Raw genomic sequence first — 71,151 nt, 5'->3', positions numbered from 1 at the left:
TGAGCCACCAATGGAGGTGAATCCAGAAAGGCAGGACTTGGCATTGATCAGGACCCAGCGCAGCCTTTGTTCATTCCCAGAATCAGAACAAGGGTGATGTCTCTGAAAGGGTGAACAACAAGCCTGCTTCATCAGCTCAGCCGCTAGAAAGGAGGAGCAGAGCCAAAAATCCAGGAGAAAAATGTTATGCAAAATTGTTCATCTGTTACTGATTGGGAGGCTGAGAGCTCAATGCAAACCACCCAATAAAACTGGCTTGGATGAGAATTTCCTGAATCCCAGATTAAGTGAACAAAGATGTTTCAGGAGTTCAGGGCCGCGGTTGGGTGGTTTGCACACAATTTGCTGTTGGTTTCACCCTTTGTTGCTTAATGAAGAACAGAAGGAGGATCTCCCATCTCATTCAACCAAGGGAAAAATTATTTCTTCTAAATTTAAATTAATTTCCTGTTGCAGGCACAGCTCTGTTTATCTGTCCTACACAGAGGCTCCATCTTGGATTGTGGCTCATTCTGCTCCCTGCAAGACACTGCTCCCCTCAGGGATGGCGGCCTTTCAGGCTGGTGGCATTGATACGGCATGGCAGGATTATGCATGGCAAGGTTTTTTGTCATAAAGCTAATGGTAAGAAGTGTTTTGAGAACCAGGTCCAATTCTGAGGAGAAACCTGTGATATGACACACCCTGTGTGTGTCTCTGACTCATTCAGGTCCTTCCTCTCCATACTCTTCACTGCTGCCCGGATGGTCCCAGTTGTGTCCTTGGAGGAAGCCACAAGGAGCAGAGGGTGCTCCACTCACCTGCAAGGACTGAGCAGCACCAGGTGGGCAAGGAGCACATACCACACTGAGGTCACCAGGGACTGAGAGGATTCCCCACTCTTGCAGCATCTAATGTTGGAGAACTGCTCTACCGTTGGGCTTACACAACCCTAAAACCCACTAATTTTTATAAGCTTCTTATTCACAGTGAAGGGAAGGAGCCAGGCTGTGTGCACTGAAACCTTTTGAAAGTTTCATGGCTACATCTCCTGCTCCTAAAGGCATCAACCTATAGATTTACCTCTCTCCCTTTCCCCCCATCTTTTACCTTGCAAGGAAATGACAGAGTCTCTTTACAAACTGAATACCTTTAAGTCAGCTGGCACCTGGAGCATTCCTCCAAGTGGCATCATGTGCCTTGTTGGGGCTTCAAGCTGTAATTAAATGTAGAAACAGGATGGAGATCCCTGGAGAAATCAAAGAATAAATTTTAAAGAAAGAAAATTAGATCAGATTAAAAGATGAAGAATTATCATGAGAAACTTCACTCAATGGTCCATCTCTCTAAGCATTATTTTCTGAAAAAAAATCTTCAGATAATTTCCCTTTGCAGAATATCTGGGAAATCTAGTTTCTTAGGAGAGGTCCAAAGGCTCCAAGGACAAAGAAAGTTATTTGCAACCTTGAGTCTGGAGTCATTACCACCAAACAGTAAAATGCAGCTTTTCTAGATGGCAACCCATGGAAAACCTGACTGTAACTGTCAGCAGGAGGGTGATGGGCATGAACACCAAGGAGAGATGTGCTTTCAGAGGGATGATCAGCAAGAGTAATGGGATGAATGTGAGCAACAGCACATTTAGGCAGGATATCATGAAATATTTCCATCTCAGCTATTAGTTTTATTAGGAAAAGTCTCCCATGGGAAACTGGAAGCTGCATCACTTGACTCACTCCAAGCTCAGCACTAGATAACATGAAGCAGAGAACAGGCGTGTGTTGGCGGGGATAGATGGCCCAGATGACCTAATGGTCTTTTCCATCACTCCAATTGCAATCTAGCCTGGGTAGAGGCTCTTCACTTGTCTCCGTCTGACTCAGGGTAATGACAAGCTGGAGAGTAACATCTGAATTTGTTCCAGTGTTATTTTCCAGTGCCTTCATTTGAGGTCTCTTGGGTAGAAGATGGGGTGCAGAGTGACCTCAGCTGAAGTGACAATATTTCCCAGTCTTCTTGCCAGGTTCTCCTCCTTGCAGGGCTTGTGTGTGTTGGTGTGGGAGCTGCAGGGTGGCCTGGGCCCCAAAGGCCAGGTCCTGGGTCAGAAACTGGCACTTAGCAAAGGAGTGAAAGAAGTAGAGGTACAAAAGCCATCCAGCAAAGCTAGAAGAGCCTCTTACCAGCTTTTGCCATCTGAGACACAGCTGCTCCAGAGCTGGTTATTTCCTTTGCTTGGCAATTGCTGGGTTATTGTGGAAGGATGGTGGGAGCAGTGAGATGTGCAGGATGTTTTGGTACAGTCAAACAAGCAGCAGGAGCTGAATGCATCTTTCCGGTGCTTGGGAAAACCCAGCTCTGATGAGATGGTGCCAGGAAAGATCCAGGGATTCATCTTGTCCCCAAAAGGTACCCTCTGTGAGCCTGTTCCTCTGAAAATAAAGCCTTTCTCAGCTCCTGAGACCTCACCCCTTGGTCTGGCTGGTCAGAGGTGTGCAGACTGCCACCTCTTTAACTGATACCCATGTGGAACCCATGCTGGGGTCCTCCTCTCTGCCCTGAGATGAAGGTCCGGGTTGACTCTGGAGTGGGGGCCTCACAACTTGTGGTAGTTCCCCTTCCATTATCCTTAATGTCTGGGAACACTATTCCTTTTTCTCAGCTGACTTCACTCTCCCCTTCCTTCAAATACTCTTTTTAAACTATTTCATCAGAAATCCACCAGCCTCTGCGCAGGCTGTCCATCAGAGAACATGGGGCACAGGCTGCCCTGTGCTGATCGTGGATGAGACAATGCAATTTATGGTCCACCAAGCAGTTCACACAGCCTCCGTTCACACAGCTTCAGCCCACTCCTCTCCTGGTCATGTGCAGAGCCAAGTGGGATTTGCAGGGAGACAGTGAACGGCTCTGGGGTCAGACTGGTGGTTCTGGAACCCACCCAGCTTCTCGGCTGAAATCTTGCAGGTTGCCTCTGGCTTCACAGGGCTTGGCTTTGACACTGTCCCCTCAGCAATACAGCTCAAACAGGTACAATCCAGCTGACATTTCCATGCTCCTCCCTTGGCAAAGTACTTCATTGAAGTTCACTTCTTAATATCAAAGATATTTCTAAGTGCATTACTAAAAGGCACCAAAACCTCTTAAATACTTTGTTAACTAAGAGCCTTAACAGCGAGATGGGAAGGATCCCTGTGAGACGTGTAGTGAGGGGACCTGGAGGAAAGTGTGAGCACCTGGGGAGGGGGGGACGAGGGGCAACCACAGCCACAGTACCCAGGGTGGGGTGCATAGTGATGCTGCTGCCCTGGCTCCAACTGTTCTGGGGCTGCAGGAGGACCCTGAGTTCTCCTAAAAGGTACATGCAGAAATGGTGGACCAAGAATTTTGGGGGATTGGAAGGCTGCATTTCATTGACTCTACAACTTCCTGAGGAAACAATCTACATCTTCCTCACAAGTGTCAGTGGAGGGGCCGTTGCTGATCTCTGCTCTCTGGCTACAGTGACAGGATCTTCCCCCAGGGGGTGGTGGAGCACTGAACAGGCTCCCCAGGGAAGGGTCACAGCCCCAAGGCTGCCAGAGCTCCAGGAGCATTTGGACAATGTTGTCAGGCACAGGGTGGGATTGTTAGGGTGTCTATGTAGGTCCAGGGGTTGGACTCCATGATCCCTGCGGGTCCCTTCCAGCTCAGGATATTCTGTGATTCCTAATTCTGTTACTCTTGTTTGCTAATTGAAAAATTTGACTTTGTCATTTGGCTTTGCCTCACTTTGCTGTCTAGTCTAGGAGCTCTCTGGGATTCTCTGCAGCTGGAGAAGAAATGTGGATCCCTCCAAATGGAAGATTCTTTCAGTTCCTTTCAGTACTTTAGATGCTTTTTCAGAGTGGGCTGCACTCTCTCTGCCAAGCCCATGATGCCCTTCCCAGAATGCAAACATTGGACTGCCTGTGATGCTTCCGAAGACATTCTCATTTTAGAAATACCTAACTTAATGCCATAGAAATCACCTGGTCTGTACTGCAAAGGGATGTCATGGATTTTCTTTCTCTCTTGGAAGCAACTCATATGCTGCAAGAACAAGAACATCATGGGAAAAGCTCGTTTATGGGATTACTGACAGCACAGAATGGTTGTCTGGGATGGGATAAAACCTTATCTAAAGAAAAACACAGACAGATACTTGGTGGTACAGGAAGAAATCAAGCTGGAGGGATGAGGGATTCACAGGGACTGGAATATAGAAAATCAGGGACACTGCAGTCAACATTTAATGATGGCTTGGTATGAGACATGCAGGCCACTCTGCCATGATGGAACAGGGAGCATGGGGACTCCTATGAGGGTTCCGGCTTCAGATGAAACCCAAGAACAGACAGTCACACTGCCACTAGGCTAGACGGGACCTTGACATGCACAAATGGAATATCATGGAGGTGGCACAGCTCCTGCATGTGATTTTAGCAACATCATCAGCGAAATGGCACATTCAGGTCTAGTGCTTATGCTTGAGAGTGACACTGAAAACTTGGAAAAAACTCAGGAGAGAATGAGAAAATTATCCCAGGGCTAGAAATCATTCTCAGTGAGAGACAAAATGGAACATGATCTGTTTATTTTATCTAGTTTTTAAGAGGTGATTTAATTGTGGTCTGTGAGAACTGATGTGGGGGAATACTTTGAATGCAAAGACTCTTTAAGAGGACAGACAAAGACAGAAAAAGATCCAGGGACTGGAAAGCAAAGCTGGTGGTTGTTGGGCTTGAAATAAAGGAACTCTTTTTAACAGTGGGAATAACTGGCCATTGGAACAAGGAGCTGAGAGATGTGGTAAACTCTTCATTGCATACAGTCTTGGAATGCAGACTGGCCAGTTTTCCGTGGATGTGAACTGAATCATAAGCTGTTGGTCTTGGTGAAGTTAAAAATGTGAATTTTCAGCTAAGAAAACCTGAAATGACCCATGGTGGTATGAAAGAGATATTCCATCTCCATCAGGCTGAGATGGTAGCAGGGCCAGGCTTACCTCCCGCTGACATTGGCAAAGATAGACAAGCACAAAGCTGCTCTTCCTGTGCGCCAAAGTCCAGCCTGATACTGCAAGATGTCTGCTATTGAACCTTCTTTGTGAAACTTTTTTCTTTTCCATTAATGCAATGTTCCTGGATGCTTGTTCAAAACCTGGCAAATGTGAATGAATACCTTTCTGCAGCTGACTGGTATTTTGAAAATATATTTTGGAAATATATTTTCATTAGGAGAAAGCTCCTGGGAAGTTGTATAGAACAAAACTTGGTGAAACAGGAATGCTGTGGCTGGGACTTGTGGCAGTTCAGTTGCTCCTTCTTGCACTCAGCCCAGCTTACAGGACTGAATTGGTGTTACAAGTCTCAGCCCAGCTTACAGGAGTGAATTGGTGTTACATGTCTAAGCCCAGCCTGACAAGGTCAATAACAGGAAGGTATCAAGGGCAGGATTTAATGAATGTGCAGAGTGTCACCTTTGGAGAGGATCCTGGTTAACGACACTTGGAAGAGAGAGTCCTTCTTTCCCTCAGCATGCAATACAATTAATTTCCCCAGGCACTTCTGCAAGGCTGCCCCCAGGTTTCATTACTCCCAAACTCCCAAAATTACTCCATTATTCCCAAAATCAGGTTGCCTCATTTGAAAATGTCTGTAATTCTCCTAAAATGCAGATCTAGAACAACAGAACCATACCTCATTCTAGGAACACAATAAGTTGGGCTTCTCAGAACAAAACTGAAAATAAATTTTCTTAATGAAAATATTAAATGAATTCAGCCTGAACTTCTCTTGACATTGTCTGCTCAAGGGTCAGCAGAGGGGATGTTGGGTCCTGCAGATGCCCAGGACACACTTTGTTCAGGAATTCCCTCTTTCCAGTTTTATTAGGAGGGTTAATGATATTTTCATTTGGGGACTATGTCCTCCTACTCTAGAAAGGAAAAATATATCTTTCATGAGTGTGGTGATGAAAACTGCTGGGCTGCAACTGGCACAGCAGAAGCCTTTTATGAGCTGCTTTGGCCCTGGAGGAGTCTGTGAACTCATCACTACTCCACACACCTTCTGTGGCATCACAACAAATCAGAGTTTCTGAAATAGGGAGACTGGGAGATACTACAGGAGCTCTCAGGGCATTACTGGATGATATTACAACAATCACAGCATACAAATAATGTAGCTCTGCTCAGTGGGGATGGAGTCCCTTCTCTGTACCTTATGGTTCTAAGAAGGTCACAGCACTGCCACAAAAAGATATCTTCTGGTCAGTCAGATGAAGGTTTGTGTAGGTAGTCTTTGCATCTCAGACACCCTTTCCCTGATGTGGGAGGACTCAGACAAGCATCATGGCAGGAATGTGGCATCTGACATTAATGTGACTTCAATTGCAGGCTCCCCACATGGCAGCCAAGCTGGCCACCTTTCTGGTGCTCTGCCCAGCATGAAGGCTGATGCAAACAGTAACTGTGGATGCTGGCACTGGCTGGAGGACAGAACAAACACACATCTGTGCTGGCTGCACCCACCTTCCTTCTGTTTGTGAAGATTCAGGCCCACCCAATCCTTGATCAGAAGCCACCACATGTGGCCAAGCAGCCCAGTCAGGCAGTGTGGTGAATGAACAGCAAATAAGCAACAAATATTCTTGCAATAGTTTGAGGCTAAATATTGTTTGTCCAAGTTACTTGACCAAGACTCCTGACTGAGGGAGTCACTACCAGGAACTGAGATCACCTGGGAAGGATTCAGAAGAGAGAGAAATTCATCAGCAGCTTTGTCTCACTGAACAATGGCAGCTTTTATCCCTGACCAATCACATTTTGAAATGCATCTCATGCCTGAAACCAGAGTGGATGCTTTGGTCAAACTGAAATCCTGGGCTTGAACTGCACCCCTCAGCTCACTGCTGCAGACAAGCTTCGCCTAAACATCTTACTGAGGCTGTGAGGAGTCCTGAATCCTGATACAGATGTGAAGAAACAGAGCTGTATCCTTACACACAAGTTTCTGTGGCCTGGGAAGGACTTAAAATCTTCTAAATTACTCATCTGTGAAACTAGGAATATGCTGGAAACTGAGAGATGAAGACAGAATCTTCTTCCTAATCAAACCAAACCCATTTTACCCATCCCTAGTTGCTTCCTACATAACCTTATGAGCACTTTCTTGTCATGGAGCACTTGGAGTGAGAAGGGCGTTTGCTTGGCTGGGAAGATGGTTCATTATTATGATGTCCTAGGTCCGTCTGAACATCACACCATGCCTCCTGTTCAGGAGACTCACAGAATCACAGAATGGTGTATGCTGGATGGGACTTTAAAGACCCTCTTATTTCAACCCTCTGCCATGGGCAGGGACAACTTCTACAGACCAGGTTGCTCCAAGTCCCATCCGAAGTAGTCCAAATAATTCAGGAGAAATATATTGGAAAAGCAGATGAGTCATTTGCCTCTGCAAAGACCCTGAAGAGAAGAAACTAAAACTGCATAGCCTGCATGAGTCTGTATGGTACGTGGTACACAGCTCTGCTAATGAGTGTGCAGGATTTGTGCAACAATGGTATGTCCCCATTGGACCCATACTGGTACAGATCTTGTCTGGACCAGGACAACTTTAACGAGTGCCCGCATTTTCTTTTTCAGGACATGCTTGGCGCTCACCCTGAGCTTAAATCTCCAGAACAGAGGCACAGCAAGGCTCTGGTTCCAGCACAAGGCACAGGCAGTTCAGGGCTGTGCAGGCAAGGATCAAGCTGCCAAGGGCGTTACGTGTTTGTAGCTGAGTGTGGATGGTCTCACTGCCTGGACACAGGCACAGCACATGCTTCCCATCTGTTCCATCCCTATCAATAGGAGCTTGTCCTCACCATGATGAGGGTGGAGATTATCCCCATAGGCTGGGTCTTTTTGCTGAGATGCCACATTAGCTGAGTGCTAACTAATGGAAAAATCCTGCAAAGAAAATTGGAACAGGAAAGGGAATAGGAAGCTTGCTGGGTCAGAGCTACAGCTGGTGTTGTCTGCAACTAGCAAAGGCAATAGGAGATGTTGTTTTGGGGGAGCCTTCTGCTGGCCTAAGCACCTCCTACTTCAGCATTCATGGTCACTGGGCTTGGGACAGCAGAAGGCATATGTCTGACTGTTCCCTCTGATATTCCCTTATGGACCAGCTCTTCATTAGCTAGTCTAATCCCTTCTCACTCATGCTGACAGCCTCTCATGGCAGCAAATTCTTGAGATTTTACTCACTGCATGAAGAAATCTTTCCTTTTCTCTGTTTCAGAGTGATATTCTACCAGTGCCACTGACTGCCCCTAGCTCTTGGCCTTGGAATTGATTTCAATCTCACCCAATTCACTCCCTTTGGTCACTTCAGTCACATCCCTCCCAGTTTTCCTCTCTTCAGACTGATGAATCCCAACCTTTTCAGTACTTTTCCCAAGACAACCCCTCCAGCCTCTTGATCATTTTAATTATTAATTAGTCACCCTTAGCATATGAAACTTAGAGCCTTCAGGTTTGTTTCTATCCTCTGTTTAACTTCAGAGGAGATCTGGAGGATCTTCTCTTGGGCTCCAACTCTGGCGAGGTGTCTCAGTTTGGAAAGACAGAAGTCTGCTGAGGAAGGCAGGAGCCTCCCCTGAAATGGAGAATGTAAACCCTCCCCACCCCTCTGAATTGCTATAAATTTTAAACTAAGGTGCTCTCAGACAAAAAATATGGGAGCAGAAAATAACAGTTCTTTAATAGGGAAGAAAATAAAAAGAAAATAAACAATGCACTACACTGGAACAACACTGACAGAGTCAGAACTCAACCTGACACCCTGTGAGTCAGGGTGTTGGTAGCAGTCCCATTGGAATTGTGGCTGCAGTCCTCCTGGGGTGTCAGTTGTGGTTCTCTTGGAGCAGGGGTCCTGTAGAAAAGGGTGTAGTCTTCATCTGAAAATCCAGTGGAAGAAGAGGCAGCTGCAGTTCCTCTGGGAAATCCAGTGGAGAAGCCGTGCAGTTATTCCAGAACCTCTAGATTATACCTGGGTAGGAATGCTTGGCTCCTCCCTCTGGGCGGAGCATCTCCCAATGGGATGTTACAGTTCTTATCAGTCATGCAGTGACATTCAATAGCTGTTATCAGCAGATGTCCCCTCCCGAGGGAGGAGTGATTGTGATCACTCAGAAAGAGAGATAAGGAAAACTGCCCACTTGACAAAAGACAACTGCCATACAGATGGTAATAGAATACATCTTGCCTTGCAATCTGGAACATGAGTGAACATTCAGCTGCTTGAAAATATTCCTAAAAATATCAAATATTCGTAGGGTTGGCTATAGTAATTCTGAATTTATAGTTTCTTTATAGGGTATTGCTCTTGCTCCAGAAACCTGCATTAGTAGTTGCAGATGCAAGTGACCCACTGCTACAGCAAATGTCAGGAATTCTCTCAGCTCTGCAGAAAGAAAAGGCTTTTGTGGTTTAACCTCAAGGCGAGAAACAACAAAATTGTGACAGTAACCTTAGATCAAATATCTCACAGGCCAATGTCCCTGGTGGTTTACCATAAACATGCATTTATTTAATACTGGGCTGCATGTGGTCTTGAAGCATTTGCAGGAGAATGGTTATATGTCTCACCCTACTTCCAGAGTTGTCTGAAGATCCCAAGACTTCGTTCTGCAGAAGCACTGCTGCAGTTAGGATTCTCAAGGCTCACTACAAAGGTTAAGCTGTATCAAAGGAAGATGTTTGTTTAGGGTCAGGGTTAAAGGACAGAGCTCTGGTTCACCAGCACACTGTAAGTGTGGTTGTGATGGTCCATAAGAAGGGCTTTGGGACAGAAAGGGTGGGCATTTATTTGTAAAGTTTCTGTTCTCCTGAAATGCTCAATGCCAAGAGAATGAATAAAAACCAATTCTCTGCCACATTACATCTGCTTCAGCTTCTGCAAAAGCACAGATGATGGGGTAAGGTCATCTTGAGAATGACATCAAGCTAAGCATCTCACTGGCTTTATGTTCATCCCCCAGCCCCTGCTCTGTCCTGGTCTCATGCTAGTATGATCCCTCCCCTGTCAAAGCCAAGTAGAACTTGCACTTGGCTCCTGAGCCTGGTGTCCACAGTGGCAGCTCTCCAGTGCAAATTCTGTGGCTGGACACAGATGACCATCAGGCACCTGTTCATTGCACCCACCAGGATGCATGCAGGACACCATGGGGCAGGAAGGGGCAGATCAGCTGCCTGCTCTTTGCAAAAAAACAGGTGTGCAAGCAGCAGAGAGGAACCACTGCAGAGTGCAGGGACCATGGCACAGGGACTGCAGTGAAGGGACTCTTCCCATCAAGTGCTCTGTCCTGCACACTCAGCCATGGCAGGTAAGCACAGAGCTGGGGCTTTCCCCTTCCAGGGCAGAAGATATCTTGCTCACCAGGGTCATAACTCCTGCAAAGCCCTTTTGCCATGGCCACTGACCCCATGAAGCATGGCAGCTGAAGAGGTACCCACCTGGCCTGTTCCCCTCCTTGGAGATTTCTGTGTCCCCTGTGGATAGAACCAGGCCTGCCCTCGCTGTCCCCATGCAGACCCTGTGCAGCACAAGCAGTATGCTGACCTCTCCTTGCACAAGGCTGGGTGCAGCCTGTGCTCTGGGACCTGCTGACTCATGTATCTGACTCACTCCAAGGCTGAATTTCCATTGCCACAAGTTAGTCTGTTCTGCCAACTCAAAAGACCCCCACCCATGGGGATCCTCTCCCTGGGGCAAGGATGCTCAGCGCTGCACAGGTGATCAGCAGGTGCACCAAGGATCACAAAAGTGTCTGACAAATTACAAATGGGTTCATGGTTTGGCTGCTGTGTGCTCTGCACACAGGTATAGCCGCTACTGACTACCTGTTCCCTGGGCAGGGCAGGGGAGCTCAAGAGCCCCACTTCAGCCTCCAGCGATAGCTTCCAGGAGGAAGCTGCCTGGGACAGGTGCTGTCTGACTGTTCCCACTTGCAGCTGCACAGCCTCAGCCCAGGGCTCCAGTCTGAGGTGTGCTCTGCTCCAGGCTGGCCACACACATCACCAGTGGAGCACCTGGCTGGTTCTGCTTGGTGCTGCAGACTGGCCTTTCTGCTCTCCCCTCTGGAATGGGGCATGTGGGGACACACAGAACAACTTGCCTTCCTCCTCAGAGTCTTGCCCAGGTGGTGAAAGGAGCAGAGCTCAGGAATAAAGAGTGACCAGGATAGGTGTGTGCCAGCCTGGAACTTGCTCTGGCTGCCTGGTAAGTGTGGCTCACCTTGCCTTAGGATTTCCAATGCACCCTGTGCTCCAAAGTGCATCTCTCAAGAGATCTCTCACCGCTTAAGAGATGCACAGTTATCCAGGAAGGTGTCCTTCCAACAGGTCCCTGTGCTTGTTGTGAGAAACAGTTCTTCCCTTGGGATGAAAGAAAAGGATCCACTCCAAGTCAAGAGAATGCAGGATTGGCCTTTCATTTGTCCCTGCTAGTCTCAGGAATGGGGTCTCTTCAGCCTGTGTTCCCAGCATTGTTGGAGCAGCAAAGCCACTATGCTGAGGAGGGAGGACAGGCTGGCTCATATTGAGCTGATTTGAGTTCAGCAGTGGAATCTCTGGGATGCATGTAGTCCCCTGAGCCCCTTGTGCTGTCCTGGCACCAGCCAGCCCATAATGCCTGTCCTGGATTGCCAAGCAAATTGTATTCTATTTGCCGTCTGTATAGCAGTTGTCTTCTGTTCAGCGGGCAGTTTTCCTTATCTCTTCCACAACCACTCCTCTTAGGGGAGACATCTGCTGATAACAGGATATTGAATGTCACTGCATGACTGATAAGAACTACAGCATCCCATTGGGTGCTCCACGCAGAAGGAGGAGCCAAGCATTCCTACCCAGATATAATCTTGAGGTTCTGGAACACCAACAGGGCTTTCTCCACTGGATTTCCCAGAGGAACAGCTGCCTCTTCCACTGGATCTTCAGAGGAAGACTACACCTTTCTCCAGGATCCCTGCTCCAGCAGAACCACACTCCAGGAGGACTGCAGCCACAATTCCAATGGGACTGCTACCAACACCCTGACCAATAGGGTGTCAGGCTTCAGGCTGCATTCTGACTCTGTCAGTGTTGTTTTGGTTTACTGCATTGTTTATTTTATCTTTTTATTTTCTTTCCTAATAAAGAACTGTTATTCCTGCTCCCATATCTTTGCCTGAGAGCACCTTAATTTCAAATTTATAACAATTCAGAGGGAGGGGGTTTACATTTTTCCATTTCAGGGGAGGCTCCTGCCTTCCTTGGCAGACACTTGTCTTTTCAAACCAAGACACTGCCTGACACTTTACTGCTCATAATCCTCACCAGACTGCAGTAACATTGAGAAGCTTGGCACTGCTCCCGGGGCCTGGCTAGGCTGGAGGCTCTCCTGGGAGGATGATCAAATGCTCACCACCCATCTGGTCTGTTGTCCCTATGCCTGTCCTCTCCTACAGGTCAGTCCCAGGAAGAAATATCCTCAGCTGCTAGGTCAGGGCAAACAGCAAAACATCTCTGAACATCTGTAGAGAGGATGACCTCTGGTTCACAGCACCCTCCCAAGCTGGCAAGATAAATGAGCACAGGTTTGGTTTCTTCTTCTGACCCATTATGATTATCTCTCTGATCTCTACTGTACCGCCAGACAGGGAAGTCTTACCCACATATTTAAGCAATTGATGCTAGAGACATGTCCACCACTGCTTGCTGAGAGATTACATTAATTTGAAATTTTGAAATTGAGTTGAATTTGAAACCATTTTACCATGACTGAACCACTTTCTCTTTCTGGAGGTTCCCATCCCAGGAGATCAAGCTAAATATAGGTCTCTGCTTTTCACCTATCACATCCAGGAGCAGTATTCCAGCCCACCAAAACATGTGCCATTCTTCATTCTGGAGTAAAAGACCTGCAGAGGTTGATCCACAGGCTTGATAAGAAATGCTTAATCCACATAGCCTGAAGCCTTGCAAGCTTGCTGGAAACCTTTCACCACCCTATTTCTGAGTCTCCCCTCCATTTTTCCTGGTGCAGGTGCCTGTGAGGTACAGAGGAGGTGCCAATGGAATTTTTCCCAGAGGATGACTGTTGCTGGGTCTCGCATATTAGAAGACAGCACAGCATACAGCCGGCACATTGTTAGCACTGCCCTGGACCAGCTGTGCAGGGGTGGGTGGTCATGCACAACCTGTCCCCAGTGCATGGGGACAGAGCTAAAACAGCCAGAGGCCTATAAACTTCCCTTGCAAAGAGCTCTGTGACAGGCAGACCTTTTCCATGTCTGCCCTGCTGGGAGAGATCCCAAAATAAATAACTCCGAGCCCTGAAGGCCCAAGGGAGACAAGCAGGAGTAGGGAGTGGGCCCAGGCCAGATCACTCAGCCCCACACACAGGGCAGCCATACAAATCTGTGCTGTTGACAGAGCCAAGAATAATTCCAGCATCTCTATTTAATGCTATTTAGAAAAACCTCATGCTCCAAAATGGTGAACTTCCCCAAAGACAGGATCAATATTTATAAATGTGGCAACTTCTATGCCCGGGTGATCTATCTCGGACCCAGCTTGGGCAGGGTTGCTGCAGCCCCAACTGGGCCTGTGGGCAGGGACAGTGTCCATCATTTTGGCTGTTCCCAGGGGAGCAGGATGCACTGGGGCAGCCTGAGGAGGAGGTCTGGACTGTTCGGGGAGACTGCTGGGCAGCGGTAGCTCACAGAATTTCCCACATGAAAACATAATGAACTTTTGAGGGAATTCAGTGCCAACTCAGTCAGGATAAAGTTGCCCTGTGAGACTGGCTGGTTTCCCACATCAGAAGGAGCTAGGGGCTCTTCTGTGATAGCAGAAGGAGTGGGTGGTAACCGTGGACACAAGAGACTGACTTCATCCTCCCACGTCCAGATTTCAGGTCAGCTTTCCCCTTAACAGGCGCATGGTTTCTTGGGGAACAAAGATGATTTTACTAATTTCTCTCCTCTCTCTCATGCCTTGCCATCCCTGGCACTGCTCCAATCCAGCCGACTGTGACTGCTGTAGAAAGCAGACGGGGGTTATATTTACTCCTTCCCTGCCCTTAAGTCATCTCTAGGACTCAATCTTTAGCCCAAACAAAGGAGTCATTAGATGGCAGGGACAGCACACTGTGGTTGAGGATGGAGAGATGATCATCAGCAACCCCATAAACTGATTTTTAAATAAAGCTTCCTCTGCAACACCACTTCCCAAAATGTCCAGCCTGGCATTCGGACTGGGATAGGCAAGGGACAATATATGGGGTGCATGTTGCTCTGCCTGCGTCAGTTAGGGATGGATCTCATTTGCTAGATGCCACCCATCAGGACCTCTCCCATATTCATCCTATAACAGGACAGTTCCTGGTCCACAAGAAAGGACCCTTGTGAAGTGTTTGAGGCACTGCTCCTCTGTGATGGAGGCATGGAGGCTTAATCTCCCCAGGCAGGTGCACAGGGCACAGATTCACCTGCGTGGCTGAGTGACGGAGAACATCCCCCTTGACAGAACAAGAGGGAATGGCTTTAAGCTGAAGAAGCCTAGATTTAGGCTGGATGATAGGAAGAGATTCTTCACTGTGAGGACGCTGAGGCCCTGGCACTGGATGCCCAGAGAAGCTGTGGCTGTCCCATCTCTGGAAGTGTTTAAGGCAAGGCTAGACAGAGCCTGGAGCAATGTGGGATAGCTCCTACCCATGGAAGGGGGGTGGAACAGAATGAGATTTAAGGTCCCTTCCAACCCAAACCATTCTGTGATTCCATGATCAAGCCCTTCTGTGTTCTGCAGCTCAACACTGCTGCCCAGAGAGGAGCTTCTGATCCAAATCATGGCACTATCTTGGAACCATCAGGAGACTGCAGATGATTCCATCCTCTGCTCCTCCAGCAGAAAAAGCAAAGCATGGTCACAGGCAAGCTGAGCATGCTCTCCACTCCCAGCCAGCAGCTGGCACTGGTGTGCAGCTGCCTCCCTGTGCTGAGGGCCAAAAAGGGGTTGGCAGTGCTCTGTCCCAGTAGAAACATGGTCCATGCAACAACTAGGTTGGGACGTGCAGAGGGACATGTGCCATGGGGGGTAGTTTGGAGGGAGAGCAACTAAATCAGCAAGGGAATGCATGGCTGGAGCCCTGCCAGCACCTGCCACCTCTGGAAATAGCTCTTACAGAGTCCCAGGGTGCAGGCATGAAGTCCCCTTCCCTTGGGTTATTACGCAGGCACAGGATACATGAAATATGTTGGCAGCAGTCAGTCTAGGGAGAGCTAAGCGAGGGAGGGAGGGAGATTAATAGGAAAACAAATCAGCACCTAGAAACAAAGCAAATGAACAACACATAGGGACCCAGACCACCAGGGATGCTGGATCACAGACAAACCCAGGCACATGCATGGAAGGAAACACAGGCTGCGAGAAGAGCTGGCCACCCAGAGCAAAGGCAGGAAAATGAAAACACTTTATTATCTAAATGGGGATATGATTTCTGGAAGAACAGACTCTTCAGTCCAGGAATGGTGTTTGAAGCACTAGAACAGCTGAGAGAGGTGTTGATGGGGGCTGTCACCAGAAAAAATGAGTGTACGGAGATACTGTTTTTTACCTAAAGCCAAGGCACGGGAGAAGAAATAGATACTTGGTTCTGAAGCAGGGAGTTCTGCAGCAGCAAGGGCCTGCAAAGGGAATAAAGCAGTGGAAGAAGTGCACATACTCAATGCCCAGGGCAGTCTGCAGCTTGCAGATCTTGGAGCAGGGATCCTGCCAAGCTAGGAGTTTGCTGCTCTACTAACAGCAGTGACAGAGAGGAGGGAGGTTGTGCTCGCATAGAGCAGGAGCTATTGACTGCAGCCTCTGGCAGGGGAGAACTGCCCAGCTCATTGTAGCACAGATGCTGAGCCATCCCTGCTCACCATGAAACCCCTTGTGAGGAGTCTTGGAAAGAGTTCAAGTTGAGCTGGGCATCCCTTTCACCACACACAGATGGATCTTCAGTCTGTTAGCTTGTGATAGTACTGGCATGGCTGGCAGGAGAGGCCCAAGGGATGTTTCAAAGATCCCAACAGACACAGGTACTGAGGCAGGACAATAATTCGTACAGCAAGGTTGGAAAGATCACAAAAAATCAATGTGACAGGTATCAACAGCTGCCAGTAGCAGGTAAGAGGTGAACTCAGTGCCACATTTCAGGTGGGATTTTGCTTAAAAGAGGCCAGGCACTAATAGCGGGGGACTAGAGAGCTCACATCATGGACGGATGCCTAAGCATGCTGAGTGGAGGATGAAGGCATGCCTGGAGTGGTGCCAGGGCTGGATATTGATGCTTAGCTGAAGACAAGTGCTGTGCCCCATCCTGAAAGAAATCTCTGCAACCTCCTGAAACTCCAACCTGTCTGTGGAAAGACTGGAAGAAACCTGATCGCATTTAGTAATGGACCACTGATATGTGATAGCTGCAATAGCAACCACAGAGCCTGGGAACTAGACTTTCTAGAGGCCACAGAAGTCAGAATTTGGTGGAGAAGCAGATATGGCCTTTAGAAAACTTGATCTCAAAATGTTCTGCTTAAACTGGATCACCACACTCAGCAACAGAGTGAACACAGTTCAGCATCCTGTGGGAAGCTGGACATAAGACTTCTTTCCCCATAGAAAGAAGCAGGAATGGCAAATGCCATGGAGATGGTCTCTCCTGGGAAGCACTGCAATAAAAAGTAATCAAGTCAAAAGCCAAGGTAGTTGATGCACCAGGAACTACAAGAAGGCATTACAAAGTGAGTCTGGGTGCCAGCAGTCCATCTCTTCAGGGAAACTTCACTTTGGCTGGAGAAACACTGAAGTGAAATATTTCAAACCCATTTACAGTCTCTGCTTCTTAATGGGAGCAGGGACTTCCCTTCCCTAAGACATCATCCAACTCAGTTTTGAGGGCAATTTAGATAGAATAACAGGGCAACTTACAGTCTCTGAGTGCAAGCCTGGAATGTGCTGGCAAAGGCAAGAGGATGGTGCAAAGGGGGGCAGAAACTCCTCTGCCATGAACCAGCTGCTCCAGTGGCAGGAGGACTGTGGTGGAAGGAAATCTGGTTTGGTACTTGGAGAGTGTGCTTTGCTTGGTAACTCCGAGTGTGTCCTCTGGGACAACTCGAAAGGGTCGAGCATGGTGTTCCGCTCCATTAGCAATTCCTTTATGCCAGCACATGTAAATAATTATTCTGGCACAGGCTCCCAGCAGAGAGCTGTATGAAACCCTTCAGAGCCAGCGCAGCCCTGACCCCCAGCACAGCCTGTGCTGCTGCCTTTCATGGAGACTGGCACCAGGAGAGAGAAGATTTGTGTTCACACATGGACAGGCAGCATGTCCTTGTATCAACAGTGCTTTTGAAAATCAAACCTTCTGTGCAGGTGAAGTATAATTCCATGTGATCAAACTCTCTGCTTCCCCTCAAGAACTCAGTGTGCAGCCCAGCCTTTTCCCTGAGATCTGACCCTCATGAGAGAAAGCTTAGGGTTAAAAAGATGGGAGAAAATATGTACAGGAAAAAAAGAAGATAAAAGAAGTCCACATGACTTGATATTTTCTGTGAAAGGTTTTGCCCAAGATGGAGCATTCAGGCCAAAGCTACAAACCCCTGAGAACAGAAGTCACAAAACTGATGTGCCTCTGCATGGTACATCACAAAACAAATCTTTCACGCCAGGAATCTGCCTCTTTCCGAACTCCAACAGTGCCCTCAAGTGCTCAAAGGAGAAGCCGCAAGACAGGGATGGAGCTTGCTACCACCCAGGCTGCGACGCAGAGGAGACTAATGAACGTGGAGGGGAGAGATGTGGTTGCATGACCTCAAGCGTGGCTCACTGCTGTCCCTGCCTGAGCTACGGTGAAATGCCTGTGTCTTTTCCTACTTCTTTTCCTCGAATGGGTAGATCTGTGCTGATAGCCCATCTGTCACCAAGAGATGCTCCAAGAGCATGAGAAACAGATTTAATGTCTGTGTTGCCTGGAAAAGATGCACATGTCACAAGCTTGTGGAAACAGCAGAGTTTGAATTTGGCCACTGGAGTGATCTCACCCAGCCAGACCTCCTGGATCCATTCCTTCAGAAGACACAACCTCTAGAGAGGAGAGGAAGGCATCTCAATGTCCCAGCTCCAGAGTGGAGGTTGGGTTTCACCCCATCTGACTCCCTGCCGTGAGCTTTCCAAGCTGTGTGGAGGCTGTTTTGGCAGAGCTATGCAGGGCTGTTTTCACTTCTTCAGTGAGCTGGGTGTCTCAGCAAGAGGGGCTCTTTCAAGGAACAGGAGATAAGATCTGTTTGGATCTGTGGGACTTCTGCCTGTGAGAATGGTAGCTGGAGACATGGTACATGGTCACCTGCACTCCTTTGTGGGACACACACATGATTCCTGGCAGGATGCTGAACTCAAAACCAGCTCACCTTGCTCAGGTCTTTCCCTGCGGGTTCCTTGGAGAGTCACCTGGTAGAGCTTTATCCTGCAGTCCTACACTTTGGGGAAAGGAAGCACTCAATGGTACAGCTCCACTCACCAGGACTTGCTGTACAAGAACTAAGATGTTTTCAAGGGACAACTGAATGTTATTGTGCTGGGAATTGACAAAGCTACACTGGGAACCTCTTCAGATTCCTTGCTTCCTCACCCTTTTTCATATTTGGGGAGACTTCTGGATTATGGCATAAGTTTGATTTACATGGCATGGACACAAATCCCATTGAGTTAAGCAGCAGAGGGCACAGAAACAGGGAGATGCGGACAGGAACTTCGGAGTCTGTTTTTGTCCCTGTAGCCAGAGTGTCATAGTGCCTCTGACCACCTTACCCCAGCCTTTGGAGAAAAGTCTGTGTGGCTTCTGTGAAGGCATGTGTGTTCTCTTCCATCACTGCTCATCATGCCACTGTCCTGTCACCTTCACACATCACCATCCATCCCCTCCAAGGTAGAAGACCACAGGTGCTCTTCCAGCAGGCTGCTGTGATCCCATTAGGCCCCTGTGAATTACAGACACCAACCAACAAACACCAATTTCAGTTCCAGAGCTGGTTTGAGCAAAGAGCCACCTCTTTATGACCTTTTGCTGCATTGCCTTGATCTGAACAGGGACTCTCATCTTTTCTCTAATTTGGGCAACAAGCTGTTCCCACACATGCCTGCTCCAGGTGCTTGTAGGAAGTAGTATCACAATGCCAGACAGGCAGGCTCACAAACCTGTAGTGAAAACCTCACCCATTTCAGTGCCAGAGCTGCAAGTTGCTTGCATAAGAAACAATTCTCAAGGTATCAGAGACATCAGGACTCTGACATCAAGGATAGCCTTGCAGGAAAAGTTTTGCTTCTGCAGAGAAAGCACCTACTGCAACACAAAGTTCCTGATCTGCTGTGGCTCAGTGTGCCTCAGACAGCATGAGACGGCCCTGCAGCAAGTGTAGATCTGACAGTGATGCAGATGCTGCTTCTAGTGTAGCAGCCACTGCTCTTCATCTCATCAATACTCTTTGGCAAATGCCAGCCTCTCCCCCAGCAGCCTGGTGCAAGTCATTCTCACAGCTGAGGTGTCATCTCCAGGTCAGCTGCTTTCAGCAGCCATAGAACAAGAGCCACTGGTGACTTCTCAAGCTATCACCTTGCTGGTGATATCACTGGTGACTTCAAGGTATCACCTTGCTTTGATCACCAGCCTGGGAATAAAAAAAAAACAGATCTGAGTCCAGATCTCTCACAGGGATCTCTTCAATACATAGAATAGGAGCACTCAGGAGAAAACTCATGGAGCAGCAATTGACAGCTGTAGTAAAGACAACTCAGTGCAGGAGACTGGCAAAGGACCATAATCTGAGAAGGTCCCCATGAACCTCTCTCCACATCTCCACAAGAAAACAGCCTGCCCTGCTTTTGTTGCAATCACCAAAAGTGACCTTGAAACCTGCTGCTGTGATGCTATTTCTATTGTAACAGCCGAATAGCTGCCATGCCACTCTTGGCTGGCAGGCTCACCAAGAGGCATTTCCCTGGAAGAGCATAGAGGCCCCAGAGCAGAACAGGTCTCATCATGAAATTGTGGGTTTCTAATTAATACCCATTTGTCTGCAAGCTGACCTGCTTGACTACATGCCAGCCTCAGGATTTCATCTTCTTCCCTGAGGACAGGGGTTGGCAATTGCCAGGACCCACAGTCCTAGGCCCTACTGCCCGCCTGCTGCTGGTCACAAGGTCACACACAGACCAGCATATCACTCTTCACAGGTCTGCACACTTATCTTGCAATTAACACTTATTTATGCAAACGAGTCCGTTCGTTTGCTCTCCTCTGCAATCTATCAATAGATAGAGCAGATAACACCCTTTCAGGCCTGGGAATGTGAATGGAAACTACCTTGCTACTCCATGGACTGCCTGCTGAGATAGCATGGGTTGGGTTTTTTTTTTTATTTTTCATATAAATTTCAGCCAAAATCTTTCTGCTTCTCCAATGACACGAGTCAGATAAAACTTCCCCAGAGCTCTGTTGGAGCCGAGCAGAGAGGGACCAGCAGCTTTCAGGTGTGTAACCATACAGAGAGCAGAGAATGCCTGCTCGACTTTAGCACGTGGGAGAGGGAGTCTCTCTGAGCCGGCCAGGGCACGATCCCCATGCAGTTGTGGCTTAGTAAGGCCACCGGGGACACTTGGTGACCTTTGCTGCACTGGCTGCTGGTAGCAGAGCCAGTCCCACTCACTGGGGCCATCTGGAAGCTCTCAGAGCTGCTGAAAAAAATGCCGTCGGAGGCCCTCTGTGAGTCACGGGCTGGGTCAGGTTACCGACAGAGGGACAGGGAACAGAAACACCGTGAGGTCTCCGGGAGGAGGAAGAAGCTCTCCTGCAACGGCAGAAATACAGACAGGGGTCTCAGAGAGGAACAAGGAGTACCTCTGCCATGGCAGAAATACAGGCCAGGGTCTTGGGGAGGAACAAGGGGCACCCCTGCTATGGCAGAAATATAGACTGGGGTCTTGGGAAGGAACAAGGAGCATCCCTGCTATGACAGAAATATGGATCAGGGTCTTGTCACCCCTGCCCCAAGAGCAGGATGCCAGCACATGGGCTATGAGAACAGCCTGGTCCTACCCTGCATCCTGTTGCACACAGACTGACACACGGCTGACATGCACAAAACATGGGCAAGCATTCAACATCGGGGAGCTTCTTAGCTATCTGCATATCCTAGGGGCAGCTACACACCCCAGGGTCCCGGCTTGTGACACACACACCCTTCAGCACCCCAATTCTAGACCTGCTGCCCCAGGTGACCCTGGTGCCTCAGGTGTCCTCCCCAGCACACCGTGGTGAGATGCTGCCAGGAAGGCACAGGGAGCTGTGCCTGCAGCATGCAGAAGGAGCCAAAGGCTGGAAACTGGGCAAGCAGGTAATAAAGCAGATCAGGACCAACAGCCAGGGCTGTGTCCACCTTCCCCATGTCCTACAGCCAGCACCCCAAAGTACACCCAGAGTGTGCGCTGGAAGGTCCAGCACTGCCCAAGCATTCCTTTGGCCCAGGCCAAGGGCAGGTGACCCTGAGGTAGACATGTCTCCTGCCACCTCAGCCCCACACGCCCCTCACTGCTGGCTGCTTGCCACAGCCTGCGCCCGGCCACGACTACCACCTCCCTCAGGGAATGAACCTCCGCTCTAACATAGGAAGGTGATGTTTTATTACAGAATCACATGCTTCAGAGACCGAGTCCAACCTATGATCTAACACCACCTTGTCAACTAGACCATGACACTAAGCACGATGTCCAGTGTTTCCTTAAATAGCTCCAGAAACAGTGACTCCACCGCCTCCTTGGGCAGCCCCTTCCAGAGTCGTGCGGGCACGAGGTGGGGGTGCGACAGCAGTCACCTTAGCCGGTGGGTCCCTCAGGGCTGCCCGGGGACGGGGTGCCAGTGTTACCGGTTTAAGGAGCTCCCAAAACACAGACACAACGTCTAGTTCAGAAAGGAGACATCGTTTAATCTGCACATGGTGTAAGGTGGAGGCTTCCACAAATCACGTATACCAACGGGTGAAAAGCCGTATCTTTTATGCAATAACATTCACACAAACCTCCCTAACACATATTCTCCGCCTACCTAATGCATATTTAATTTCGGTGGTGTGACCTTGCGCAATGCTCGAAACAAAGAGCTATATTCTTCATTAAGCACCTTCTGTTGTAGAAGCTATCTGACTACATCAGTTACGTTTACAAAAGATGAGAAAATTCAGCCAGGGGACATAAAATCCGACTGGAAGGCAGCAGGACGGAGGCGGCGAGAGGCGCTGCCGCGGCCCTAAGATGGCGGCGCCGTGAGGGGGGAGCGGGCTGGACAGGGACGGCTGTTGTTGAAGCTTTATTGTTCCCGCTGCCGCCGCCGCCGCGCCATGTCCGCCGCGCCATGGCCGCCGCGCCGTGCCCAGTAAAGGTAAAACCATGGCGGAGCCGGCCAGGCCCGCTCGGCACCAGGGGGTCGGGGCGGCTCGGCTCCCCCCTGACGCCGCCTGGCTGTCCCGGCTCCAGCCACCCCTCGCTACCCCGCCTCGGTGCCCGACCCGCGGAGGGGATGGGGCACTTCGCCTCGTGCCGGGGAGCCGGGGGACGGGACGGGTGGGTGGCTCCCCCACCCGGCAGAGAGGGACCAGCCCCTACGAAGCCTCTCAGGAGGTTGAGGGGTGCCGAAGGATGCCTGTGTCTTCAACCTGGCCGGGTGCGGGGACCCCCACACTCCACCCATATTAAATCGAAGTCAGCCTTGTAGGAGCTCCTCGAGTGCCCATAAAACGCCGTCCTTCTCATTTTAAACACTCCCCATGCCTCGTCTGTCATCGTTGCCTTGTGGCAGGGGCCTTTCCTTTTGAAACCTACACATAAAACATGTTTCCTCTGAAATTTTGTCTCTACCAGTGAGCCAAAGCCTGTCTGCTGGGTTCCGTTACCCTCCAAAGGTGTTATATTACCTGTACATTAGGGTTGTGCCCCTGCTTAGGCAGGTGTGACCCTCCAGGAAGTCTTTTAAAGGTATGAATGGAAGGAGTTTATCTTGTCCTTTGGTCACAGTAGATTCCTCTCCTTGCTTTGGACCACTGATCACATCTGTTTTTCATGATCCATCAAGACTGACCTATCAAGAGACAAAGGAACAGGTTTTTTTTTCACTAGACCAAAAAAATGAGGAGTCTCATTTGGTTTCCTCTGTGATCTCCAGCTCGATTGAGCTGCTGCAGGGGAGCAGGGAGAAGAGAGCCTCAGGGCTGTCCCTGTCCTCAGGCCAGGTGAGATATGTTACAGACAGGTGCTGTGGGGGGTCCTGACCAGGACCCACCTGCTCCGTGCAGAGGGAGAAGCTGCAGTGAGGTGAGGCTTGGGGGCAGTTTCCTCTACTGTGCTGGTCAGGAAGGCTGACACACCTGATTTATAGGCTAGACATAGCAGAAGGCAGAAGGGTTCTGCAGGGTTCTGGTTAAGATATGCCAAGTGTCTTGTGTTGGAGGAGGAATTTGAGTTTATACCCTGGTTCAAAGACAGGATGGTGCAGGAGCAACCTGTTGAAGTATGCACCAGAGCAGAGAGGTCCTTTCCCAGCCTCTGTGCCCTACTTATTCACTCTTGTTTTCTCTCTTTCCACTGTATTGTAACTGCCTGGACATACCACTTAAAGAAGGTGCCCAAAATGTCCATGTTGTCCCTCAAAAATCAGCTCAGCAGTTATAAAATTATTCCATGAGATGGAGGAGGCATGTTGGCTTTGGGGGCAAACCCTACTTGGCTTTCACAATGCTACATCTTCCTCTGCTGTTTTGGAGCAGCTGCACTCATGTTTGAAGAGCTGTTTAAAGTCCTTTAGTCTTAGTGGAGTTTTGGGGCTGAGGAGGTGCCTCTCTGACAGCCTGATGCAGGAGGTGGCAGTGGTGGAAGTCCAGGTATCTTGATAGACTCAGCTCCCAGTAATTCTTTGTACTTACTGAGAAGCCTGAGGGAATCAGATCCATTTTGGGGCAACCATGCCTGAGAAGTATAATTTTAAAGGCCTTTGCATCAAGGCACTTTAGGGGCGGTAGAGAGCCATGTCTGCCCTTGGCTGTGGGGACAAATGGCTCCTGTACTTCTGCTGATGCAAAATGGGTCACAAAAAACTGGTCAAAAACTTTGTTTTCCTTAATAAGTCACTAAGCAATTGCAACACACCGTCATCTGTGATGTAAACCTACCTTACAAAAAGCAGTTCAGATGCCCAGCTTTTGTTTTTTGAGGACGCACTTTTGGTGTTCTTGGGCGCGGTGTTCCATGGCTGAGCAGTGACTGGAGCAAACTGGCTGTTTCTTTGGATTTGTGCAGGTTTCCCACTGCATGATTTTGCTTGCTTTTTGGGGCAGCTCTTGGTTTGAAGAAAACTTGCCTTTAAGAGTTGTAGCAGAGCTGTTTGGTTTTTGATCTATTTTATTTCTATTCAGAGCATCAGTGCAGACAGACAGCCAAAATGTATGGGGTTTGAGTGGTATATTCTGCTGCTTTCTGACTGTGGAGTGCTGAATTTAGTCAAAGTGTTGCTTATTTTCCTCTGTTATTAGTCTGCACTGATGCTCTGAACTGCATCAAAATAGATTGAAAAACAAATTGGTGTGCCCTGGTTCCTTGTGCTGGATTTCACATTATCCTCTGGGTGAGCTGCCTGCTCTGCCCCTTTGGAGCACCCCAGAGACAAGTAATGACCCCTCAGCCTCTTTCAGCACTTCAAAGGCTGAATTACTTTTTGTGGGAGAGGTGAGAAAATTGAATTGCAGTCCTTGATTTTCTGGCTTTCCAATAACCCTCAGTGTAAGATCATCATCTTGGTAACAAGAAAACAGGAAACTGGTAAACAGCCGCAGAAAGTATTCAGATCGTGATTTAAGGCTGTCTCTGCTGTTAACTCCTCAGAGCTAAAAATAGAACATTGTCCCCTCACTCAGAGGCCACTGTCATGCCCAAGGGACTGCAGGCCTGAGCAACACAAGAGATGTATCCTAGCTTTCTATCCTACTTCGTTCACTGATTTCCGCAAGGATTGTGAAATGAGCCTTTGATTGAGTGCAAATGGACTGGGATGTGGTGAGCTCTTCTCACCGGGCAGGGACCCTTCCTGGGCTGGCAACCGCTCTCCTGCAATGACCACTTTGGATTTTAGCTTCCCAAGCAGAGAGCTGAGTGTGGGGAACAGGAGGGTTGTGGGAGTGCTCCTGTCAGCCCCTCTGATCAGCTCCAACAGAAGTGGCATTAAGTAGGGACAGAAAAGCTGGATACTTCCATTTTGCTTATCTCTTTCTGTCAACTTTTTTTCCCTGCCTTCTTAATTTTAGCTTTTTAGATCTTGCATACGACTCCCTGCCTTATAGTTTTGCACCAGGTGTGCAAGATGATTTTATATAGCTTCATTATCCATGTGAGCACTGCAGGTTCCCTGTCTCTGCATGGCTGCAGCAGAGCAGTAGGCTGTGGGTCTGTGCCACACAGAACTATTATGCTTGGACAGCTTCATCATTTGGCAGTGAGGCAATAGGGGTTGGGTTTTTAACCTTTTTTTTTTCTTTTTTTTTTTAAACTACAAAAAGCCTACTCCATGTGCATCTCTGGTGAGAATTTCAGGCATGGAACACATCCTCAAGCTAGCCACTGAGATGGATACAGGAAGAGCTTTTGTTATGTTACTAATGAGAGCAGCTGTGTTGACCACACCTTGTAAAAGTCCTTAATTATATAGCAAGGGATATACAGAATCCTTTTGCTTAAACTTTAGAGGCATTACAATTCTTTCTGTGCCTTGTGATGGATGTTCTGAAGATGTGGGTAAAGTGGCAGCAGAAACTGTGAGGGAGGGATGGTCTCATCCATGCACCTTTGGAGCACCTGTCTCTGTAGAGTCTGATTGCTAAAGTGCTTGGTCCTAAATTTCAATTATCTTTTGATGAACCTGGTGATGTGCATGGCTTTTGAGTCTGTTGGATCTAGATGCAAATAATTATATGAATAATGAAAAGAAGTGATTTAATTTGGGCGCATTTTTCATTTGTGGATAGAATTTCCTCTTTCATTCTTCCTTCAACTTCCCCCAAGAAAGAAAGGTCGTTGCTATTGAGGGATCTTTTTCCTGTTCTAATGTAGTTTAAAGAAAACAACGTGATAGCCTCAAACTGTGGAGGTGTGGGAGGACCTCCCAGAAAAAAGTGGAAAAAAGGCATAAAGAGCTGAAACTGGACAGTAGAGGGTGATGTTTTCTGCAGACACGTTCTGGACCTCCAGTACTTCTGCGGTTCAGAAGGAAAAGGGTCATCTTTGCTGAAGTGGGTGTCCTGAGAGCAGTCGCAGATGACAACTGTTGCTTAAGGGCGACAAGGGGATATTTATCACCATGTTGTCAAGTAGAGCCTTAGAAATTGTAGGCACTGTTGAAAATTTGGCTTAAATGTATTGATCTTGCAGTTTCATTAGAAGTCAGTGGAAGGAAAACTCCTAAGCCACCTTGGTGCTTCCCCTGGAAAGCTGACAGGAATGAGGCTTAAGATGTCCCCTCCAAGGATTAATTTTGCAAGGCCTGTTGTGCAGCTCGATTGGGCAAATGTCCTGTCTCCTTTGTCCCCTTTCTGACTCCAGTGAGTGGTATTTTGGAAGAGGGCAGTTCTCATGTGGCTAATGTGTGAGACAACCCAGGAACAGTCTGCTTAAGCCATGTTTTGCCTTAAGTTTGAAGTCCCCAGTGGGGTGACTCCCAGGAGAAGTCAGAGAAGCAGCTTTAAGCTGAAGTGACAATTGGCTTTTTCCTACCAGTGGTGTTGGCAGAGGAAGACAGTGCAGGCTCTGTCAGCACTCATCGCTGCTGAAGTATCAGTTACCTGCTCTCAGAGAGAGATTCCCAGTTCTGCCCAGTTCCCCAGCCAAATCTCCCAAAAGTAATCTAGAAGATGGCTGGGAGACATAGTCACACAAAATTTAACTGTGTGATGGGGGAGGGTACTCCACTTAAAAAACAGTTATCATGAATGGGCTCATTACTGGAAGAGAGACATTAGTCAAACCCAAGTTACTGAGCCTGGAAATCTGTGAGGCAGTGATGGATGAGCAATCAGATTGCTGATGGTGGTCCCCTCTGGCTCTTGGGTCCTCTGAATAGGGTGCAAATGCCTTGGGGCTGGTCTTGGCCAACACCCCTTGTTATAAATGCCTGTTCTCTTTGATGGTACTGGATGGTTTGGGTCCCTATAAATAAAGAAATAAAATGTATTTAAACAAATATGTCTGTGCTAATTACTCAGGACACATTTTCCAGTACTCTTGAGTTGCTGTAATGAAGAAGGGGACATGCTGGCAGGCTGCTTAGAGCTTCACTGTTTTGAGCTCTCATGAGCAAATATGTCTTCTATATTCCTGCCAGGAATAGAAGGAGCAGACGGTGCTGCTGCTTCCTCCAGCTTGCCACGGTGCAAGCAATAAGTTTCATGCAGGAGGCTGTTCATGGCAAAGCGAGCAGACGTCTCTTCCAGGACATCGATTTCTCCTGCTTATCATTTTGTAGGAAGAGCCGTAGCTATTATTATTTAACCAGCAGACTCAGTTTCGACTCAGCTGAAGGACTTCCAGTTGAAATCCTCTGGGGAAGGAGTGGGTGGACTAAAACTGCTATTACATGGAGTCTGGCAAAAGAATCGGGTTTGTCTCTTCTCCCACGACCAGCAGCAGCTCTGCTGATGGCAGCTTGGTTCCTTGTGGTTTAAAATGGTGTGGGAGAAGAGCAGAGCCTGCATGTCGGATCGACTGGAAGTACAGGTGGTTGGCCCTGTATATGGGGGAGGGGGTGGATCTGGTATTCGGAAAGATGAGCTGCAGATCAGCCAGCCTTTGGTAGTGATGTGCCTGAAGAAGCTCTGTCTTGTTGGGGGGGAGGAGGGGGGGCAGGAGGGTGGGCTATCAGCCCGCATGGTTTTTTCTGCCTTACAGAGAAGGACTCACCAGCCCTGTGCTCTTGCTTCAGAAGTACTGAGGAGTATAACACCTCTGCATTGAGGTGATGTCAAAACCATCTGTGATCTTCTCCTGGCGCTTGAAAAACAAGTTTCATAGCACTTCATCTCTAAAACCTGAGGGAGCTCTTGGCTGCACAGGAGAGCCCTCCCGTGTTTCTGGTATCTACCAACATTGTTGTTCAGCCTTCTGTAGCTCTGGGATGAGGTGATATCTTTACTCTCTTCTGTTCTTCTATTCTCTGTCTTTCCACAGCCACCAAAGGCAGTGCCATGCAGAAGGACAGCTGGGGTCCTGCCTGCCTGTGGACATGAAGTCCTGCTTCCCACAAAAGCTGAGCTCCAGAGGAATTGGTGCCTTCAAGAAGTGAGATGTCAGCTCAGCCTGCACCCAGGATCTGCTTATGATGTGATTTGGTACAAGGTGGGAGTTCCTCTAAGCCTGATTTCATGCGAGGCAGAGCTTTGAGATTGGTGTATGTACATTGGCTGTTAAAGCTCGTACCCTGGTGATAGGCTATACTGGTCCTGTTATCTGCAAGAAAGCAGGAAGCTGAGTGCAAAGATGTTAAATGTTGAAGATCATGTAATTCATGTCCATCCAAGTGCTTTTTCTCTAATGCTCATACTGTTCCCTTTTGCCTAACATGCCACTGTTAGGCATCCTAGTGTGTGGACAAGGCAGTAATATCTTTATCTTTTCTATCTTAGATAAAAACTCCAGATGACCCAATGATAAAAATTCTGTTAGCAGATGTCCTATCTGTCCTCCCTCCTGCAGTGGGGTGGGGAGGCATTGAGGTTAAAGAGGGGCTCTGGTAGATGGGATTAGGATTATGGACTTCTCCCAAAAATTACATTTTAAGGGAAAAGACTCATAAATCAATGAGCTAAGACCATGGTGTGCTGAGAAGGGGATGCTGAAGGCCCTGGGCTGCAAGCAGAGTCCTTATGTTCTCATGGCCCTGCTCATCTTACCAGTGATTTGGGGGAGAAAATTAACTGGTCCCAAATCACTTAGTGCTTTGCAGGTTCAAACTAACACCTCAGATTCTCCTCTGTGGTCTGAACAGGTGTTCATGCCCTACTTCCTATTGCAGCACGAGTCCGACTGCCAGTAATCTCTCTGACCCAGCTAGCAGTGGAGTTGCTGGAGACGGGCTGCAACATGTGGTGGAGAATGCGGGCACCCAACATGGGGCACTGAAGTGTGCTGACCCCCCAGCAAACATGGGGTATTGAGGACAGCTCAGAGAAACTACCATTGTGAGGCCCTAGAACACCGCGGGCTTTGGTACTCGGGAGCGAGGTTTCACGAGGATCAGCAGAGAAGAGAGGGGATGTAAGCTTTCAATTTTAAGTCTTGCTTTCGTTTAAAAGCTGGCAAAGACCCTAAAACCATTACATCAACACTTCAAGATCAAAATAATCAACCCCACTCCCCTCTAAAATTTTTCTTAAATTTAATCAATTTCTTTTGAGATGCGTTTATTGTGTTGTTGTTTTGTTATGTGGTCGGGATGCTAAGAGATTATTTTTCATTTCAATTAGGTAATCGTTTAAATTTTAGTTTTGATCGTGTAATATTTAACAGACTTCCTTTCCCAGTTTTTGCATTACGCCCCCCATGTCCCTGAACCCACTGACCCTGAGAACAGAATGGGAGATGGAATCTGCCATCTCCCCTCCTTTTCTGTCATCTACCCAGGACAGCACTGGCCATGCTGTCCTGGGTAGGGGACAGAAAAGGAGAGTAGATTGGCCATTCTACCCTAACCGCTTTCCGTCAGCCCTCAACCCTCCCCCCACTTTCCTATTATATTTAATTGGCAGTTCCCGATTTTTTTTATAATTCATGTTGCAGAGGTTGCTCTTATTTCCTGTTTAGTTATGTGGGTGACCCTCAGAGTTAGGCCAGTTGACCCATTTGTTTATTTATTCAACTTTGCAGCATGAACCCACCTGTTTAGTTGTAAACTTTATTTACAGTATTCTACGTATTTTTGTTCTCAAGTTTAGTTAAATTGATTATAAAGTCCATTAAGTAGAGTGTCATTTTATTAAAATGAGACTGTTATACTTTTCATTTTAAATGAAAGAAGAGGGGGGAGTTGTGCAAGTTTGTTCTGGAAGGGATGAGCTAGGGACTGGTCACACAGCCACACCCCAATTCCAGGCCTCAAGAAAGAAGAAGCCACAACTGATGACATCCAAGCAGCTTATGGTGAGGAGAAAAGGACTTGCAAAGGACTCTGGGACCAGTTGGGAGTGGCCATGCAGATCAACAGCCCATGATTGGCCAGAAGGCTTCTAGAACATTCTGAGAGACTATATTCTATGAGAGACTATATATATGCATGTTGGCCTCACTTCGATGTCTTCTGAAGTAGCCTCTTTATGTTTTGTTTTGCACCCATGTTTATGCCCTTTTATTTATTTAATAAATATCTTCAGTTTTGGCATTTCAGCTGTACCTGTCCCTTCCCTGTTGCTGTGCCACTTGACCACACCATCGTCGAGCTCCCGAGACCAGAGGGTTTCCCCATGTGCTCTGCAGATCCCTGGGGGTGTTGTTGGCGACCCATCTCCAGCCGCTTCACTGCTAGCTGGGTCAGAGAACACTGGCAGTCTGACACGCACCACAACAGCTTCCCCTCCTGCCCTGTCAGAAACCAGCTGCTGAATTCAGCATCAGCACCAGCCCCTGGCTGCAGGCACAGCCTGGCACTGCAGTGCCTGACCTGATGGGCCCTCACACCTCCATGAGATGTATGGCACATCAGGGAGGCTCTACTCCTTTCTTATAGCTCCTGGGACTCAGTACTCAGTCCATATCTGCTCATTTAGGTTTGAACACTATCTAGACTCTTCACGTGTCAGAGTAAGTTGCTGAATTTGAGGAGTGTGAGTTCAGAATGAGGATCTTGCTGTAACCAAAGAATTGAAGCATCGTAAACTACTAAAACGTGTAAACTGAAAAGTCATTTTCTTACTCTTTCTTTCTGTCTTGTAGAGAAAAATGCTACCAGGATCCATTTCCTTTTCATTATTTGAGCTTTGTAAAAGCAGTGTGGAGACCGAGGAAAGAGGAGGCCAGTAGGAGCTTTCCAGTTATGGCTGGAGTTGCTGCCCTGGTTGTACACTCTCTGCAAGGAGCAGTCCTTCTGTGACTGCACCGTCTTTATTGGGAATGTGCATTTTAGAATGCACAAGGTGGTTTTGGCTCCTGCCAGCCTGCTGTTTAAATCCGTGTTGGACAGCACAGACACCATCTCAATTTGATGTTTCTGTGGTAACACCTTAGGAGTTTCCACTCTTACTTGAGATTATGTAAATTGGCAAACTCCCACTGAGGAAACACAATTTCACCAAAGTAATCTCTGTGGCATATAGTCTGCAGATGTTTGATGTGGCTGTTAGTTGCAAAAACCTCCTCAGGGATCTCATAAGTTGTTCTGCTCAGGACCATGTAGTAAAAGGAATCTTCAGCCAGGAAGTAGATTCATCTGGAAACCAAGCTGAAGCTAATTACCTGCCCCAGTCTGGAAGACCTGATGAAGAAAGAACATTTATCATCCTCATTCAGAGAGTTTCTCCTTTACCCTGTAGAAGCAGAAATGGAAGCAGGTGTTTCTCTTCCTGGCCAGGAACTTACCATGAATCATGCCTGGGTTCGTCAGGACACAATGTCAAGTGAGTCCAGGTCCCTCCAGGAGGATTCAGGCTCTGGCCCTGACCAGCCTGCCCATGCTGAGTGGAGTGGCTGTATGGAAGAGGAGCTTGCTGAGCTGCCAGAGGGGAAAGGGCGATCGAGGGATTTAGGTGAGATGTCATGGGTCTGGACACACCATTGCCTCTTATTTGCAACACGTTGGCCCACATTTGCCTGTTTTGGGGTAATTTTTACTCTCTGTTTAATCTTCTTAGTTTGTCCTGAGTTGGGAGCAGCAGCAATGTATTGTCCTGTTCTGCAGAGATTTTCTTCCTTTGGCTTTTGTAGTTGCTTCATGCTCATTGCTTTGCTAGAGCTGTAGTGAGCAAAACTTTTATTGGCCAGGCATGTGATTGCCACGCAGTGGGATCTGTGTTACTGCAGGACATAGGGCTGATTAGACAATCTGTCTAACAGCAAGTGAACAAAGTTGCTTGCTAATGCTACCTTATCCTTTAAAGTCTTATTCAGGATGGGAGGAAAACAGAGGCTGTACTGGGTTTAAAATAAATGTTCCGTTTATAACTGGTGTTAAATAAACTGTTGGTTTTCCCTCCAGGCTGTGTGATGTCTTCAGAAGGGATTTATAAGTCACAGTTTTATAGCCAATGTGCTGGTTACAAACTGATGCCTTTCAATCACATCATGCTTTCTGCGAATCCATTCAATTAGCAAATAACTAATCTTGTTTCTCTCGCACAGCAGCAGAGAGCAAAAGCTATAAAATGGATTTCTTTGTTTGATCTGAAAATGTTTTCTCTGAGGCTCTTTCTGATGCCCAGGCTGTACTGAAAAGACTCAAAGAGTGCAGAGAAATTGATGCCTCTCAAAAGGACGTAGGTGTGTTTACTTCCATAAATCATGCAAGTTTTTTCTTCACCCTGCAAAGGGCTGTAATATTTTGTGCCTTGTTTAGGAAATTGTTTCATGGGAAACTGCTGCCTGGTCGTTTGAAGGGCAACATGTGCTCACCTGAGAGAAGCGTCTGCAAATGCAAGTTGCTCAGGCATGCAGGTAAAGAAGTATGTCCTGCCCTGAAGACATCCTTGTGTTGTAGGAGAGCTCCAGCACAGATTTCTTCTCTTCTCCTGTTTTTGGCATTTGCTTCAGGAATTGTATTGACTTGTAAATGGCTGACATATGAGATCCTAAAATAGATTTCCTGAGCCCTCGGCACTGTCTTGCTGTGAGGCATCTGCTGCTCCCTGTACAGCAGAGCTGCTTGAGGGAGGAGTGGGACAGGGTGTGACAGGGGGAGCTGGGAGTTGCCCCATGGTGCTTCTCCTGCCAGTGTGCTGCTTTAAGAGCAGTCAGAGTTGGTAAACTATGCTTGATTCCTGTTGGAGGGGTTAACTGAGCTAGGTGTATGCTGAAGGGTTCTCTGGGCTCTGAGCTGTGGTAGCCAGATGCCACTCATTGTCCCAGCTCGAGGGCAACACAGAAGCAGAATGTGATGTCTGTACTGGTGTGACAGTGGAGCAGGAGGACACAGAACTTGTGAATGATTGTGGTGAGTCTAGGTGGGCACTCGTGCTGGCTGCACACTGCTGTGCAGTGGCAGGGTCTGCAGAAAAGCTGTAGCCAGTGTAGAGCAAGGATGGGACTGTGCTTGCTGTTCTCAGCCCAGCCATTTCTGGTAGAGCGTTTTTCTACCAAGCTGCATGAACTGTCCTGCGTGCCTTTCTGAAGGGGAAAAAGTATTACTGTTTCACTTCACCACGGTTCCCTGGTTATTCAACCTTTGGAGCAGTGCTGTTCTGTAGCCTGGGGAATGCCATGCTCTCTAGGTTCCCATGTGGTTGCTGGCTGGAAGCTGGCTGGATTCAAGTCCCTCCAGTAGCCGTGTGTGATCACAGGACATGATATGTTTTTACCATTGTGGCATTCTGCTTATAAAAGCCCAAGACCACACCTTTATTAGAAAAAAACGAAAAAAAACCAAACTTGTGACAGCAGGGAGGAGAATTCCCTTGAGCTGGGGAGTGCAGGATTGTTTTCTGCTGAGCCCTTAAATGTTCATGAAGGGAAGCTCGTGGTCCCTAAGCAGCTGGTTCTCCTGATGTTGTGGAATGTAACATATTAGGGGCTTTAGGAGAGAGTTGTGGGTCCTAATCCGTATTTGCAGTAGCAAGCACAAGCCCAGCTGGGCAGACAAGCACCTCTGAGTGCCTTCTCAGAGAAGGATTAGCTTTTTGTATGTTTGTTTTTCACCATGATCAGATAAGTGTGTCAGGTTTAGGGTTTTACCTGTTGTGCACTTTTACAAATGGAGCCAAACTGGGGTGAGTGCTCTGCAGTGTGGATCGGTGCTGCCAGAAGGGATTTGGCAGCTCCATGCCCCCATGCCAGCTGGCCCTGTCCCTTTTCCTGCCTCCCCTTACTGCTGGTGGCAGGGCAGAGCTGTGCTGGCAGAGTACCCAGGCCGGTGTGCTGCAGCTTCTGCACTGCACAACAGCCCTGTTTGCTATTGCTTTGCCGTCGCTGCCGTTTCGAGTTCCTTCACCACTTCAGACCCATTGGGGAAGGTTTACAGATCCATTCCTGGCCTTTTGTGCTCCCAAATGAGCTGTTACAGCGGGAGCCAAGGGAGAGGTTGTGGAGCTCAGAGCCAGTTTGGGTGTCTGACCGCAGAATGGTAGCTGGGCAATTTTTCTGCAGCTATAAATAAGTGCTGAATAAATGAAAAATGGATTTTCTTTAAGGCTTCCTGAAAAATCACTTTTCAACTGTGACAAGCATGAAGTGTCAGCCCCAGGGCAGTGGGAGAACAGGCGGCAGCCAGTTATAAGCAAGGGCTCAGCCAGACCTGTCCCTCTCCGAGCTCCCCTCTGGGACCAGCAGGACCTGTGGACCTTAGCACTGAGTCCGTTTCCAGCACACAGAGCAACTTTTCCCCACAAGAGCCTGGTGTTTCCTTTGGGGGGAACCATAGCAGTGTATTTTTAAAGTCATGCTTGAAGTGCAAGTTCAGCTCCAAATAGCCGAGCTGGGATGTGTAACTCAGGCTGAGGTTGTGCCAGTGGTAGATGTCAATGGATTTTTCTTCTCTCATTTTTCCCCCCTCCCTTTCTTTGTATTCTTTTGCTAGTCATTTGTTTGAAGTCTGAGTGCCTCGGGGCAAGTAAAAGTGTGTCTGGAAGCCGGTGAGACACTGTTTCTGTGTAGAAGGCATTCTTGCTGGGTGTGCTTGCCTTCCTACAGGGGAGATCTCCCATTCCGCAGGAGTATTCTCTTGGGAGCCTTTTGGAAGCAGCTGATCTCTAGGAAAGCACCAGTTTTTTTGGGCAGTAAAGCCTGGGCAGCGCAGAAGTTTAGGGGAGTTTAGTCAGACTGCCTATTGGCACCAAGGCTGTCCTGGTGCTCAGGCTTCTGTGGTTTTAGTGGAATTTGGCCTTGGATGCCTCTCTATTTATTTTCCTTTGCTGGTGAACTCATCCCTGCATGGTATCTTGTTCTGTGCATCACTCCGGTCTGCTCCCCTCTACTGTTCCTGTCTATTTCCTCCTACCTCCAGTGGAGACTCATTTGGTTGTGAGGTTTATCCCCAACAAAGTTTGTGGTGCGGGGCTGGCTTTTGTGAGAACTATTGCTTCTCTCTGAGTTTGATATTCTGTTCTGCTCCCCAGACTGAATAATGCAGATGAATTGCTTTTCAGTTTAGGGAGATGTGAGTTTTGGGGTTGTTTCTGTTTTATACTTTCTCTGTATATTTCACATAAACTATTCCTATCTAATTTGGTTTTGGCTTGGATGAAACCTGCTTGGAAACGAGAACAAGACTGAAATTGCAGTAATTTAGGGAAGCATAGAAGAGCTTTGCTGATGTCAAGTCTTATCTTCCTGTGCTCTCTTAGAGAAACTCAATTCAAATTATTGCACAGCTCATTTGTTCCCTCTACTACCAGGTTTAGATGAAGAGGGGGAGCGTTGATTCTCCCAGGTAGAATAAATGTCACTGTGTTTGTGGATCATTTCCATTACCTGTGGGCCTGTCCAGTCATTGTCGCCCTTCATTTGCAGCTGTAGAGATTTCTGGATGAGACAGAAGAAAGAAGTTTCCTGTTACCTTCTGCATCCTGATTAGGGGAGAGAGCTTGTGAGGATTTGGTGTTTTTTTTCATGGTGGCAGAGCTAGAGAACTTTTTTTTTCCTCTGTTCTGGTATATTTTTGTAGAAGTTTGGGCTGAGCTTTTGTTCTTGTTGTGTGGATCAAGCAGGGGGTCAGTGTTTTCCACAGAGCCTTCCTGGGATCTCCCTCATGAGTCATGTACAGATGCAGGCTTGAAAAAAAATCCCTTTAGGTTTCTGAAGGAAAAACACGAACATAGTTTTTCTCTGATTATTGTATGCACAATACAATAGTTGATTGATGGTTGACTGACTTAATGGTGGGGTCACAGCCAGGGGGCTTCTCTGAGGGTGAGATGTGTGGAGCCAGTCCTGAGGTTATCCATGCTAGTGACCCTGTGAGCAGCAGCAGCCTATGGAACAGTGCTGCTCAACTTCCAAAGGCTGGATAACCATGGAGCCACAGAAGAGCCAGCAGTGAAACAGTCCCTAACCCTGCAGATTTCCAATCACTTTTTTATATTTTCATCACCACTTGTACATCAAAACCCAAAGCCTTGTGCATTTACAGAGGACTGGTGATTATGGCTATGGAAGTTTCCCCACAGTGCCTGACCTTCTGCAGTGTACCTGAGTGTCCCTCAGGTCTGAAGGGAGTCAGCTTTTTCTGCCACCCTGAGCTGGTGCTTCCCAATCTATCTCTTGCAGATCCCTACCCACCATCCTCTGGATGCTTGCATTCACTCAAAGCTGATGTTTGAAGGAGATCATTCAGAAATAGTCAATAAAGTGGCTTTTTGCTGGGATGTGCTCTCATGGTGGGAGCAGGAGCATGGATAAGGCATGAAAAGCCATAACCGTGCTCACCCACCTGCAGAGAAGAGTTAATGGCCAGCTGGGCTAATGACTGTGCTGCATGCCCTCCCTCTCTCCTCACATCTCTTTTTAGTCTCAGTTATGGGCCACTGCACATTGCTCAGGGTGGGTGTACATTATTTGTGCATGTGGTTGAGATCTCTGGAAAAACATGGAAGATGTGGAGATGCTATGGAGACAGGAGACCTATCTCCTGGATCCTTAACCTGCAGAGGTTAACCTGTTCAGAGCTTGCCATGGGGCTGCTGTGGACATGGGCATGCTTGAGATGAGCTGGGAAGGCTCCATGTTGTGTGATGTGTTCCGTGGTGTGGAAGGTTCCATGGTGTGTGATGTGTTCCATGGTGCTGAGGTGGGAGTATTTTGGCCATCAGAACTGATATCCTCAATGGGGACCAAACCTCTGGAGTGCCATGGAATCTGTTTGGTGGCACAGCTCTGACCACGCTTAAGCGAGGTCTTGGTGATGCAGTTTCCTGGTGCAGAAGGCAGACTCTTCCTCCCAAGTGGAAGCCGGATGTAGGCTAATTTGTGCCAACTTGGCCATGAAGAGTTTTGCAGTGTCCCAGGCAGTGAAAGCCTGGTGGATCAGGCTGTAATGTGGGGGCACATTATGACTAAGTGGAAGCTGGGATTCCTGCTGGTATCAGTTTTTCTCCATTTTTTCCCAGGATCTTTGGGAATTTTTAGTGCTTCGATGTAAGTCTGAAGTATACTGTGTGCTCTTTCACAACAATGCTAAAAGGCTGTTGTTCCCGCTGAGCAACTTGTCCAAGGAAATGTCTTCTGGAAAGAGCCTATAAACAGCAGAATATTTTGGTTACTGAAAACTTATTTCTATTAACCAAATCCATGCGCTGAGGAAGGAATGTTACCTGGGGCTCAGGGTAGCAATGCTGTGCTGATTTTAATTAAAAACCTCTAAAATTGAAAAATGTATTGCAACAATGCAAGTTACATTTCATCCATATTAGTGCAAACATGGATTTGGCAGGATATGAACACCTTTAAGGTGGTGAGAGTTGAAATAAAAACAGGGCAGGAAACTTTTCTCCTTTTAACGCCTTTATCAAAGTGATCAGCTCAGGATTAGGAAGCTCGACAGGGCGGGCGTCTCCGTCTTCTTCCCAGCGTGGCTCAGAGGAGGATGATGTGCAGCTTTGGCCACGAGGAGCAGTGCTGGAGGGTCCGATCCTCACAGGAACGCCTGGGCGGGACCCCGGTGTTTTGTTTTCGCTAATTCCCGGCTCTGGTCACTACCTCAGACAACTTCTACATTCAGGGTGAGGGACACAAAGGTCTCTCAACGTCTCTTCAGGTCTAGCACTCTATTCCTCACGTCCACAAATCACTCTAATTCTTTAATTTTATATTTGGCTCGTTGTTTTGGGGGGTTTTATAAGTTCAATACGTCCCATGGTACACTGGTTCTCAAAATCTGCATATTCTGATGTCCTTTTCCCTCCCTGACTGGGAGAGATACACCTTTGCCTTAGGCAGGGTTTTACCAATACAGAAGGAGGGCTATCAACCTGCCCTGGCTAGGGTCGTTAAGTGATACAAAGAGAACTATTAACTCTAACGACTTGTAATTAACATAACAAGTAACTGCCCAGCAGCTCTGCCTCAGCAGCTCTGGTTTATAGATGTTGTAACTCAGTTTTTTTTCTACTGATATAAAATTTAACAAAATTCGGTTCATAACAAGAGTGGAGATACTTTGTGTTTTACATGCTCATTTTGATCTGGAAGGGGCCAGGCACACAAACCTTGAGAACAAACATGGTCTGGTTATCAAGTCTCGTTACAAATTAATGTTTGCATTTAAAAAATATCTTTACGTTTGTTCTTCAGCACATCTGTGGTTTCTTTACACCAGAGCCCTTCACGTCCACACTCTCTGTTTGGCAGGCAGGCAAGCTGCTGTGCGTGGGAAGAGCTGGGACTGCTGCAGTTTCCCCTCTGCAGAGTCGTTGCAATAGGTCATTGCACTGCCACACCGCCCTAACGTATGACCATTTACACCTGTTAGGAAAAGCCAGCCCACCGGCCCTGGTGCGGCCCCAGGCAGTTGCAGACAGGCTTTTTATCATCAGAATAAAAATGACAATGACAGGAGAAAATGGCCATTCTCCCTGGAGCGGAGCTGAACTTCCCACTTCAAAGGTACCTTTATCGAATCCCTAGAGTCTCCAATAAAGGCTGCCTGCTCCAAAAGGCTGGCATCTCTCCTGGAGAGTTGGGGAGCATGTCTTCAGGGGCAATATTTACAGCATTAAAGGACTCTGGGGAAATGGGAGTAAGAGTTCCAGCTTATTTATTTGCCTTTTATTTCCATAGCTGTACAAGCACGTCTGCCTCTGATTGCTGTTTCAGGTCACCGAAGTAGATTTTGGAGCTCTGGGTTTGATTGCCAGGTGTGCTGAGAGCCCACAGCACTCAGAGTTTTCGTGCCTCCTCTCCAGAATTTTCTCTAGGAGACAGAATTCCATTGTGATTGAGAATGGAGATTCCTGAAAGTTCCGCTTGAAATGGTCTCTGCTTTCTGTGCAAGTGATCCCTCCTTGTTCTGCAGTGAGATCCAGTACCTCTTGCCCTAGCTTTGCCTTCCAAAGTAGCAATGTTAAATTCACACTTTATCAGGTCTTTTACACTTAGTGGTCTTTGGCTAGTTGTGTCATAAGTTAAGCTTGTGAATTCTCTGAGCCAATCAAGAATTCTCTGAGCCAATCAGAATACCAGTTGAGAATTTATTGGGCAAGGATAACAAGCAAATTCAGCATGCTTGGCGGCCGGGAGTCTCCGCTCTCCCAAGGCTCGCCACCTTCCCAAGGCTCTTGAGTCCTTTTTTATCCGCTCCGTCTTCCTGCGTTCGTGTCTTCTGTACGTGTTCTCTGTTCCTGTGTATGTGTCTTCTGTTCCTGCTCCGGGCTGTTGCTAGGGGGGTCTTTTCCTGCCTTCTGGTGGTCCCGACCCTCCTGTTTTTGCAAGCGAGCAGATTCTTATCTTGAGTGGGACTTCCTGCTGTGCTTATCGTGGGTCTGTGCCATTCCTGTTAAACAAGGTTTGTGCAGTTACAAGATTTCCTGTTAAGTATACAAAGTCTTGTAACATTTAACATCCAGCTTCCTATAGTTACATTACATATTTTGATGAACAAACATTAGTTTATAACAGTTGGACATGAAGAAACGTTTGGTGCTGGATCCAGTTCCAGTTTATGGCATTTGCTATGTGGATAAGGGCTGGCAGCAGGGCTTGTTGCCCTGCTTCCCAGGGCGAGTGGCCACAGGCCAGAGTTTGCATTCAGTGTTATGTGTGTGTGGTTAATTTTTGGTTCTGTTTAATTTTTTGTCCCCTGACCTAAACTCCAGTGTTCTGTCTGTTGTGTCTGTCTGTATAGGGCAGTTGACTCTGCTCTCTAAATCTTCCTGCATTTCTGTTCTGCTGTAGGCTCTGGCTGCTCTGGCCAAGGCAGAGGATCATTCGGTGTTCAGGAAGCTGCTGGGCAAAGTTAAGGGTGCTCACACCCAGGATAGTGACACTTGGGATGCTCAGCCCCTGGACACTCAGACCCTTGTGTCTTTTCTGAAGCTGTTTCAAGACACAAATCCTGAGCTGAGGGTGGCTTTGCTGGAGAGGGAACAGGGCAGTGGAGAAGCCCCACAGCAAGCAGGTAGGAAATTGGGTGCAGGTAACACCCAAGCAGGTAGGAAATTGCGAAAGTGAGCAGGTAGCATTAAACCCTGTATCTAGATGTGGGAGGTTTATCATGTGCTGGCCAAGATCCTGGAGCATTTCTGCCTGTAGCAGGAGGTGTAGCTGTGCAGGGCTCTCCCCACTGCTGCCTGAAGGGCTGGGTTAATGGCTGGCAGCCAGTGTGAGTACAGCTGAGGCTTGGGGTTGAAAACTTCTTTTTTCTCGAGTTTGACACAAAACAGTGGCCTTGCAAACCTGGTGTTAACTTCCAGCTTGCTTTATGGCTTTGTGCTCTGTTAGATAAATGAGACATTTTCCTTTCACAGAGTCTAAAGAGAATAGTAAAGTGATTTTCCTCTGCTGCTTGTGCTTGGGATGAGCTTTGCTATTCACTTAGATCTTTCAGAGAGTCTCCCTCGCTTCAGGAACCTGTCAGTTTCCTCAGACAGACTTATTTCTTTTCTTGTGTTTCTGAATCTTTTTCCCCCTAGAGAGCATAGCTGATGAAGAGACGCTGACCGCTCTCTTGCTGTGCTGCAGGGAGGAGCTGATCTGGAGCGTGACACAGCTGAGCCCCATCAGAGAGTTTTGGAGACAGTAGAAGAGGGATTCCTGTCTGCCTCAGAGAAGCAGGTAAAAAAATCTGAAATAGGCAAGCTGTGTGGACAGGGTGGGCTGTGTGTGTCTTCAAGGTGGCATCATACACATAGTGTACCAGATGATGGGCAAGCCTCACCTGACACTTCTCCCTGCCTTTTGCACAGCATTGACTGCATGTGTGTGGTCTCAGGTCCTTCTGTGTTGGACTGTGGGAATAGTGAAAACTGAGCAGTGAAGGCAACCTGGAGACCAGGATCAGTGTCAGACTACCCCTGCAAGGGGAGCCTGGGCCAGAGGAGGTACCTGGTTCCTCATACCCTGAAAAAGCCTTTTTGGGACCAAGGACAAGGTTCTATAGTGGAGTTTGAACAGAACCACTAACTACCTCTCTGCTACCTGCTTGTCAGTTCCTGGCCATCAGCTTCCCTTTCGGCTGTCTCCCAGCTTTCTGTCATTTTTGCAACTCTTACCACACAGTTGCCTGCAACATCTACTAGAGCATCTACTAAATAATTTGGTTTTATTTCTTATATGTTGCAGGCAGCAGTTGGTGGAGAGGACTGTTGCTTTCCTTTTCTGTAAGCAACTGCACTCTGTATGTTGATTTGCAGAATTCATAAAGGACAAAATGCTGTTTATAACCTGCTTTCCTTTGTCTTTGAGGGGAGCTAGCTGTACCCTGTGCAGCTGGAAATTACAGGGTGCCCTCACAAGCTGTGATCAGGATGCAGCTTGACCTCCTGTCCTGGTTTGTCACATCATTTAGCTCCCCTGACACAGGATTATAGTAAGTGGAAAATTGTGCTCAGTGGCATGAATGATCTCTGCTTTCTGTCTGAGTAAGCCTGACCAGAGCCACAACAGGTGGGCTGAGAACTTCTGCCCAGCTCATAAGCCCCTCAATTAAGGTCTCATGGTCCCTCACCACATCCAGCATGGAGAATCCCTGAGAACAGGCCCAGATTGGAATAGGGTACCTAAAAAGGTATTGCCAACAGAGGCATCTGTCCTATCTTTGTGGGCTGGGGTGTGACTGGTGTGACTGGGGTTTGACTGGTGTCTGATGAATTTTTGCCTCTGAAAGCACACAGCTGAGTCTGGAATGGAGATGTTAGAGGAGAGAGCAGGGTGCAAGTATAGCAAAGGAGTTGGCATCTGCTGGGGGCATTGTGGCTGTCAGCAGAGACCCATGTTGGGGGCCTGGAGCTTCATTGGCAGTGGGGAGATTAGGATCTTCATATATGCCTGTTCCTGTTGCAGTGCAGTCTTTCTTTTAAAGGCTTCACTTTTTCCCTGCTCACTTCTCTTTGTCTTCATAGAATTAGATGGTTAAAATTCAGTAATTCTTTTTCTCCTTTCACATTGAAAAAAACAAACACAACACCCCAATCGTAAACCAAAACCATTCTGCAATCATAATTCTGCTTCTTGGGAACAGGATACAGCCTGTAACTGCATCATCATGTACTGCTGAGCCCCTGCTTTGTTTGGTGGAGGAGAAGTGTTTCTTTTCATCCTCACCAGTCACTGTCTGCTCCATTTGCTACAGAGCCCCCAAACCCTGCTCCGAATATGAAATCCTGCTCCTCTCTATGGGATCCCTTCATGCTCTTGTTTAAGCCCACAGTTTCCATCAAATGACAGATCTGTTTGGGGAGCACTCCAGTGAGACTGTGGGCAGAGCTCTGTCCTGCTGCAGCGCAAGAAAACAAGAGAGAAATTGCCAAGCGTAGACTGACCTTGGGGGGTTTATTTGTTTAATTGCACTCCTTCTTCCCCAGACAAGTGGGAAAGTGTTTAATTATTCCAGAAGTTAAACTGATAAAAATAATGGGCCCATGGCATGTATGTGGGTGGGATCCCCAGTGTCTCAGGTGTAGGACTGGGAAAGCAAACTTGGAATTAGCAGCCACCTCTGAAGGTTTTGTCTTATCTGGTTCATCCAGTGTTGCACTGGAGCTCTGGGCTGGCAGGGATGGGGGTCTAGTTTTCCAGAGGTTCATAAAGATGAGGCTTTCCTTTTTCTTCTCACTGTCACTGTGTCATTAGCTACACACTCATTCAGCAAGTAGACTTTCTCATGGAACAGCCTTTTTTCATGGCAACAGGATTCTTTCTGTACCTGGTCTGAGCTGTGCAATGGAGCAAGTTTGATTTTCTTTGCTGGAAAACCAGTACATGATGTTTTGTGAAGCATCTTTGTAAATCTCTGTTTTTTCTGGATAACCTTTGAATTTGGCCTTTCTCTTTTTTGAGTGCTCAACTTCTGTGGCTTTTTTGGTGTTTCTGTCATTGGGAAGGGACAGAGGATTTGGATACAGGTTATCATTTAAGAGAAATTAAGTGGATACAGAGTGGGTAACTTCTCCTGCATGATGCACCAGACCGCTTAGTTTGTTTCAGAGTTCAGAGATCATTCCACAATACAGCACTGAACCCAGAAAATCAGAGTAGGTAGTAGAAACATCAGCCTTTTCCTTCTGTTTAGGCTCTCTTCTAGAAGGCACCTGGGTATTCTGAGCTATGTGGTTTCTCTCCCTTTTGACTTCAGTGCCTGCAGACCTTGATGCTCAAACCAAGCTGCTTCAGACCTCAGACAGGTATTAGGGATAGTACAAGCAGGTTGTTTGCCACTGCAGGAATTTTAACTGGTTACACTGGGAATGGAAAAATCCTGCTCCAGGCAGAATTGGGGGATGTTTTCTAATTGTCTCACCTGGTGGTATCAAAATAAGTCTTAAAATGTCACCACTCCATCTCCCACTGCCAGGGACATTTCTTCTGCTTGGGAGCAGTGGTAGGTTACTGCAGAAGCTCCCTGAAGGATGCTGCTCTTGTACCTCTTCTTGTGTTTTCTCAGAAGAGGACTTCAGACTAAGGGATCTAGAGGCAGGTCAGTGTGAATTAAAGAGGAAAATACATCAGCAGGTTCACTAGCAGAGTTTCGTCTATAAAAGGACAGATCTTTAGAAATGAGAGAAACTAATTAAGGAGTTCAGGTGCTTATTAGAGCGCAGGAGGAGCTGTTGGATTAGTTTCTTTTATGTTTAAGGTAGGGGAACTCTCTGAAGTCTGCGTCCTCAATGAGAGAGATGATCTTATATGAGAGTTTATATACCTGAGTGAGTGAATAACTTGAGGAAGAGCTTTAGGACATTCAGAGAATGGCTGAAATGTCTGACAGGCAAACAAATGTACTGTGGAGCTATGGAGAAGCTTGTGGCACATCAGGCTGCTGGACATCACAGCAGTTATTGTCTGACCAAGAAAAAAATAAAGAGAGGAGATGACCTTGCAAATTCATGGTTTAGCTTGGAGCCTGATGTAGGAGAAACACAGAAACACAAATTTCCTGCAGGTGAAGGAAAATCACAACTCAAATGACATCCCTCAACAATCCGTTAGGACCAATCTGAAAGCCTTCTATGATGGCAAGGCAGGATGGGTTGACGAGGGGAGAGCAGTGGATGGTGTCTACCTCAGCTTCATCAAGGCTTTTGATACGGTCTCCTGCAACATCCTCATAGGTATGCTCAGGCAATGTGGGTTAGATAAATGGACTGTGAGATGGATCAAGAACTGGCTGAATGGCAGAGAGTTGTGAACAGTGGAATAGAATCTGGCTGGGGGTCTGTAGTGAGTGGCATTCCCCAGGGATCAATACTTATTCAACTTATTTATCAATGCCCTGGATGAAGGGATAGAACAGGCCCTGAGCAGGTTTGGTGATGATACAGAACTGGAGGGAGTGACTGATATACCTGAAGGCTGAGCTGCCATTCAGCAGGACCTCTGTAGACTGGAGAACTGGGTGGAGAGAAACTGAATGAGGTTCAGTAAGGGCAAGTGTAGTGTCCTGCACCTGGGGAGGGATAATCCCTAGTACCAGAACAGCTTGGGGGCTGAATAACTGGAGAGCATCTCTGCTGAAAAGGCCCTGGGAATCTTGGTGGGTGATGACAAGCTGTCCATGAGCTGGTAGTGTGTCCTCTCAGTCAGGAGGATCAGTTGGATCCTGGGGGGCATTGGGAAGACTGTGACCAGGATGGTCTGTGACCATCCTGCTCTTACACTTGTCCTTGGTGAGGAGCACCTGGAGTGCTGTGTCTGGTTCTGCCCAAGAAGGACAAGGGGCTACTGGAGAGGGTCCAGCAGAAGCTACAAAGGTGATGAGTGGCCTGCAGCATTTCTCTTTTTAGGAGAGACTGTAGGAGCTGGACCTGGATAGTCTGGAGAAGACTGAGAATGGATCATTAATGCATACAAATATCTCAAAGGAAGATGCCAAGAGGATGGTGCCAGACTGTTCAATGCTGCCCAGTGACAGAACAAGTAACAATGTCCAGAAAATAAAACATAAGAAGCTCCACCTCAACATGAGGAAGAACTTCTTTTCATTGAGGGTGGCAGACAACTGGAACTGGCTGCCCAGGGAGGGTGTGGAGTCTCCCCCTCTCGGGAGACAGTCCAAATCCCCCTGGACGAGTTCCTGTGTCACTTGCTCTGGGTGATCCCGCCATGACAGGGAGGTTGAACTAAATGATCTCCAGAGGTCGCTTCCAACCATAACTATTCTGTGATTCTGTGAACAGATGGGAAGAACTGACACCTGTGCTATGCAAGTGACAGAAGGCTTCTCATTGTTCTCCAAGCTGAGAGTGGTCCCAACAGTTGATGAGCAGGACCAGACATTTTGGAGAGAAAGGCAGTGATCTGAGCTCTTTGGGATAGGCAGGAGAGCACATATAGGTGAAACTTGTAAGGAAAAAAAGTTTAAAAAAAAGGGGGGAGAAAATGCAGTAACAGGTATCGTCCTGTTCTGCTATAAAAGGGGGAGGATTCTTCTGATAGATTTTTTGGACTAAAATAAAATACAAATGCAACAGTATATCTGAGAACTGTTTATTGATAAAAAGTTAAGTGTTCCTACTAAGGGGGATAGGAAAAGGAGCAGAGAGAGGAAAAGAGAGAAGGAAAAAGAAACAGAAGACAGGGACAGCATTACCACAAGAACCCAGGTGGTCTGTCGGCATCAGCTTAGCAGGCAAAGCGTGTGTGCTGTGAACCGCGTTGCATCTCCATAACTCCTGTGGTGGGCCGGGCACGATTTCCAAACAGTAGCAGACTGCTTGTTCCTTCCGTGGGGCAGAGCGGGTTGACAGGAGGGCGGGGGCGCCCCTGGAGCAGCCGTGGGTGTTCGGGGTCGGGGCGCGGCGGCGGTGGGCGATGGTTGCGGTTGGGTGCGGGCGGCGGCGACAGGCCGGGCACCGGGCACTAGCACAGCCGGTGCGGCAGGTCCGTGCGGCGACAGCGCCCCAAACGCAGCGGCAAGCAGGCTGGGGCTGCGGGCGCGGCTGGGGGCAGGCTGGCGGCGGCCGTGCCTGGGAAGCATGAGGGCCAGCTGGCTGCAGTAGCGCCTGCTGCACTGGGGAGGCAGCAGAGCACCAGGTCGTCGCGATGGCGAGCTGGTTTTTTGGGAACGGTGAAGGAGGGAAGCAGGACCATAGGGAGGAAAAGGCGAGAAGGAGGGAGAAGGGCTGAGCGGACCCTACAGGCAAACCCCCCTCCCTCCAAGGTACCCAAAGCAAATGGGTCCTGTTGTGTTGCATTTAGCTGCTTTTGTGTGCTAACGTTCCTCCCACAGTCTCATTTCCTGGGCATTCTTTGCCGGCACACGGGCCTTTGCCCCACTGGCAAAATGGCGGAGGGTGTGTGTGTGTGTGTGGGTGTGTTTGTGGGTGTGAGTGTGCATGTGTCTGTGTTTGCGTGTGTCTGTGTGCGTGTGTGGGTGTGCATGTGGATGTGTATGTGTGCGTGTGGGTGTTTGGGTGGGTGTGCGTGTGTGTGCGCGCGCATGTGTCTGTGTGTCTGTGTGCGTGTGTGGGTGTGTGTGTGTGCGTGTGTCTGTGTGTGGGTCTGTGTGTGGGTGTGTGTGCGTGTGTCTGTGTGTGTGTGCGTGTGTCTGTGTGTGTGCGCGTGTGTCTGTGTGTGGGTCTGTGGGTCTGTGTGTGGGTGTGTGTGCATCTGTGGGTCTGTGGGTCTCTGTGTGGGTGTGTATGCGTGTGGGTGTGTATTCATGTGTGTGTGCGTGTGTGTGGTTGTGTGGATGTCTGTGGGTGTGCGTGTGTCTGTGTGTGGGTCTGTGGGTCTGTGTGTGGGTGTGTGTGCGTGTGTCTGTGTGTGTGTGCGTGTGTCTGTGTGTGGGTCTGTGGGTCTGTGTGTGGGTGTGTGTGCATCTGTGGGTCTGTGGGTCTCTGTGTGGGTGTGTATGCATGTGTGTGTGCGTGTGTGTGGTTGTGTGGATGTCTGTGGGTGTGCGTGTGTGTCTGTGTGCACATGTCTGTGTCTGTGTGCGCGCATGTGTGTGCATGCGCGTGTGTCTGTGTGTGGGTGTGTGGGTCTCTGTGTGTGTGTGTATGTGCATGTGTGTGTCTGTGGTTGTGGGTGTGTCTGTGCGTGTGTGGGTGTGCATGTGGATGTGTATGTGTGGGTGTGTGTGGTGTGTGTGTGTGTGTGTCTGTGTGTGGGTGTGTGTGTCTGTGTGTGCATGTGTCTCTGCGTGTGGGTGTGTCTGTGTGTGTGTGATTCACAGTCCTACCGTGGAGGCCTTCTCTGCCTTGATTGGCTGCCAGGCTGTCTTGGTTTGGAAAGACAGGAGTCTGCTGAGGAAGGCAGGAGCCTCCCCTGAAATTGAGAATGTAAACCCTCCCCACCCCTCTGAATTGCTACAATTTTAAATTAAGGGGCTCTCAGGCAAAGATATGGGAGCAGGCAATAACAGTTCTTTAATAGGGAAGAAATAAAAAGAATAAAATAAACAATACAGTCCACTGGAACAACACTGACAGAGTCAGAACCCAACCTGACACCCTGTTGGTCAGGATGCTGGTGGCAGTCCGATTGAAAATGTGGCTGCAGTCCTCTGAAGTATCAGGTGTGGTTCTGTTGGAGCAAGGGGGTTCTGTAGAGAAGGATGTAGTCTTCCTCTGAAGATCCAGGAGGAAAAGGTAGCTGCTGTTCCTCTGGGGAATCTCGTGGAGAAATAAACTGAAACTGCAATTTCAGAATCTTGGAGTATATGGGGTAGCAGTGCTTGGCTCCTCCCTCTGGGCGGAGCATCTCACAATGGGATGTTATAGTTCTTATCAGTCATGCACTGATATTCAATAGTCTGTTATCAGCGGAGGTCCCCTCCCGAGGAAGGTGTGAATGTGGTCATTCAAAGAGAGAGATAAGGCAAACTGCTCACTTGACAAGGTAATCAGCCATACAGATGGTAATGGAAAACATCTTGCATGCAATCTTCAACATTATCCACCCCTTTTCCTATTTCCATCTGTATCACAAAAAAAACAAACAAACAAAACCCAAACCTTACACACAGTCCTCACTTAAGACTAGGTTTCCCTGTGGTACACAACGGCTTTCTCCATCTTTCTGCATTACCCACCAAGTGCAACCAGGTCCTTGAGCAAAAACAATTCCACGGATGGGTTTATCTTTGCCTGAGGTGGGAGTAATCCAAACAGTCTTTCCTAAAATACCTTTCATGTGTACAACAGGGACTTTATCTCCATCCACTGTGTGCAGTGGTTCAGACTGGGCAGGACCAGCTCGATTTATGGACCCTCTGGTGTTGACCATCCAGGTGGCTTTTGCTAGGTTCATTTCCCAATTTCTAAAAGTCCCCCCCCCGAGTGCTTTCAGGGTAGTTTTAAGTAGTCCATTGCACTGTTCAACTTTCCCGGCAGCTGGTGCATGATAGGGGATATGATATATCCATTCAATGCCATGTTCCCTGGCCCAGGTGTTGATAAGGCCATTCTTGAAATGAGTCCCATTATCTGACTCAATTCTCTCAGGGGTGCCATGTCTCCACAGGATTTGCTTTTCCAGGCCCAGGATGGTGTTCCTGGCAGTGGCATGAGGCACAGGGTGGGTCTCCAGCCATCCAGTGGTGGCTTCCACCATGGTCAGCACGTAGCGCTTGCCTTGGCGTGTCTGGGGCAGTGTGATGTAGTCAATCTGCCAGGCCTCCCCATACTTGTACTTGGACCACCGCCCACCATACCAGAGCAGCTTCACTTGCTTGGCCTGTTTGATGGCAGCGCACATCTCACAGTCATGGATAACCTGAGAAATGCTGTCCATGGTTAGATCCACCCCTCGGTCTCATGCCCACTTATAGGTGGCATCTCTACCCTGATGACCTGAGGCAGCATGGGCCCATCGAGCTAAGAACAACTCCCCCCTATGTTGCCAATCTAAGTCTATCTTTGACACCTCTATTTTTGCTGCCAGATCTACCTGCTCATTGTTTCGGTGTTCCTCATTAGCCCGACTCTTGGGGACATGGGCATCAACATGACGGACTTTCACAGGTAGCTTCTCTAACCGAGCGGCAATGTCTTTCCATTCATCAGCAGCCCAGATCGGTTTTCCCCTACGCTGCCAGTTGGCCTTTTTCCACCTTTCCAGCCATCCCCACAGAGCATTGGCTACCTTCCACGAATCAGTGTAAAGGTAGAGCTTTGGCCACTTCTCTCTCTCAGCAATGTCCAGGGCCAGCTGAACAGCTTTGAGTTCAGCAAGTTGGCTTGACCCACCTTCTCCATCGGTAGCTTGTGCAACTTGTCTTGTGGGGCTCCATACGGCTGCTTTCCACTTCCGGTTCATCCCTACGATGCAACAGGAACCATCAGTGAAAAGGAGCGTATCGCATTTCCTCTGCGGGCAGCTGGTTATATGGAGGAGCTTCTTCAGCCCGTGTCACGTTCTTGTTCCTCTTCATCAGTCAGACCAAAGTTCTCACCTTCCGGCCAGTTTGTAATTATTTCCAGAATCCCAGGGCCATTCGGGTTTCCAATACGGGCGCGCTGTGTGATAAGAGCAATCCATTTGCTCCATGTGGTGTCGGTGGCGTGGTGCGTGGTGGGAACCTTTGCTTTGAACATCCACCCCAGCACTGGTAGTCGGGCTGCCAGGAGGAGTTGTGCTTCAGTGCCTATTACCTCTGAGGCAGCCTGGACTCCTTCATAGGCAGCCAAGATTTCCTTCTCTGTGGGAGTGGAGTTGGCTTCGGACCCTCTGTAACTTCGGCTCCAGAATCCCAGTGGTCGGCTCCGAGTCTCCCCAGGCAGCTTCTGCCAAAGGCTCCAGGACAAGCCATTGTACCCAGCTGCAGAGTAGAGCACGTTCTTCACCTCTGCTCCTGTCCTGACTGGGCCAAGGGCTACTGCATGAGCGATCTCCTGCTTGATCTGGGCAAAGGCTTGTTGCTGTTCAGGGCCCCAGTGGAAATCGTTCTTTTTTGCGGGTGACCAGGTAGAAAGGGCTCACAATCTGGCTTTCCTCGGGAATGTGCATTCTCCAAAATCCTGTGGTGCCTAGGAAAAGCTGGTGTTTCCTTCTTGCTGTTTGGTGGAGACATCGCAGTGATCTTGTTGATGACCTCAGTGGGAATCTGATGCCGTCCATCTTGCCACTTTACTTCCAGGCACTGGATCTCTCGGGCAGGTCCCTTGACTTTGTTCTTCTTGATGGTGAAGTCAGCTTCCAGGGGAATCTGGATGATCCTCTCTCCTTTCTCAAATACTTCCATTGCTGTGTTCCCCCACACAATGATGTCATCCATGTACTGCAGGTGTTCTGGAGCCTCACCCTTTTCCAGTGCAGCCTGGATCAGTCCATGGCAGATGGTGGGGCTGTGCTTCCAGCCCTGGGGCAGTCGGTTCCAGGTGTACTGCACGCCCCTCCAGGTGAAAGCAAACTGAGGCCTGCATTCTGCTGCCAGAGGAATGGAGAGAAACGCGTTAGCAATGTCAGCAGTGGCGTACCACTTTGCTGCCTTGGACTCCAGCTCGTCCTGGAGTTCCAGCATGTCCGGCCCAGCAGCGCTCAGCGGTGGAGTCGCTTCATTCAAGGCACGACAGTCCACAGTCAATCTCCATTCTCTGTCAGAATTGTGCACAGGCCAGATGGGGCTGTTGAAGGGTGAGTGGGTTTTGTTGACCAGCCCTTGGCTTTCCAGCTCACGGATCATTTTGTGCATGGGGATCACAGCACCTCAGTTTGTTTGATACTGCCGGTGTTGCACCGTGGAGGTGGCAATCGGCACTCGTTGCTCTGCCACCTTCAGGAGTCCTACTGCAGATGGGTTTTCTGATAGTCCAGGCAAGGTGTTCAACTGCTTCATGTTCTCTGTCTCTACAGCAGCTATTCCAAAAGCCCACCTGAGTCCCTTTGGGTCTTTCTAATAGCCCTTCCAGAGGAAGTCTATGCCCAGAATACACGGGGCCTCTGGGCCGGTCACAATAGGAATTTCTGCCCCTCCTTCCCAGTCAGGCTCACCTTGGCTTCCAACAGGATCACCTGCTGCAATCCCCCCGTCACCCCGGCAATGGAAACGGGTTCTGCCCCCACATGTCCTGGAGGGATTAGAGAACACTGTGCACCAGTATGGACAAAAGCCTTGTATATCTATGGCTCTGGTGTGCCAGGGATCCACACAGCCCAAGAGACACAATTTTCCCTGGCCTCTACCTGGCTAGAGGCAGGGCCTCTCTAGTCCTGGCTACCGTTCCCTCCCTGGGAGTATATTCTGGATGTTCCTTCAAGGGGATCTGACATATCATGCTCCCTTCTGCTATACCTGGCAGCTCGGTCACGGGGAGCTGGGGCTACATTCATTTGGGTGGAAATCCCTCTCTTAGTAGTTTCCTCCTTCAGCTCACACACACATGCTGGTAGGACAGAGATGAGTTTTCCATTCCACCCTCTCATGTCTTGCCCATGTTCATAGAGGAAGAACCACAGGTCCACTCGTGGGGTGTACTCCCTCTCCCTAGCTGGGGCATGTTGGGCTCTGACACTGGGGCCTCTGGTTTGCACTGGTGCCACATGGGAACTGTCCTTGCTCATCTCCTTCCTCATCTTCTCTCTGAATTTTTCCTGTTCATCCTTGAGACTCAACCACAGCAGAGACATGAGTCTGCGTCAGGCCATGGACGATGGTCTCATCATTCCTGAGTTTGCTTGCTCCAGAACTCACTGTCTCTTGGTTATCCACAAAATGCATTGTTCCCATGAAGCTGGAGTATTCAGATGGCCCCTGCTGTGCACGGCTCCACCACATTTGCACTGTGCACCTGACCTTGTCAGGGTCATTATTTTGTCCATCCCTTACAAAAAGTATCTCCAATTCTGCCATTTGTCTCAGCTGTTGGATCCCTTCCTCAAGAGTCTTCCAGCGCATTCTATGGTGGTGCTCCTGCATTCTTTCCCCTGTGAACAAACCTCTCTCTGACACTTATTAAAAGCTGCTCCCAGAGGGAAAGGGACCCTGGCTCCCTTACAAAAATCTGATTGATACCTGAGTCCTGGGTCAAGGGTCCCAAATTCCTTGCCTCACCACCATCCAGCTGGACACCTGTACCCATAAGATCCCAGACCCGAAGTAGCCAGGTTGTATAAGCCTCACGTCCCCGTCGTACAATGTCTTTGTGCAGATTACGGAGACTTTCGTACGTCAGGGACTCGGTGATGATCGCAACCTCTGGTTCCCCTGTGGCTTGTGAGGGCCCTCCCTATCTGGGTGCTCTGCTTTCATCTTAGATCTCCTTGTTTCTACAGGGGCAACTGCTGCTGGCTGTGATTGCCTTTGCAATTCAGCTGGAGCCTGGACAGTTGTAACATCTGTGGGTTCTGCTGCTGCTGCACTGTTAGACTCTCCCTCTTCAGGGGGGGGGGAAGGCCTCTCACCAGCTGGGGAAGTGTATTCCTTCAGCATCTGGCCTATCTCCTTCACCAAACCCCCACCCAATCTGGGTAGTTCACATCTGGAGTGGGTTGTGGGGCAGGGGTCAGGCTCTGGGGCAGCAGCATCCCTAGCTGGGGTGGACTGTGGGGCAGGGGCAGGCTCTGGGGCAGCAGCATCCCTAGACTCTGGAGGCGTATTAGGTTCTGGGGTAGGTGTCATGGTAGTTATCCAGGTTAGTCTCCCCTTCTCTCTGAATGCTAAATAGAGCAGGCCTATCAGCAACACCAGCCACTGTATGATATCATTAATATTTAAAGTGGATCTGAACCCTTCAAAAAACTGGTGGGGTGGACCCAAAGAAATGGCTAAAGGGTTGGGAGAAGATTTCGCCTGGGGTCATTTCCTTACAGCAGGTTCCATTATTAAAGTAACCCCAAAAACACACACTTAATGTGTGATAGCTGTGAATCCATGTGCCTGCTTTCCAGAGGAAGTTAAAAATCCATGAATTCCTCACCTTATTCACCCATAACACAAACCGGATAACAGACACAGTAGCCTTGGTTATAGGACCCATGTTTAGATAAGGGCCTATAAATGGGAGAAATACAGCCACGATCACGTGCCACCCAAACCAGGGCAAGTTGGACCACATGGTGTCGCTTAATGAGGTTTCTATAGCCACACACACAAGTTAGATTACTCAAGAACTGTTATTTCCTTTTGGTTTCTGTGCCCTCGAGCCTCACGTTGGGCACCAAAATCTGTCTTGGTTTGGAAAGACAGGAGTCTGCTAAGGAAGGCAGGAGCCTCCCCTGAAATTGAGAATGTAAACCCTCCCCACCCCTCTGAATTGCTACAATTTTAAATTAAGGGGCTCTCAGGCAAAGATATGGGAGCAGGCAATAACAGTTCTTTAATAGGGAAGAAATAAAAAGAATAAAATAAACAATACAGTCCACTGGAACAACACTGACAGAGTCAGAACCCAACCTGACACCCTGTTGGTCAGGGTGCTGGTGGCAGTCCGATTGAAAATGTGGCTGCAGTCCTCTGAAGTATCAGGTGTGGTTCTGTTGGAGCAAGGGGGTTCTGCAGAGAAGGATGTAGTCTTCCTCTGAAGATCCAGGAGGAAAAGGTAGCTGCTGTTCCTCTGGGGAATCTCGTGGAGAAATAAACTGAAACTGCAATTTCAGAATCTTGGAGTATATGGGGTAGCAGTGCTTGGCTCCTCCCTCTGGGCGGAGCATCTCACAATGGGATGTTATAGTTCTTATCAGTCATGCACTGATATTCCATAGTCTGTTATCAGCGGAGGTCCCCTCCCGAGGAAGGTGTGAATGTGGTCATTCAAAGAGAGAGATAAGGCAAACTGCTCACTTGACAAGGTAATCAGCCATACAGATGGTAATGGAAAACATCTTGCATGCAATCTTCAACACAGGCGAAGCCTTCCTGGGGACAGGGTTACTAGCACATGTACAGCCCCTATAAAAACATAATATATGTTGCGGCATAAATAAAAATCAGATTGGTCCCTCTCAGGTGTTAACTAAATTGCTCCTGCTTGACCTGGGTTCTTTATTTCATGGGATAAAAATGGGGGTTTTTTCCTGCCTTGGTCTAGATCTAGAGCAAAGCATTTGAATTTCATGTAAGGAAGTTATTAAACTAGGAGAAACAGTGATACTAAAAAGGATGCATTTCTTTGGGAGACAACCACAGGTTGTGCTGAAGGCAGGACTCACAACTTGTAGCACGGTCACTAGTGGGATTCTTGGTAATTACTTAATATTAATTAATATTATTAATTGCTTAATATTAACATTAAATGTTATGGACACAAAAATACCAATGCATGTTCAGCAAATCTTGATGATGAGCACAATCAAAATCTTTTGTCCACACAGAGGAGGATCTGCAAGAGAGAGAAGAATGAACTGTGTTCAGTTTTGAGCCCCTTATGACAAAAAAGTCACTGTAGAGCTGAAGTGTCCAGAGAAGGAGCACAAGGAGTGGCTGAGTGACCTGGGGCAGCGCAGCCTGGAGAAAAGGAGGCTCAGGAGGGACCTTCTCACTCTTTATAACTCCCTGAAAGGAGGTCCAAGCCAGGTGTGAGTTGGTTTTTTCTCCTATGTAACAAGTAACAGGATAAGATGAAATAGCCTCAAGTTGTGTCAGGAGAGGTTTGCATTGGATATTAGGAAAAATTTCTCCACTGTGAAGGTTATTAAGCAATGGCATAGGCTGCCCAAGGCAGGGATGGTGGAGTCGCCATCCCTGGAGAGGTTTAAAAGATACGTGGATGTGGTACTTGAGGACATGGGTTAGTGGTGAACATGGTGGTGGTGCTAGTTGATGGGTGATCTTGATGATCCTAGAGGGCTTTTCCAGCCTAAATGATTCTATGATTCTATATTCCATTAATTCAGTTCTCCAGTTCCATGGCAGGAGAACTGAGTACTGAGAACTGACTGATGTGGCAGTATGAAGTGAAGGGTGGGCATTGGGTGCGGTAATGAGAACTAAGAGTAAAGACCTCATCCAAAATTACTCTTCCAGTCTGGTTCAAAAAAGGGGAATTCATACTGGAACTTGAGAGATATGCAGTGGGAAGTCCAGGGGAGTATAGAAGCTGTTTTATAAGAGGACCTGAGGACCTGCCATATTTAGACAAGGGGAATGAAGGCTGAGAGGGAATATGATCATGCTCTTATAATGAAATCAAAGAGGAAGGGTAGGGTAAACACCTCAGAGAGTTTAAAAGGCTTTTAAAACTAAAAGATAGTATTGGCACATAAACAAACAGACATACACTGGCCATGAATAAATTTCAGCTGAAAATTAGAAAAATCAGCAGGGGAATGAGGCTGTGGAAGATCTTACCAACCAGGGGAAAGGGAGCAAAAATGTTTTAGGACAGACATTAGTAATTTTATAATTTAATTGATAGGAGTCTGTAGTGCTTATTGACATCAGGGAACTGGGCTGGTTCCCTGCAAAGGTTCTGCTCAGGAGCACATTGCTGGTGGAAAGGTCACTTGTATTTGCCTAGTGCCTCTCCCTTGTAGGAGCCTTAGAGGTATTTTACTGGCATCATAGAGCTTTTCCAAACTACCGCAGTTGCATCTCACATAAGAGATGTTTCACGTGGCCTTGTCACAGAAATAATAATTCAGTTAATAGCTAGCTGCTTATTTAAATAGTAAGAGTATTTTCTTCTGGCCATCAATTTTTTGATGGCAAGCAGAAAAATTGCGGAGACAAGCGAAACAAGACTGACAGTTTTAAAAAGTATTCACTAAAAATATTAGCTGAAATGTTGCTTTGAACACTCTCTTTAAGTCTACTTTTGTTTTTTTTTAAAAAGTAGTGTTTTTGCTCGTCAGCGACTTCCAAGAGCTGGACTTGGTGGAAGAGCCCACCAGGTTTGTTTTCAAGGTGACATATCTGTTACACCTCGGCCATGTTTGGGTGTTCTTGTAACTGCCACCCTATAACCCCTTTCAGTTAAATTGTGTAAGCAGTGGGTAGGGATCTAGTGCAGTATTGTGGTACTGTTGCTGTTTTTCTGATCTCTGTTCAGATCCAGGAGGTTGTAGAAAGTTGTCACAATTTTGTGGCTGTTTCTTTGTGTCCTGGTTTAGAGCAAATTTGGGAGAGAATCCCCAAAGGGGCTCCGGTAGGAAAGTAAATTCAATCGGCCCCTCCCCCCAACCGGTCCGGGAGAAAATACCTCCTTGGAGAAAAGTGGAAAAAAACTGTTTAATAAACAATAAAACCTAAACAATATAAAAAAATAAAACCCCTTGCCGCTCCAAAAGAGATGACAAACTGAGAAAAACCCCATTCCCGGGTTGCAGCTCAGCTCACTCAGTCTCTGATCAGTCCCTCCGGTGCTGGAAATGTCGCAGGCCAGGCCCGGCCCCGTGGGCCACAGGTGCAGCTGCCGGTGCTCCCCTGGGTGTTCAGGCCAGAGCAGGTTTCAAGAGGTCCAAAGAAAAGGGAAAAAAAACCACAGTCCAGGGAACTTCTTTGCCTCAGCTAGCTAAACTAACTAAAAACAAGAGGAGAGCTCTGTCCTGTTGTCTGTCCATCCGCAGACAACACAGTCCAGGAGCAGGAATGTGGAGGAGTGAGAGCAGCGTCTGAAAACAAACTGCGCGCTTCTTCTCTCCCCCCTTCGCTCTCTGCAATAAGTCTTAAAGGTACAAAATTTATTATTCAGCATAAACAAAATGAGACGATTGGGGATAAAAGCATCATATAGTCAACCCAGGACACTTTGTTACAGGTAGCTTTGGATTGCTGTAAAGGCAGCTCTCAGAGGGAAGCCATGGACAATCTGATCAGGAAGGTGGATGAAGAGAAAACCCTGAAAGTGGAAACTTCTGGAGGCTGTGAAAGCATCCTTCCCCGGACTCCAGCTTCTGCCGGACAACTTGGTGGCAAAAGCAAACATCTCTGATGGTAAAGGTATGAGTAAACTAAACTTCCATTGGTGACTTTACTCTGTGGTAGTGACTGCCTTTGAAAACAAATACCTAAAACTTCCCCTAAGCTGGAGATGTCTTGACGTTAAATACAGTGTCTTACTTGGAATTCCTTGTGATTGGGGAAGATGGGGAGGGGGAAGTTTATTTGGGCTGTGCTTCTTTCCTTGATCCAGGTAGCATTTCTGCTTATGTTGGTCACTAACTCGTGCTCCTGTGTGGAGCAGAGTGTGCTGATGGGAATCCTACACTTAGTGTCTCCATTACACATCATTCTGTTGGATGGCCAGGCCACTCTTACTTGTTTTGGTGGGATTTTATTGTTTGCTGCCTGCTTGTGATGGTTCAAGGATTCAGGAACCCCCATCTTTTGCCTGGTGGGACAACCTTCCAGGTTATGTGGGTTTAGGCACACCCCGAACAATTCAAATCAAGATACTCTGAACTCATATAAAATTTAAAACTAAATTAACATGCAGTGGAATGTAAATGAAGATTTAATAGAAAGCAAAACTGCACTCATAACGCTGATAATTTCCTCTGTAGCAAACATTCCCAACAGGCACTTGGCTTTGTCATTTGTTAAGCACGATTGCTTTCTCAAAACACCAGATTCCCAGCATGGTTAATTATCTTGTGGTAATACCCATTCCAAGGAGGGGCATTACTTAATTACACAGAACTGAATTTCCTCAAATTGCAGCTTGAACAAACAGAAGCCCAGATATTTCTTATGATGAAAATGAAGAGGGAGGGGATGATTTGAGTCTGCTGGCAACTGATGAATTAACTGGTGGTACCTTTGGTGTCCCATGCTGTACAGCTAATAGGGAACAGGAGGTCCTGCACTGTGGCACATGGCATGTGCTGGTTCTCGAGATCACCTTGGCATGGTGGCAGAGCAGTGAGTGAATTCATAACAACTCAATTTTATGTCATAAAATCAGAAACATTCTGATGGGAGCAGAAGGAAAATATTGCATCTGTGAATTTCCCTTGGCTTTCCTGGGGATCAGACTGTCGTCTCCAAGAAGTCTTATTTCAGGGAGCTGTTCACAGTAGCTCAGAGAATCTTCCACTGCATATCTCCCCAGCCTGCTATTGCTTCCTTCCTGTCCCAGAGAGTTTTCTCTTCTTACACGGCACTGTGTATTTTCTGGGTCCCAGAGACTTTACCTTTTTTTCCCCAGCTGTGCTTCCTGCTTTTCTTCCAGGTAGTGCTGTGGGAATGATGGATTGTTCTTGTTGATACTGAACCAGAATGATTAAAAGACACAAGCACAAAAATCATGCATGTATGTCTGGGAAGAACTACAGGTTTTGGGTTTGATTTCTCCCACTGAAGTATAACTGTGCCTCTTCTTCAACATAGTAACTAATGGTGAAAAAATCATTTTCAGAGTAATATATTTGCCAATTTCCAGTTTTATTTATCAAGTGACAAGTACAATCCTAAATTACTTTTGAGACACAGTAGATTTTGCCCAAGTCTCTTCATTACCCTGAATAAACACTGTTCCTCTTCCTGACTTAGTCTATCATGTCCTGATGCTGGGGTGTCTTTAAAGGGTTGGGGTTTTACTCTGGAGTCATCATTTTTCCGATTCATCAAGGCAAACTCAGCAGATCCAGCTTAGAATTAGACAGGAGAAAGGAATGAGGTTAAAGTTACATTTTTTTTTTATGTAAGAGGGAGAAGAAGGTGCTACAGCTGCTCTGCAATTGCAAGTCTGGTTTGTGTGCCTTTTAACATTTTCACCAAGGGCAACTCAGTCCACTGAGTTTTTGATTACCTTGGACCACTTGAGTGTAAAATGTTGGTGTGTTTGATAGTCAAACAAGGGCATGAGAGGGACATGAACCAGGGCATTTCCAAGCTCCTTCTTGGTGGAGTGGATCAAACACTGACTTACAGACCTCTTACAATGAAGCTCTAGTTAAGAGTCAGTAATGGCGTCTTTGTGATTCCAGGGTATCAGAAGAGGCTGGAAAACATCTTGAGGTGTTGGCAGTGTTGCCTTCACAGACAAGGCCACATGTTCATCAGCTGAACACTGAGATTTTCTTCCTCTGGGCTCATACTGGGACTGATACTCAGGTGACATTTGGGTGCCAAAGATGCATTTCTTTGCACCCAAATTTCTTTTTGCATGCAGGGGTAGAAGATATTCTGTATTGTCTCTGCGTTGGAGAAGTTCTGATTTGTCATGTTCATCCTCTGCTGGAATGTGAATCCAAGTGTGCTGAGCATAAGGCCCTGAGCATTAGTGACCTAGGGAGGACTGAGTGCCTGGGCCTTTCCTGTCTCCCCTACCTTTGAAGCCCTTTGGGAAGATGCTGCAAGCTGCACTGTTCATTTTTCCGTTCATTGAATTCAGGTAAATGGAGCCCAGAGGATGATAGGGCCAAACTGTTGTGACAATACCGAGAGAACTTTGTGGAGCTCCTGACAGACACCCAGGTGCTGCTGCAGGACATCTCTGCTGCATGGAGCCTGGCGCCTGCAGAGAGAGATATGAACAGGCTCCTACACTTGTGCAAGCAGATACAGAGTTTTCATCCCCATCTGGGGGGAAATACTGGAATTCCTAAGGACTTGATTTACTACCTGCCATTCTGGGTTTCGGGCAGTCTTCCAGCAGGACTTGGTTTAATGATTCCTTAGTATTCTGTAGTGGTAGTGAGGCAGGCTAATGTATATGAAGCTGAAGATTAGCAACTAAGAGTGGCTGATTTGGGCTCTGAGGAGAGATACTTGTTCACAGCAAGCTGAGGGAATGGCTGATGTGTTTAGGTTCTAAGTGGTCCCCACTTCAGTTGCACTGTGAGCCAGGTCTGCAGCAGGTAGGACCAAGGATAGGCTGGGTCTGGGCGAGCCTCAGTCATGCCCTTTCAAGTCAGAATATTCTATACTTCTAGGGGATTCTGTGTCTGAGTGTGATGCAGGAGGCAGGTGGATGGGGTCCCTGTTAATGCCTCCCTAAGGGTCTCTCCAAGGTGATGGAGCAGGTTGTGAGTAGGAGGTGGTGGTTTTACCTGCCTTGTGTTGGCAGTGCTGCAGCAGCAGTCCTTGTCTGTCTCTGCTGTTTGGCAGCTGCTGATGACTGTGCAGGAATTTGCATCCCCGAAACTGTTCATGAAGGATATCTAGAAACAACCCAGCTCAGAATTTTTCTTCCTCACAAGTGTCCTCCGGCTCTTTCCCTGAGTTTCTCCTGCTAACTCCTCATCCCTCCCTGGCCAGTAACCTCTTTTCTTCCAGTGGCTCTCAACACCCATGTCCTTGGTGAAACAGTTATAGCTGGAAAAGCACTTTGGAAAACACAGCTGCTTTGCTTGTGGCTCTGTGCATGCAGATTTTATAATGAGCAAAACTTTGAGAGCTGGCCACCATTCTGTGGTAACAGTTAGCTGGAGGCACATCAGTTTGAGAGCCCAGGGCTCATCGGAGATCTCTATGTAGCCACCATCCTGTCCTCCCCATAGCCTTGGCTTTCAGTTTTCCTGCTTTAAAACCTAAACCGTGCTTGTACCTCTAAATTGTTGTCAAACTCTTACACAGGAGTAGTCAGTTTTGTGGTGTCTGCAGCAGAGCCTGACTTTGTGTGCTGGCCCTGTGGGCACAGAGCTGGGGTTCACCTGCAGCCAGGCGCCTCCATCTGAACTCCCCCATCCCCTCTGTGTTCTGACTGGCTAAACCAGCACCTCTGATCTCCGGTGCATCCAGCCAATTTTCATGTGGCTGTCCTGAGATGAGGCAAATTGTGCCTAGGAATGCCTGTTCTCTGCAGAAGTTAGAATCTCTATAACTAGGGAGAGAAGAAATCCTGACTTTTGGGGGAACCATGCCTTGCCTTTTCAAGTTGTCACTGTCTATTTCAGCAACGTACCTTAGAAAACCTGATCTTCTTGCCTGAAGTAGGACAAGCAGTGAGAAGGGAGGTCTGCAAGGACCTCATGCTGGATGTCAGTGCTGCAATTAATACAACCAAAATTTGAATGTGGTACTTGGTGTTTTCTATGCCATGAAGAAGTCACTTCTGTTAACAGCTCAGCTTCAGGTTCTTCTTGGGTTTGTGTTCATAATACCTTTGCTTTTTATTTTCACCTTCAGTGGCTATCAGTGAGAACACAGCCTTGAGATCATCCTACGGCATGGCAAGCTGATCTTCAAGCCATCCAGCAAAGAGGGGACCTGAAGGGCTTGGCTTTGGGGTAGGCAGGGCTCAGAGAAGCAGTGAAAGAGGTATGATGGGATGTTCTCATAGCAGGCATGATTGAGGCTCAAAGGGTGGGCAGGTCCTAATGTGCCCTGAGATCAAGGGTCATTGCTTAAGTTGGGAAGCCATCCAAAGTTGGAAGTGCCCCTTTGCTGAAGTGAGAGTGTGCCGGATATTTTATTGGGTGTTTTATAAAAATGAGGGCCTACAGGAAGGCTGGGGAGGGACCTTTTGTAGGAGCAAGCAATGACAAGACCAGGCCAAATGGCCTTAAGCTGACAGAAGGCAGATTCAGATTAGATATGTGGAGGAAAGGTCATGACAGAGCACACTCGTCTAGTGCAAAGATGACCATGACAATGCAGTTTGTAGTCCCAGACTATTTTCTGAGTTAATTTTCTTAGAAAGTTTTAATTTAGTCTTGCTTTGTATGCGCTTTAAAGATAAATGCCTCCCTGTGAGGGTCTGACAGCAGTAGGACAATGTTACCTGCTATACTAGTTTGGCAAAGTTGTGGACAATACACATGCAGATAGCAATTTGTTAACTCCAGAACAAATGCAGAGCAATAACCACATGTGAGTCCTGTCCTGAGCTGTGGGAGGCTTTCCAGCTGAGCCCAATTGTAACTTTGCATCCATCATTTGAAAGAAAAATTCTTAACTGAATTTGGTGCTTTAATGACAAGGATACCAGAGGGTCATGAAGGTAATTGCAGGTGTGTATTCTCCTGGAAAGGATGCAAATGTGACTTGCTTATTCTGTTTGCTTACATATATTTTCATCTGTTTCCCAGACTATCAAGATTATTTGGACTGCAAAGTCCTCTAGGATGTGCACAGTGTGGTTTTTAGCCAAGTACAGGCCCAATCCATTCCTATTTTCTCATGATGCCAGAGCTGCTTAGCTGACAAGCAGTGTGGAAATGCCATCAGATTGGTGGGGAGTTAGAGGAAAAGCAGTTTGCTGTTAATGTGTCGGGGGTTTTTAGGGATAGAAGGTTTGATTACTTCATATGCAAATTTGGGTCAAGGCTGTTGGTCTTTATGAATGAACACAAGCCTCATGGCTTTGACACTTGTCATTGTTTCATGTGTGGCAGGGACAGGCAAAGCCTCTCCCCCATGTGCTGGGGGCAGGTCAGCCTCTGAACCCTGGGCTTGTTGGCCTGCCTATGGTCTTGAGCAGTGAGGAAATGCTGCTGGGGTGGAAGGTAGGAGTGCGTGACTGGGAGCAGGGCACAGGTAGAAGAAACCAAGAATCTCTATTATACAAGCAACATGATGCACCGTCCCCAGGCAAGTGCAAAGGAGAGCTGCTTCATTGCAAAAATCAGGCCTTTTTAAGCAGTTAGAACATTATCGGTTACATTCCATTGAAGTATAATAAATATAATTCAACCAACCACCATAAACCACGATGTGAGCACATAATGATTGTGTGCTTGTTTTTCTACCTCCAATTCAGCTGAGTCACTTTCCCATAGCCCCCTTCTGCTTAGCCAAAGTAGCAGGCCTGAGCCATGATTCTACAAGGGTAACAAAGCCCTTATTTCATAAGGTTTTACCTATATTCAACACACGATGACTGCTGTAGTTGTAGGGCTTGGAGGATGACAGCACATGCTCCACTCCCATACCTTGCCTCAGTGGTCTCCTGAGAGAGGTCCTACGCTGCAAATCCAATATTCATTCCCAGTTCAGATCTACATTATCTCTTATAGCTGTAGCAAGAGCTGCCACCAATCCAGCTGGCATTTTCACCTGGTCATGGCTTTGATTTCTAGAGAAAGGGTGATTCTTTCTTATCTGCCATTGATTCTGTCACCTTCTGATGCTGCAGGCACTTGTCCCACTCCCCCTGACTCTGTGTGTCCATGGGATGGGCCAGGGCTGATGCCCTGATGACTCTGGAGCAGATGAGCCAACAATTCATGTGTCTGTGAATGTGCAGCCTGAGTGAACTCCTGGACACCTCGGCGTGTGTTGCAGAGGGGCCTGGGGAGTCAGTGTGACTGCTCTGGCAGCTGCTGCTTCTCTGGCAGCAATATCAAAGAGAGCAGACTGCTGCCACTGAGTGGCTTTTCAGGGCTTCAAGCCAAGTTTGAGATGAAATCAAGCAAGATGCATCATCAAAAACAAAAGCCTTGGAAAATGTTATTTACTTGGCAAAAACTTCTATTCTAGATGAAGTGTCCAGAGGAGGATTGTCAGATAGCAGCTTCTTTCTGGCATCCTACAGATCTTTGCACTGAATTTCCATATCTTCATTTCAAGGCCAGGCCAGTCTACTCAGCTCTGACATCACCACTTACCAGGGCCACATATTGCAAGTGACTTTATGGAACTTGCAGCTTTTGGCATGAGATATAAGTGATAACTGCAGGCTTCATGTCAGGGAGGTGTGAGCTTCCTATTATAAAACAGGAACTGAGGAGACCTTACATTTCTGGGAATGTATCTGCTGCATGGAGATCCATTCCATTTGCACATCCACAGGAAAACAACAGTTTTTGCATCTCTACTGCAAAAAAAACCTCAAAACTTTCTAGTAATTAAGTTAGGTAAACCAAAGCACTTGGAAGGCACAGAGCATCCCTGTGGAAGAAACTGCATCCATCTCCAACCATGCTCAGCACTGCAAGTAATGGATTGGTTTCTTTGGTGGAGGTACAACATGGAATCTCTTGGCTTCTCCTTTGAACCCTGCTGTAGTCAGAGCACTGTCATTCTTGGCAGCTGGTGTATGCAAGGGCAGGGTTTGGCTCTTTCAGCCAACTCCATAACCTCCTCCCTAGCCTTCTGCTTTTCAGGGCTCTCTACAGTCATTTAGGAGATCATATCTGTCAAGATTGGTCTTACTCTCAAATATCAGAAATGTGTCAAGAGCTCTATAAAAAAGGCTTTTCCTCTACATGGCCTTGTTTAAAAAAAAAAAGACATCTACCATCTCACTGGTAGATCGAAAAATCATTCTTCACTTAGGTCAGAAAAACTGACAGGGGTGGTTGAAAGGATGTGGAAAGAAATATTAGAGGTCACGAGTCAAAGTGACTTTGACAGAACAGAACAGACTGGAAACCAGTTTTCCAGTCTGCTGTTCTCCCTTGATGTGTTTGCAGATTATGGATCACCACTTGGTGTCTTCAGGTTTCCAAGTCCATTGAAATATGTCGTCTGGTCTTTAGTTGGTTGGAAATCTGGGGCAGTGGTGCTGTGCGAGGGGACACTGTGCTGAGCTCTTCCCATAGTGAGGAAGGCAAAGATGAAGTTTTTCAAGCACAGGCTGAGTTTTCCTGTACAGTGGCAAAAGGAGAAGTCTCTGCCAGTTTCCACGGCGACACAGTTCCGGGTTCTCATTATAGTAAAGAAGACAAATGTATCTGTTTGTATTTTGATTTCTCCCATACATAGATTTCCTGTGGGTCTTTTTGGTAGATTGAGATCCTGGGTGAATTTTCCAGCCTGTGCTTTTTGAGGTGATGGTGTTAGAGGGACTCGGGAAGGCATTTGTTCTTTCTAAGAAATGAACATAATGAGAGGTTTAAAATACCTCAGGGCCCTGAGCAGAGGACTCAAAAGGGTCATAGCAAGATTATCTGTTCCTTTTCAAAGGGATTGTGTTTGTGAAGTGTTTCTGAGATTTCTTGTAATTAAGGGCTGGATATCCACTCTTAGTGGCAGATTTTGACAGTGTCATACCTGAGGCTCAGGTCTGCAAACATGGCTGTAACTTCATGCGTCTGAGCAGGAGGCAAATGCTTGAAAGCAAGAGTTTGAGAAACAAGCTTTTAGGAGAATCTGGCCCTGGTTCTTGGCATCTCATGCAGACCCTTGCATGTGTGGTGGAGAAATTCAAGGATCAGTCTTTATGTTTCTAACCATGCATGGCCAGAACCACTTCTGGGCAGAGCTGTGTGTCACCATTGTGATGGGACAACATGTCTGATGTGTGTCTGCTGCATCTGAGCAGGGAAAACTATGTAGGAGCATTCAGGAGCTGGGAGACTGAAGGGCAGATACTCAGCCCTACTGGTCACCACCAAAACAGTAATTGCATAGGTCTCTTGATTGAGGGAAGAGGGCAGAAACCTGGAATCAGGAGGTGGAAGGTGAACAGTGAATCCCAGTTTGAAGTTCTGGACAAAGATAAGGACAAAGCAGGAGGTGCCAGTGCCAAAGAAGCAAAGGAATCCCAAGACAAAGCTTCTTCCAAGAAGAGTTTTGTCTGCAAAGCCTATTGCAAAGCCTGTGATAAGGTCTTTCACTTCTACTGCAGCCTGAAGGTGCACATGAAATGCTGTCAGGTCACCGGAGGAAAGCAGATCCAGCATAAAGAGTGTGGCAAGGTCAAGTCGACAAAGAATGAGCTGGAGAAGCATCAGCTGGAGGTCTACGGGATGGTGGGGATGACCAAGAAGAAAAAGAAGAAGAAGAGGCTCCCCATGGCATGTGACATCTGGAAGAGAGTTTGCTCATGCCTCAGGCAGGGTTGCTGGGAGCAGGGGTGTTTAGATGGAAGTTTGGACAATATGGTAAAGTAATAGTCTGAAATCTTGTCCTCTTCCTCCTTTCAGCTCTTAGTGAGAGAAACGTGTGAGAAACATGTGCTCCATAAGTGAGAAACACAGCTCAGCTCATTTTTCCTCCCCTACTGAGCACAACCACTTTCTGACTAGTTCTTCCCTAATTGGTTTTCCACATAGCTCATCAAGGAAAAGTAGGGCTACTGGCAAATTTGAAAGTCTCCAAAAATAACGAAGCTGTTCCAGTTCCTGGCCGCTTTAGCAGGATGTGTGTGAGGAACCAAATCTCTTTGCCCTTCCTGGGGCAGCTCACAATGTTGTGGCAGACCTCCACATTGCTGCAAGTGAACAAGAATTCACACCAAAAGGAGATCTGCAGTGAATGAGACAAGGATCAGGGATTCAGCTGTATTCAGCTCATCAGGGACAATGGAGAAACAGAGTGAGGTGTTAGCACTTTTCCAGTGGGAGGACAAGCAGGTCTTGTACCTGCTGAGCACAACCCCCTGTTCTGTTGCTTTCCACATGGCTTCTGGCTGTCATTCTGTCCCTGCAACAGAATCATAGAATGTCAGAGGGGGTTGGGTTGAAAAGGACCTTAAAGCTCATCTTGTTCCACTCCCTGCCACGGGCAGGGACACCATCCACTAGCCCAGGTTGCTCCAAGCCTCATCCAGCCTGGTTTTGGACATTTCCAGGGGTGGGGCAGTCACAGGTTCTCTGGGCACCCTGTGCCAGGGCCTCACCACCATCCCAGCGAAGAATTCCTTCCCAATATCCCATCTAAACCTGCTTTCTTTCGGTTTAAAGCAACAGCTTTGGATGGTAACCATGATTTGATCCTTGTCATTGCAGCAGTTGTCAGGGCTATGTTATCACAACAAGACCCACCACTCTGATGTCTTTGCAGCTCAGAATCACTGCTCCTCCAAGTTCTCCTCCCTGCGGTGCAGCTGCTGTGACAAAACCTTCACCAGCACTGCTGCTCACCAAAAGCACATCAAGGCAGAGCACACAGGTAAGAACCCATTGTAAGTGATATAGTGACTACTTGGAAAGAGAGAATCACAGAATCATTTAGGTTGAAAAAGCTCTCCAGGATCTAGTCCAACCATTAAGCCAACACTGCCATGTTCACCAGCAAACCCTGTCCCCAAGTGCCACATCCACACGTTTTTGAATGCTTCCAGGGATGGTAACTCCACCATTGCCCTGGGCAGTTTGTTCCAATGCCAGACCATGCTTTTCATGAAGAAATTTTCCCTGATCACAGAATATGCTGAGTTGGAAGGGACCCACAAGGATCACTGAGTCCAGTTTCCTACCGCTGCACAGCACCATCTCCAAGAGCGTCCGAGGGTATTTTCCAAATGCTTCTTGATCACTGTCAGGTTTGGTGCTGGAACCATTTCTTTGGGGAGCCTGTTCCAGTGCCCAACTACTTTCTGGGTGAAAAGTCTGTTTCCTGATATCCAACCTAAATCTCCCCTGACACAGCTTCAGGCCATTCCCTCAAGTCCTGTCACTGGTCACCACAGAGAAGAGATCAGTATCTGCCCCTCCTCTTCCATTCATGAGGAAGTGGTAGATGTGATGAGGTCTGACCTCAGTCTCCTCCAGGCTGAACAGACCAAGTGCTCTCAGCAGCTCCTTACACAGCTTCTGCTCAAGGCCCTCCACCATTGCCATGGCCCTCCTTTGGACACACTCTAATAGTTATCTTTCTTACTTTGTGGTGCCCAAATCTGCTCCAGCACTCGAGGTGAGGCTGCCCCACTGCAGAGCACAGCAGGACAATCCCCTCCCTTGCCTGACTGGCCATGCTCTCCCTGATGTCCCCCAGCACACGGGTGGCCCTCCTGGCTGCCAGGGCACTGCTGACTCAGATCCAGCTGGCCATTGACCAGGACACCAGGTCCCTTCCTGCAGCTGCTCTCCAGCCTCTTGTTGCCTGGTCCACCCACACACCCAGGGCTGCCCCATCCCCAGTAAAGGATCTGGCACTTTCTCTTGTTAAACTTCACACGGTTGGTGATGGCCCAGTCCTCTATTTTGTTGAGGTCTCTCTGCAGGGCCTCCCTGCCTTTGAGGGAGGCAACAGCTCTTCCCAGTTTTGTATCTTCTGTGAACTTGCCTCATATTCCTTCCAGTCCTATCTCCAAGTCATTTGTGAAAATGTGGAAGAGTACAGAGCCTGATTCTCCCCTGGTGCTATTTGTGACCATTTCCTCTTGTCCCATCACTTGTTATGTGGTATAAGAGACCAATGCAGTTATAACTCTGATAGCACAAGGCTGTACATCCTGTTTTCCTGCAAGTCACAGTAGATTCTTGTGAACTGTAGTAGTCTCTTCTGGCTCTTGCATCTTGCTCAGCATCTCATCTCAGCATCTTGCAGCTTGCTTGCTCTTGGCTGCTCCACTGAGGATGCTCCTCATGCCTGTGTGCAGGTGTGGCGATGAAATACTAGAGAGCTGTGGTCCAGAAGGCCTCTTGTAAAAGATCCTGAGAGCATGTTTTTGTGTTCTTGGCTTTGTTTGCAGATGTGAAGTTCTGTGAGTGTGAGTCATGCATGGAACTGTTCCCCATGCTGGCTCTCCTGCAGGTTCAGTGAAGTGCAGGCACTCAGGTCTGTCACTTTTGCTGCTGTTCAGGTTGCCTGTTGAACAATGATGGTTCCTCTTGGTGATGTCTGAAATGTAAAGAGCAGGGTGAAGGAAGAGGGACATGGTAAGGAAAAAGTGTGAAGAAACAGAAAGTAAGGATGAAATGGAAAAACACTGGGTGAGGCTGGGACATGTTAAGCTTTTGGACCTACTGGAATCATGGCAAGTTATGGATTTGATTGTTACACTAGAGAAGAGAGCTAAGTGTAGGTGAGGACAAACAGCATGAGGAGATGATGGATGGAACCCCAAGCACTGGGTTTGTCTACACAGCTGGTGGGAGACTAAAGAAAAAGGGAGTGTAGCACTAGAAAGATGAGAGACAAACCTGGGCTTGGGGACACCATGTCAAGAACCCTTTGAATCATAGAATTGTAGAATGGTTTGGGTTGGAAGGGACTTCAGAAATCATCCAGTTCCATGCTTTGGCAAGTTTGCAAGCTGTAAGGGCAGAGTGAACTGGCAGACCAGGCTATGACAGATGGTGGGTCCCCACGGCAGAGCATGGGATAGCAGGAGAGAATACAAATCGGGAAACATTGGAGGGGGCAGCCAACAGCAGCCTAGAGAGTGAGGAAGAAGACCTAGAAAAAGCTCTCTCTGAAAGTGGAGAACCGCTGAGTTGAGTAATGATTTTGGAATAGCTGGATCAGGAGATGCAAGCTAGGCCAGCAAGGAACAGTGCTGGATGGTATGAGGGAGCAGGAAGAAAGGATTCCTGTGAGCAGGGTCAGCTACAGTTGCAGGTAAACCAGCTGGGCTTCTTAATGCAGGTGCTGCAGGGAGCCAAATGAACCCAAGCAGCCATAAACTGATGGCCGGAAGAGAGATACTAGCACATGCCAGTTCCTCCTGGGTTTCAGCCCTGTGTGCCCTGGCCATTGCAGCTCCCTGTGCTCTCAGGCTGGCGCTGGTTGTCCCAGGCCACACTCAGACAGTGCTTCTCCCACAGCTTCCCAACTGTTGTGCTGCTTGTATTGCTTCATGGCCTTCCGCACCCTGGGGCCCTGCAGAGCCACGTCACCAGCCAGCACTTCACACAGAAGATAGCACCTTCATGGGTGAGCTCTTCCCCTCCCAGGGCAAGCTGGAAGGGCACCTCAGCACTGAGCATCCCAAGATGACCTTCTTCCAAGCCCAGATTGTGCAGATAAGGACTGCTCTGTGTCACATTGTTCACCCATCCTTCTCTCCTACGCTCTTATTCTTCCCAAATCCACTCTGTGGGCCCTGTTGCCCCTTCTGCTCCTTGATTTCCCATTCTTGGAGGGGTCTGTGATGCAAACCCCAGCCCACAGTACTCTGGGATTTCTGTGCTGGCATGAAGCAGGTTTGCTGGAGGGAAAGCTGGTCAGTACTTTAAGGAGCTGCGGAGGAGGATTGGCAGTGTGTGTGGAGGTGCCTGGTTACTCAGGGGTTATTAACACCTCGATGATGCCCTGTGACACAGCAGCTGTTTTGTTGGAGGCCCAGTGCTAGGTTTGAACCCAGCCTCATCCTCTTCAATATCTCATCCATCAGTCAAGAAGAGTTCCTTGGATGAGGGAGTCCATTGTGCAAGATTCCCTGGGTTGGCATTCCTCCAGTGGATAATCACAGAATGTTTACTGTCTACAATTGCTTGTGGAGCTAAATTATTTTAATTTGTGGAGAGAAATATTTAAATTACTCTCCTGTCTTCTTTTGCATCATTGGTGTGTGTAGTTTGATGTTTCCTGTTAGTCTCATGGCTGTTGTAATTGCAGAAGCTGTAGTGTGAAGCTAAATGTTATTACCTGAGCTGAGGCTGGGAAGCAGCAAAGGGATCCAGGGGAAAGTGGTGCTGAACATGTCTGACTCTTGGGTCATCTTGCTTCTACACAGGTGACTCAGACATCAGAGCAAGGAGCAGCAGAGCACATAATCTCTTTTGATGATGCCAAACTTGTGGCATTGCCCAAATCCCAAGTGAGACAAACTGGCTCTGAGGTGATGGCTGTGGAGAATTTGTTTGATAATAGTCACTCTGATGTGTGAAGAAATCAAGTGAGGGACAGGGGAGGTTGCCTGTGCCTGGCGCCTGGTATCCACTAGGCTTGTTCAGGAGCTCAGTGTGCTGCTTCACCTGGGAGATTTGGGGCTTCTTTGGGAAAGCAATCCCAGGCATGTAGAAGCACAGCATGACCACGGACCGGGGAGGTTCACAGACATTTACTGCCTGAGAAGTCTCCCTGCAGTCAGCCACTGGTAGAACACTCATCTCCTCCAACACATGAGAAATAAAGCAGCAGAGGAAAAGATGAGAATCAAGTGTGATCCTCCACTGCTGTGAAAGGAGAGCAGAGGACTGGTACAGGATAAAGGAAACAAAAAAAAAAAAAACCTGTTCTGAGAATTTAGGTTGGAGATTTTTATGGCTGAATCAGCGATGTGCTCACAGGTATCTTCTGCAAGGTATAAGGACTGCTTTGTTCCTTCTGCTCTCACCTATAT

General features: G+C 47.8%; 1 protein-coding gene across 1 annotated transcript; it reads left to right on the top strand.

Annotated features, from left to right (window-relative positions):
* Positions 1-30,829: 30,829 nt before the first annotated feature.
* On the top strand, positions 30,830-70,904 carry ZBTB40 (zinc finger and BTB domain containing 40). Its single transcript, XM_030964038.1, is given in 25 exon segments — positions 30,830-30,943; positions 31,129-31,341; positions 31,343-31,662; positions 31,664-31,884; positions 32,477-32,610; positions 40,172-40,394; positions 40,909-41,004; positions 41,007-41,050; positions 57,070-57,158; positions 57,160-57,251; positions 59,647-59,805; positions 60,289-60,453; positions 61,397-61,435; positions 61,438-61,514; positions 62,591-62,627; positions 65,550-65,946; positions 65,948-65,978; positions 66,869-67,031; positions 68,557-68,619; positions 68,622-68,642; positions 69,632-69,658; positions 69,661-69,720; positions 69,723-69,838; positions 70,543-70,676; positions 70,678-70,904. Coding segments are annotated over 25 exon segments (3,066 nt in total). The 3' UTR covers positions 70,709-70,904.
* Positions 70,905-71,151: the final 247 nt, after the last annotated feature.

This window comes from Camarhynchus parvulus, chromosome 21 (assembly GCF_901933205.1).
Source record: "Camarhynchus parvulus chromosome 21, STF_HiC, whole genome shotgun sequence".
Lineage (NCBI taxonomy): Eukaryota > Metazoa > Chordata > Aves > Passeriformes > Thraupidae > Camarhynchus > Camarhynchus parvulus.
This window is presented reverse-complemented; position numbering and strand designations above follow the sequence as displayed.